Raw genomic sequence first — 72,089 nt, 5'->3', positions numbered from 1 at the left:
AATCAGAGAGAGGCTGCAGCCTTGCTGGATAAGTAAATCCCAATCAGAAAGATAGACATATTGAGAATATGGCAACCACACTCGATACACTGAGCATTATTTCTGCTACTAATGAGGGCACTTGGCAAAATATGGAAATAGATTGAAAAGATGCTCAGATATTTTTTCTTTCTGGAATATCTTTGGCCAAGATTAATCCATGTCAGTGGTGAATGAAATAAAATTGAGCTCAGGGGCCTGTGGTTGACTTCTGCCTGCACACAATTTTCCCTCTGCACCATATATAACACTGGCTAAAGCTCACTCTGGAACTCAGGGATGTTTGGGGCACTAAGATAAAAAGATACTTATCATAAATGATTCTGTACAAGGGAATTTGCAGAAAGAGTTCACGGAAGAGCTGGTTTATGTTAATTCATATTGAAAGAGTTAAATATAGTAGTCATATTTCTGTTTGAATTAATTTTAGCTCAATAATTAGTTTGAACGTAAGTGTACAAATAATGTATCTCTGCTATTAAGAAATCTTTCAATCATCATGGTTCCAACATGTGCTGGGAATAGTCAAATAATTGTATTGCAGTTTCATACATTTGGGACAGAGAATTTTTTCAGCACATTCTAAGTCAAATAGGGCTCAAATTGTTTGGCTACTGAAGAAAATGAGAGACAACCCTCCTGCTTTGCAGATTAGAGCACCAGAGTGAAGGATTCAGATTTTCTCCTTGTATCTTAAAGAGACACATGCGATACTGGAAAAGAGCACTGAATTTGGTTTTAGAGTACCTAGATATGAAACTTGAAGACCTGTAACTTCCTTTTTTCTCTTTTTTAAATGAAGGCAATGCCTGCCTAAGAGCATATTGGAATTGTATCCAGACAATGGTCTATTTGACAATCAGGAAAATTGTATATATCCACTTAAAACATATAAAACATAGAACATGATATCCATACTTTGAGAAACAGTATTTATAAAAAGAGAAGATGGAATATGGTACCATTTATGTACCTCTGGGCCTGCGGAATGGTTTCTTTTCCTTGATTTGAGATCAGCCTTCTTCACTAAGAACTGCTTTGCTTTATATTCTCAAGAACCGTTCTCCACTTCATGTAATAAGGTTTAGGATGGACTGAGGGAAATTAATGAGAATTATATAGCAGGCAATATGCTGAATTTTTTTTAGTTTCCACTTACCAGTTGGCTATTCCTCAGGTAAAACTAGTAGATTATTTTATATATTCAATCCTCAGGCTCAGAGTAACTTATTCAATTTCAGAAAAAAGCTGACCAATACCCCATGTGTTGAGCATGTCATGCTGATCATGTTGGTTGAAATATCAGCACAGGCCAGTTTCAGGATAGCCAGGATTTCACAGGCAAAATGGTGAATGACGTTATTAGCACAGAATGGTAACTGCATTGTGAGAGATGTCTGCACCATGGAGTCCACTAGCCCAGCGACCCAGGACTCAGCTGCCATGGGCACATAGGCAGCCTTTCTCATGATGACAGGGTACCTGAGTGGGTAGCAGATGACCACGTAGCGGTCAAGTGCCATCATGCCCAAGAGGACACATTCGGTGGCCCCCATGGCAAAGGAGAGAAACATCTGCACCATGCACCCAGAGAAGGAAACCCTTTTCCTCACTGTCAGGAAACTGTTGAGAGTTAGTGGGACAGAGGAGCTTGTGTAGCATATGTCCAGGAAGGAAAGATTGCAGAGGAAGAAGTACATGAGGGTGTGCAGATGGGAATCATAGATGATTACTGAGATGAGGACTCCATTTCCCAGCAGGATCATCAGGTACATCCATAAAACCAGCACAAAGAGAACTGTCTGGACCTTTGGGTGGGCAGAGAACCCGACCAGGATGAATTCTGTCCAGATGGAACCATTGGTCCTTTCCATGTCACTATGCTTTTTCCCAACAGGCGCTCTATGGATGTTAAACAGGAATTTGTTAATACATTTCCCATGAGGGCTGCCTCTTTAAGCATCAATGTCTGTGTTATTGAGGCCCGTGTTTGGGGACAATATAGAACAACAGGGCAAGTATTTAATCAGGCCACCAGAGCAGATATCCTGAACCTGACTTCCCTTAGTCCAGAGATAGTACAATTGTTTATAGGACCTTGGCTCCCAAGGCAGTTTCTTGACCTTCCTAGTCATTCTGTTGTTTAAATATTGGCTACAAATCAGAGGCCCACAGCCTAGATCCAGCAGGTATATGTGCTTTCCTTGGCATTGATTGCCTGTATTGTGTTTTACATTTGAATTACAGGTTAACATTTTAAAAGCAGGAGATGGTATATTAAAATCTGGATTCCCAACTTCTCCTTAAATAAAGTAGAATTACTGAAAAATCAGAACCTTTACCATCATGGATGCCGTAACAGCTGGCCCATATGATGGAAAAACCTATAATTCTTTCTGTATTAGAACCAACTGATTAGGAAACAAAAATGAAATAAATATAATAGAAACAATAACAGAAATATGAAGCATCTGGTGCTTTTAACAAAGTATGCACAAGACCTTTACAGGAATCATTTGAAAAATATAAAAAGGTACTTAACCAAATATGAGTAATTGAAAAGTTATAAAATCTTAACAGATGGGTAAAAACTGCAGTAAGGCTTCCAGTTTTCTCCTAAATTCATCTACAGATACAATTGAATGCATTCAAAATTTTAACTGGATTTATTTTGAGGAATATGAATACTCCTTTTAAAATTTATATGGAATAATAAAAGTAAATGACTTGTACATTAATTTTTAAAAGAAAGTTAAAGGGGAGGATCAATATTTGAAAAATACTACAAAGCAACAGTAATGAAAATAATATGATAGTGGAGCTGTGACATTGAAATAGTCCAGTGGATAAGAAAAGCTATCTCAGATACAGACTCATGTATATTTGTAACTTGATATATTGTGAAATCACTACACCAAAGGAAGGGGGAAGTGACAGCTTAGTAGATTTTGTAGGAAAATGTCTTTTTATGTGGAAAAAAAGAGATAAAAATAGATTCTTGAATAACTACACATAAAGTTGGAGACCAGATGGATAAAAGATTTAAATGTAAAAGTGTAATTATAACATTAATAAATGACAATGTAGAATGTCTTTGTGCAATGACAGTTTTTAAAACAGAACGCAAATATCAAAAACTATGAAACAAAATTTGATGGATTTCGCGTTATTAAAATTAAGACTCTTCAGTAAAGAACATCAAATAAGGCTAATAGACTCTAGAAGACATAATATCTAAAAGTGGTAAAGAGTTAATATGTAAAATATACAAAACCTCCTGTTAATCAAAGGTTATAGTTTTAACCCAATAGAAAATTGGGGAAAGGATGCATCCATAGGCTCAGTAGACAGGAAAAAGGAGGAAGCAACTTTGATGGGTTGGTGAGATACATTAAAAAGAGTTCTAAGGCATTATGATTTTTTCTTCAAATAATTGGGAACCATTAGAATTTTGGCCAGGAGATATTAAAGTGAAGACTCTGAAGAGAGTTAAGAAGGAGTTAGTCTTCAGGTTCAGCACTTTTCTCACCAATATTCAACTCTTAAGAGACTCAACACGGTGATCTATGTTGTTGAGTTCTGCAATCACTGCCTTTCAGTGAAATCATTGGTTCATTCTTGGGCTTTTTGGGAATGTGACTCAAAAATCCTCATCTTTTGGGATGAGATACATGATAGTTAATTAATTAGTTCAAGTTGGTTTCAAAAAGTCTAATTTCCCAAGACAAAAAGGCAATCCTCCCATTTCCTTTGGGCTCATGACTAAGTCCCTAGTATAGTGGAAAATAAAGTGTTTCTAGCTTAATTTGGAAGGAAGACCAAATCTCTGTTGTTTTATCAGTGTTAGGTCTAAAACAACTGACTATTCCAAATAAAGTTATTGTTTTAATTGTCCCATTCTGCCTGGACTTCCAGCTTTGTTCACTTCTGAAGATGAGGGACAACCTACCAGGAACCCACAGGAAAAGGAAACATCCCATTTACTAAGCTATAAGAAAAATTCCCCTGGGGTCACAGGAACATAACCCTTCTGCTATTTGTGGCTTTTTTTTAGAGGGCTTTTTTTGCCAGAAAACTTCTAGTAGTAACTTTCATTAAGGCATTGACCACTGGGTGGAAAGTACAAGCTCAATTTGACTTCAGTTTCCCACCAGAAGCCCAGGCATGTTTTGAGCATTAGACACAATTTGTAATCAAATGTATATTAGCTGAAGAAATCTTGACTTCACGTCTTATGAGCTATGTCACATTATGCTAAACTTCTAGCTTCTCTCAGCTCCTGTGTTCTCACCTACATATTGGGGCTAACAGAGGGTCCTCAGCACAGACTCAGTTAAACCTGATCACATTTGCTAAGTTGATGGAGGAACTTCAAGCATGTTTAATTCCCTGTTGAGTCATAATTGTTTTTAATTAAAAGAGTTTGAGACCCAAAGTTACATTCTTCAGCAAACCAATGCCAAGTGCCACATCTTCCATATAGTGGGCAAGTGACACAGGACTTCTTGGCTTTTCAGAGTCTAAGTTTCCTCATCTATAAAGTTACCACTAGCATATTAATAGATTTAATATGAGGATTCATATTGCAAAGTGGTGAAAGCACTTTGCAAACTAAATGTCATATTCATTCATTCATTCATTCATTCAACACATACATAGCAATAGCCTGGTATGTGCTGGTCACTATTGCTCAGATTGCTGATGAGGAGACAGAAGTGAAGAAATGGAATTATTTCAAAGTCTGTTTTTCTCAAGGTCAAAGGATAGTCCTTCATACAAGTATTTCAGCATTTGTTAAACAGCTTAATATCCCTCTTTCATATGATTTCACAATCATAAATTTAAAGGGAATTTTGTCTTAAGGTACTGCTCTTTCATTTCAGAAACAAGGAAAGTGATGCTCAGAGAAAGTAAATACCTTACTAGCATTCTGTGCATAATTGATTGTGTGTAGGAAGCAAGTGTTGACTGACTTTAAGGGTCACCCTCTTTCCAAAGCTCTGCATTATTTCAGACAGGGAAATATACACTGTGCAAATCTTAACTGGTTTAATGGCGATCAGAGAGAGGCTGCAGCCTTGCTGGATAATTAAATCCAATATGAAAGACAGACCTATTGATAATGTAACCACTACACACTCGATACACTGAGCATTATTTCTACTCAATGAAAGCATTTGGCAAAATGCAAGAAGAGATGGAAAGGATGCTCAGATATGTTTTTTTTTTTTTTTAATTCCTGTCAAGTTTAATGCATGTCAGTAGTAAACAAAATAAGGCAGAGCTAAGGAGCCTTTGGTGGACTTCTTCTTGCACACAGTTTACTCTCTGGACTATAAATAACATTGGCCAAAACTCACTCTGGAACTCAGGGTTCCATGAGGTACTCAGGTACATAGCAACCCATCACAAATGATCCGAGGAGCTTGCAGAATGGGTTCACAGAACAGGTGGTTTATGTTCATTCACACAGAGAGCTATGTATAGGAGTAATATTTTGCCTTTATTGATTATTTTAATAATTTTTTTAAATTAGTTATGGGAACTAATATATTTCAGCTATATTTAAACTGTTTCAAACATGGTGGTTGCAGCAAACTGCTGGATATAGTCACATAACTGCATTAGCAATTCCATATATTTGGGACAGAGAATTAATTTTTTCAGCATGTTGTAGGTCCAATAATGGGGCTTAAACTGTTTGGATCATGAAGAAAATGAGAGATAACACACCTGCTTTGCAGGTCAGAGCACCAGAGTGAAGGATTCTAATTTTGTCCTTCTATCTGCAGGGCTGGGAGCAGGAAACATGCCTCATGAAGAGGTACGTGTGACATTGGAAAAGAACACTGAATTTGGTTTTAGAGTATTTAGATATGAAACTTGAAGACTTGGACCTGCATTTTTTATCTTCCTAAATGAGGACAATGACTGCCTTAGAGCAACATTGGCAATTTACCCAGATGATAGCTTATAGGACAGATGAAAAAATACACAAATCCAGTTAAAACATAAAATTGACATCTGATCCATAATTTTAGAAAGAGTATCTAGAAAAAGAGATGATGGAATATGATATAATTTATGTACCTCTGGGCCTGCAGAATGGTTTCCTTTCCCTGATTTGAAATCAGCCTTCTTCCCTAAGAGCTGCTTTGCTTTATCACTCAAGAAAAATTCTCCTTTTTATATCATAAAGTTTTGAATAGGGTGAGGGAGGGGATAGTAATTAGAATTATAGAGCAGGCAGGATTCTGTAGTTATTTTCTTCAATTTTCCACTTACCAGTAGATTATTTCTCAGGGAAAACTGATAGGTGTACCAATCTAATATATTCAAGAAACTTCAGGGCCAGAGTTTCTTGTTCAATTTCAGTGAAAAGGATGAAAGTTGTCCCATGGGTTCTTGGATTGATCTTTGTGACCTCAGGGTTTCTCTACATTTTGAGCTCCAGAAACATCCTCCAAAGGACCAGCCTTTGAACAGCAAGGCAATTAATTTTTTTTTGTTAAGAGGGCGGGGAGGGAATTCAATATTTGCAACAAATTAAAGTTAGGAATGTAAACATGGAGGATTAGAAACTTTCCAAAACTCCAGGGACAATGTCTCAGGACCCAATTATGACACCTATATACTTGCACTAATGCAACTCAAGTAAGAAACAAATATTGCTGTGTATTTTACCACAACATTTGAAGATTTTAAGAATAAGTAAACAAAACAATGTTTAATAAGCATTGCTTTTACCTGTCTGAAATTATCTATCCAAGAAACTTCTCATGAATAATAGCATAAATTGCCCTCATTTCCATAATGCTTTCAAATATCCAATGGGGTTCTCAGAACACTACCCTGAAGTAGTAATTATTCCTACTGTACAGATGTAGAGCCTGAGACTCTGCAATTTGGAATTGTTTGCTGAAGTTTGTGCATGAAAGAGTAAAAAGAGCTCAAATGCAGCTTCAGTGGCTCCAGCTCCTGCAATCTCTGCAGAACTGCCCGGCCTCTCCCTGATAAGCCTATCAAATGAGCTTTGTGAGTACATCTGTCCATGGGATTAGGAAAGCCAGGAGAGAAGAATGAAAATGATTTAAATCAACATTTAAATGTCAGTAAAAGTTAGCACTGAGCAATAACTCTCTCCAGGTCCAAGTCAGAGTAGAACCATACGGAACAAGAGTAATCTTTAATCAAAAATGATCCTCTTCTATACTGAATGTCATGGGTCTGCACAAAACCCATCATTTCTCACAGTCATCCACGTTCCTTTCTCAAATTTTTCTACCAAAACTTTTTTAGATAAGCCCATTTTTTCAAGTTGGAATTTCTCTTTAACACCTTATACATATTTCTTCTTAATCATTCCAAATACAGCAAGTTCTGTTGCTTGGGCCCCTGCTATTTATTGTCAATGTCTAAATAGCCTAATATTAGCTGAGTGGGGGAAGTTTTTCCATGTCTTTAATTTATTCAATCCTTATTACTGTTTTATGAGATAAGTGACATTATAATCTTCATTTTACAGATTTGATAATTGAGAAATAAAAAGTAAAGTTTATTTTCCAATTTTGTATGGGTCCTAAGGGCTGGCAGCTGGGAATCAATTCCAGGCAGTCTGATAGAGTATACGCTCTTATCTACCAGGGATGTTTGAAAAAAGAATAATAGATTAGAAGAAGTGGAGGTATGAACGTTGTAGTCTTACACATTTGCTTTAATTATGTAGGTACAGAAGTGCTCCAGATTTTGCTTAAGAGTGGACCATCGCAGCCAGGACCAAACCTTATCTGTATTCATGTATGTCAGTATATCTAAATGTCTATATCTGCATGCATGCTGCCAATGTGGACAGTAAGGCATATGATAAATCCATTAAAGATAATGTTAACTGGCTCTTGTTTCATTGCACTTGTTACAAAATGGGCTCTTAATCAGAAGCTCAAGATTCAAATTAAAATATTTTTCACTCTAGGACTTTAGTAGTGTTAGAGATATTTGCTTCATTTACTGGGCAAATAAATCCAAATCCATAATGAGTATGTCCTCCAGTCCAGAACCATCAGTATCTGTGTGATGTATGGTAATGGGTCCATGTAATCCACTTCCTAGCAATGGGCCTGCCTGGATCCTCTTGGTGGATGTTCGTAGTTGCATTTTGTCTCTGATTTCCTGTTGCCAAACTGAGCAATTGCTCTTCCCATTTTGGACTTCTGCTACATCTTATTTTGCACACATTGTTACATTGCTTGAATGCCTTCCTGATGTCTCATCTCTTACTGCACGTCTATGGTCTGCTGTCCAAAATTAGCAACTATTCATACCCTAAGAAATGCTATTATCTATTTCCACTTCTGAGTGAGGAACATGACTGCTAATCATGCCCATTGAATGGATTTGTATTTTCCTTCTTCAGTGAGAGTGCAACCATCAACCAGTCACACTGTAGCGACCTTCAAGATTTAGTGTAAGTGCTCCCTCTTTGAGCTATCATCCAGAAGCTATGCTGCTTGTTTGGTTTCCTTATAATTGATCATAAAGAGGGTCCCTTTCAGATAAGGAGATTAACTCCTTAGTGTTAATTTAGTACCCAAAGTCATAGAAGCTCCCTTATCATTTAGTTAATGAGTAACAAAATTGTTGCCCCCACCCCATATCTTGAACTTACCATTTCCATTGGATGAGTGAACTCTTCTGCTCATCTCTTATTGTCACAATGTTTTCCCAACACAAACCATGACAGATCTCAAATAATTCTATGGACTCACATAGCAGAAGCAAAAAATTTAGAATTCCAGTGGTTCCTGACAGTTGGCCATCATGGGCTTTTACCAAATTCTATGGTAAGCCTGAATGCATTTTTCTGACATAGTTAATATTGGAGCATCAGGATCTTAGAATTGTGGGTTTGACAATGCCTCTTGAAGGCTAAGAACCTTATTAAATTTCAGCTTTATTTCCAGGTGACCATGAGTAGATTAATATGGTAATTCCTGGTTAGTCTGATCTTCACTTTGAGATATCAACATTATAATATCAATATAATATATACCAGTACTTTTCAATTTCATCAAATATAAGTCTGTTTGGCAGCAAGAAGAGAATTTAAATATCCCTGTGGCTGTACGTAAATCAGTATGGATGCAAATTGGCTTATGCTTTCTTTGGAAATGGAAGCTGAAAAATAAAGTTAGCCAAATTGATTGGAGAATAACCAACTCCCTTAAATTTATGCACAGCAGAACTGTTACCATATTGACCACAGTTGTCTTTATTTGGGTGGCCACTTTATACACTTTAATCTGCAGTGACACCTCAGGACGCATCAGCTTACAGGACATATTTGTATATTAAGGAGGAACTTTGGGGATACTATAGACCTATCACTAATTAAAGCCAAGGTTTGCTGATAATCCCCATTATTTTAAAATATTTAGGTAATTTTAGAAGTTCCCATGTACCTTGCCTGATTAGAAGAGGATGAATTGAAATTTGAATGAACCCATGCTTTGGTAAGGGAACGGGTCCTCCATTCAGATATAAGAACCATTCCAGAAATGCTTTCTGTTGAGATGACTCAACAAACATACTTACTTCCATTCATAAATTGCTGTTTTTTTAATTGAGGCAGGAGTCACATAAAATTCACCATTTTAACCAACTAAAGTGTACAATTCAGTAGCAGTTAGTACATTTTAATGTTTTGCAACTGTTACCACTCTCTAATTCCAGAACATCTCATCAACTGAAAAAGAAACCTCAGATCTATTAAGCAGTCACTTAGCATTCTCCCATTCTTCCAGATCTGGCCAGCTACTACTCTCCTTTCTGTCTTTATGAAGTTGCCTTTTTTGAACATTTCATATAAATTTAAATATACATTATGTGGCCTTTTGTGTCTGGCTTCTTTCACTAAGCATAATGCTTTCAAGGTTCATCCATGTTGTAGCATGTGTTATTAATTCATTCTTTTTATGTCTGATTAATATTCCATTTTATGAATATGTCACATTTTGTTTATTCATTAATCAGTTGATGGACATTTGGGTTGCTTCCACTTTCTGACTATTATGAATAAAACTCTTTTTGTTTGTGTGAATACCTATTTTTAATTATCTTGGCTATACACCTAGAAGTTAAATTGCTGGGATGTATGGTGATTCTATGTTTACATATTTGAGGAAATGCCAAATAGTGGCATTTCACATTCCACTAGAAATATATGAGAGTTCCAGTTTCTCCACATCCTTACCAATACTTGTTATTTTCTGATTTTTGTTTGCATTTATTATAGCAATTCTGGTGGATCCTAGCAAAGTATCATCTCATTGTGGTCTTGATTTGCATTTCTCTAATGAATAATTATGGTGAACATCATTTCATCTGCCTATTGAAAATTTATATATATTTGGGAAAATGTCTATTAAAGCCCTTTGCCCATTTTTAAAATGGGTTTTTTGGTTGGTGAGTTCTAAGGGATAGATATATATACTATGGATTATAGACCCTTAGATATGTTGTTCACAAATATTTTCTCCCATTCTAGGGTTTGTCTCTTCATTTTTCTGTTATTGCCTTTGATAAATAAATGTTTTCAATTTTTGTTGAGTCTAACGTAATCTTTATTTGTTGCGCATGAATTTGGTGTCAAATCTAAGAAACTACTGTTAAATCTAGGAATTCCCGTAAGTTTTCTTCTACAAGTTTTATAGTTTAGCACTTGTATTTAGTTACATTTTGATACATTTTGAGTTACGATCCAACTTCATTCTTTTACCTGTTGCTATCTGGTTGCTTCAGCACCATTTTTGAATAGACTGTTCTTTCCACATTTCCCCATTGTCTTGTACCCTTGTTGAAAATCAATTGGCCATAGATGTATGGGTTTATTTCTGGACTCTCAATCTGTTCCATTGATTTACCTGTCTATATTTATACTGGTGCTACACTGTTTTGATTATTGTAAGTTTTTGATAAATCTTCATTTTGGGAGTTTGAGCTCTTCAAGTTTATCCTTCTTTTTCGAGATTGTTTTGGCTATTCTGGATCCCTTGCAATACCATATGAATTTTGGGATAAGATTGTTTCTATTTCTGTAAACAAAGGCAGTTGGAATTTTGATAGGTATTGCATTGAATCTGTAAATCTATTGGTGAGTATTGCCATTTTTTTTAAATTAATTCTTCCAACCCATGAATGTGGAATTTTTTACCATTTTTTATGTCTTCTTTAATTCGTCATAAATGTTTTATCATTTTCATGGTACAAGTCTTGTATCTTCTTGGATAAATTTATCCGTAAGTATTTGTTTTTCTTTTTGATGACATTATGTATGAAATTGCTTTCTTAATTTCATTTTTAGATTGCTCATTGTTAGTGTTTGGAAATAAAACTCATTTTTGTATGCTGATCTTGAATTCTGCAAATTTATCTGCTGAATTCATTTATTAGCCCTAATAGTGGTTTTTTTTTTTAATTCTTTAGGATTTTCAGTATACAAATTATGCCATCTGCCAATAGAGATTGTTTTATTACTTTCTTTCTAATTTGAATGTCATTTCTTATTGCCTAATTGCTCTGGCTAGAAATTCCAATACAATGTTCAACAGAAATTCTGAGAGTGACATCCTTATTTTGTTTCTGATCTTTGGGGAAATCAGTCAATCTTTCATCATTGAGTATGATATTAACCCTGGGTTTTTCATAAATGCCTTTTATGATGTTGAAGAAACTCTCTATATTCCCAGATGGCTAATTTTTTTTTTAATTATTTAAGGGCATTGAATGTTGTCAAATGATGTTTATGCATCAACTGACATGGTCATGAATGATTTTGTCCCTTATAATGAATATTGGTCTGTAGTTTTCTTTTCTGGTGCTGTCTTTGTCTGGCCTTAATATCAAGGAAATAATGGTTTCATAGAATGAATTGGGAAGTGTTCCTTCCTCTTCTGTTTTTCAGAAGAGTTTGAGAAGGATTGATGTTAATTCCTTAAACATTGGGTAAAATTGTAGGTGTACTAGTGACAAACTCAGTTTTGTTTATCTGGAAATGTCTAAATTTTTTTTGAAGGATTTTTCTGAAAGATAATTTTACTGGATATGTAATTCTTGCTCAACAGTTTTTTTCTTTGAGCACAGTGAATATGTCATCCCATTGCCTTCTGGCCTCCATCATTTTTGAAGTGAAATAAGCTGTAGATCTTATTGAGGATTCCCTGTATATGACAATCACTTCCCTCTTGCTCCTTTCAAGATTCTCTGTCTTTTTCTTTTGACAGTTTGATTATAATATGTTTTGGTGTGGGACTCCTCGAGTTCATCCTACTTGGGGTTCATTGAACATCTGGATTTGTATTCATGTGTCTCATCAAATTTGGGGAATTCTTGACCATTATTTTTTTAAATATTCTTACTTCCTCTTACTCTCTCTCCTCCCCTTCTGGATCTCCAATTATGCTGGTATGCTCAAAGGCATCACACAAGTCTTTTAGGCTCTGTTCATTTTTTTCATTCTTATTTTCTTTAAGATCTTCAGATTATATAATATCAACTGAACTATTTTCAGCTTTTCTAATTCTTTCTCCCACCTACTGAGATCTGCTGTTGAATCCCCGTAGTGAATTTTTCATATCACTTATTGTACCTTTCAACTCCAGAATTTCCATTTGGTTTCTTTTCAGAATCTCTAACCCTTCATAAATATTATTTATTTTGTGACATATGCTTCTCATAGTTTCCTTTATTGCTTTGTTCATGACTTCCTTTAGCTCTTTGAGTAAATATGAAATAATTTAAAACTTTGTCTAGTACTTCAGGAACAGTTTCTATCAAGTGCTCCTCCCCCCATATTTGGGCTACACTTCCTTGTTTCTATTCAGGCCTCACAATGTTTCACTGAAACCTAGTCATTTAAATATTATTAGGTGGCAAATTCTGAAATCAGAATTTCTCTTCTCCAGTGTTTGTTTTTGCTATTTGTGTAGCTGTTGTTGTTGGTTGGTTTAGTGGCTTTTCTGATTTAATTTTTTTAAGTCTGCACAATTGATTGTTTTTTACCACTGAGGTCACTGTCCTAGTAGCTTAGTGGTGAGCTACTTATTTGTCAGACATTTTCATAAATGCCTGGAACCAAAATTAAAAAACAAATTTTCCAGTTTTTGCAGATTGATTCTGTGTATGTGGTGAGGCATAACTTCAACATTCAACCAGGCAGTTTACAACTCTGCCTTAGCTTTCACTTCCTGCTTGTGCATAGATTGAAAGTTAGCCAAAGATGAAAGCTTTGGATTTCTTACTTTTTTTCTGATCATGCACCCATTCCTGTGCATGTATGTGACCTTCTGCATACCCCTGAAGATGAGGTAGCTTTTCAAAGCCCTTATTCTCCAAAGCATCTTATTCCTTAGCCTTGCTTCTCAAGATTTTTGGATTGTTTATCGTCTTCTCCAACTGCCATCCTTTGCCCCAGTTGCAGCAGCTAATACATTTGGTTTGAAATGGTTTTTTTTCTTTTCTTTTCTTTTCTTTTTTTTTTTTCCTTTTCAGGAGAGAGTGTGAATGCAGTCCCCCACTACCACAAATTATGCAGTTGAGTTTCCCACATTTGGGGAAATCGCAGAGGTAACCACATCCATAGTGCAATGGATAAGCCTCGCCCTGGGAAAACCACCTTCGTGATCATGGTGTCTCCCCTGCCAGGTAAGTATGGCTTTAAATGTTTTTGACAAATGCTTCCCCATCTGCCAATTCTGCCCTGGGAGAAATCCAATTTAGGTGAATAAAGGCAAGTCTTTTGAGTCTATTCTTCAGGGAAACACCATATAGGTAAAAACAAACCACCACATTTTTGAGTGATTAAAGTCCATACTGATACCTTTTACTCAGAAACTGTACCCACAATATGGGCTGTTTCTTCAAGGCTGCCATTGAGCTGGAGTGCAAGGGATGTGGCCAGGGCAAGTTAGAATACCAAAATTCTCTCTTACAGAGAGTTAGCTGTGGTTTTATTACTCAATTAAATATTCCCCCTTTTTAATAAGCTTTTTATTAGATTCCAGAGTTCTAAAAATGTTCATTCTGGTTATTTTTCCCAGCTTAATTGTTGTGTTTCTGGAGGGATGGATTTTTAGTATTCTATACTCGATGATTTTTGCTAATGTCTCCTTCACACTTTTACTTTTAAGCTTTTCATGGTTGCATCACTTTATCAACCTAACTTTTAACTGGTCATGAGAAAGTTTTGGTATAACAGTACACTGTGTACCATTTGCCTGAAAATTCTGATAATGTTTAGTCACCATCCCCAGGTCATTATATCATACTAATTCAAAAGAACTCAGGTCCCCTGTGAGAGGTTGCACCAAGAGGTTCTGACTAGACTGCGACTCAGAATCACAATTCTCATTTTTATCTCATTAACTTGTAGTCTTTATCTCCATTAATTGTTCTGTATTAATTACACTGATTCTTCTTTTGTGGCATGAAACATCAGAGGAGTAGCCTGGCCACCTGTTCTCTTACAGTGAGCCATTTAAACCTTAGTAGTTACACTATTAAACTCTTAGTTTTTCTGTCACTTTAAATTTATTATCTGAACACTTTCACTTCATTTAATTGTCCTAATATTTTTCCATCACTTTTATCCTTATTTTACTTTTCGTCTGAATATTTCAAATATATATTTTCTGATATATATATTCATATATATTATATGAGTGAATATCATTTATGTGAGCTAAGCTAGTAGATCCATGAGTACCAAGTACACATCACTCTACCTTCCCAACCATAATTTCACAAAAGGAGTCCCAGCAGTTGGAATGAATTTTATCACAATGCCAACCATCACCGGGTCCAAAGGCATAAAATTAAGGGACACTTTAGTATCATCATACAACCAGTCTACATTGTATTTATACATCTATTTCATAGTACATCAACTTGTGTTATATCTATTATTTTATGTCTTTTTATTGCACTATGTTCAGATATCCCTGAGGACAGAGATTATAACCCCATCATCTTGTGGCGATACATACTCTGAAAGTAGCCTAAATGTGATAATGATCATGAACATATTTTATGTTTAGATATTAAAAATGTAGAAGCATAAGAAATAAATATAAAAATACTATTAAAATATTCCCAGGGACATATATGAACTTGGAAAAATATAAAATGTCAGAGATATTTGTGAAAAGTAACATATTTAGGAAGAAAAGAAATGTAGGAACATACCTCACTTTTATTTCTTTTTAAAAATGTTTTCTTGATGGAATTGTCTAGAGCTGTGTTTCAAACTTCATTATTGATTCTAAAATATAGACATAAATATATACCAACAGAATAATGGCATTGTCTAGGAAATTCATTACGCCATGCTTATTGGAAAAATCTTGCTACCTTCAGAGTTTCATACATGTTTTCAATTTTAATAGACAAACCCAGTTGTATTTCAACCTCAAAATATAAAAAGTTATTTTATATTCTTAAAAGCATTTGTTTTTCATCCTGAATATTAACCTTTTGTAATTGTTACTGTTTCAATTATTGCCAGTGACTAAGTGACTTTGAACATCATTTTACCATTAAATACATTCAATTACTCATCTATAGAAATGGGAATTACAATTGTTAATTCCTACAGAGTTTTCCCACTCTAAACATTTATGAATTTATATTTCATAAAATAACTTTCACAAATTTTCATTTGTATTTTAAAGCACACATAGAATAGTTTATGGGTGTTTGTGCTTCTCATAATGTATGCACCTAAATAATAATCTTGCTTCCTTAAGTGAATTCTGTTGTTTCCCAGAATCCAAATATTTTCCAGTGAAATATGAAAAATTATGGTCAAACTAAGTTTTAATAACTAAAACACAGCATAATAGAATTCCTGAAACACTTTTATTCAGTAAGATGATATTGACCTATATAAACTTATGAAACAAACATTCAATTCTGGAATGTTTCCTGTTATGGCCCTAACTACCCAGATTAACATTTATCCTGTGAAAGTATTTATTTTATTGCTTATTTGTATTCCTTTCATTCAAAAAAAATCATGCATGAGTATCATCTCATAAAGAATGGATAGAGAATCAAGTAGAAGAGCTAAACAATGATGTATTTAAATATTTTATTCAATTTTCATAATATCTTGATCATTTTTTATTCTCATATTTGACTTTGGTAATTATTATTTGAAAATTAAGCTCTCTTTTTGAATTTGGCATGAATTTGGCATTTAAAATTCTTTTGGTAAATATACTATGAATTAAAAAGGTCTCACATGTTACAAATTTTGACTGGTGGACCCTGACCTCGTGTTTCCAGAAGCCTTATGGTCAGGAGAGTTTTATTTGAATTTTAGAGTTTGTGTGCCACTTATATTCCCAACTCCCCTTTTAATTGGGTCTGTGAAACACCGTTCTAGGTGCACCAAGAAGATTCTCCATTCCACACATCTCTCATTCCAACTTTAAATTGCTTTGGGAATTGGGGAACAATTACAATCACTATTGCATGTCATATATTCACTCATCTGCATCTGTGGAATATGCATCATTTGTTGAACCCACTTTTAACTCAGAGTACTGTCATGGAGAAAAAAATTCTAAATGGGCTCTTCTGGAAGGAAGATAATTTCTCAGTATGAAGGTAAGTTTTAAATACCATGAGAATGTACCTTTTCAAGACATGAATAAAGATGTTCTTTGATTTAAGCTTATGCCATATGCAACCTGAGGAAATATATCTAACATTATTAAAATACAACTAACAATTTAATATTATAATCATCATTATTATTACACATATCTGTGAAATGCCTTTTAATCCATGAATCAATTTATGTATGCTATCTAACTTTTCCTCACAAAAACCTTATGAGACAAGCAAAACTAGTGTTTTAAGCCCTATTTCACATAGGAGAAAGCTGGGTCTATAAATGAGAAGCAAAGATCCTCAAACATAAGACTTTGGTTCCTAAGTCCCAAGGAATTTTCCACTATGTCAATTCATGTCATGCTTTCCAAAGGAGTAATAGGTGATTGTCATTCTCTGTACTTCCACTGCCTAAACTGGTGATTATCTCTATAAGATGACAGCCTATTAGTGCTGACTGAAAGATATTTAAAAATGAAACAAAACAAAGAAAAAATGAGAGTCTGTTGCAAATGAATTGGGTCCCATTAAAGTAATCTTGACCATGAACTCACACGGAAATTGCTGAGAACCTAGAAAATCAACCTTGTCTGTTCAGTAGAGGGATTAACAAGACCCACAACCTCCTTCCCCCACATCCCTTGTTGTTTAACAAAATATAAGAAAACCAGTTTAAAGTGCTGCAGATGGAAGAAAATAAAGGAAGCCAGAGAACCCTGGCTCAAGGTATATTTGAACTGATCAGGGGATTCCTGCTGGATGTGGAAGGCTTGGAACAGGTGCCAGGGAGAAGCAGTTTATGTGACCTGATATGCACCATTGTCAGAAGGAGGAATCCAACAGGCTCTGCAGACCAGCACTCAAGAACAGGCCTGAAATATTGCCATGTTTCCAAGTAATTCAGTAACCTGCCGTCTTTCTTCAAGACTTGGTTGGTCGAAGTGCTATGTCCCTTATCCAAGGCATCCCTTGATCAATTTCCAGACACTACATGGGGAAAACTTTGATTTATCCTAAGAAGTAGTATACAGGGAGTGTAGAATCATTGTCACTGTCTTTTGGTCTCTGTCAGATAAGTACAGTCAAATTTGTCTTATTTTATCTATGGTTGTTGAGGACTATTCCCTGCTATTGATATATGATTTCTATGCAGATTTTACTGGTACTGGTTAGGCAGGGTCATAGTAGAAAGAGCATGGGCTTCGGGTCTTGCATCTGCACGTTTTTAGCTGTGTGACCTTGGCCAAGTGAACTAATGTCAAGGACAAAATATGACACCTAGAAGTCTACAATAAAACTTGGCTAAATAGATGAAATGAAGGTATGATTTTTTAGGTAGTTGTGACTTTAAGCTGAATACAGATTTTAAAAATCACTTGTAGTCTCAAATTTTTATTCTCTAAAATTGAAATTTTCAATTCCCCCTTTTGTTTTAATTGAAAGTTGAAGTATTTCAACTGAGTATTCTTTAAATTGATTCTGTAGTGAGAATCCCTCTGTTGAGTCTGGATTCTGACTCCAGGCATTATTTGCTCTACAGTAAATTTCCCAACAACCATCATGCAAGAAATCACATGGGAGAGTGGGGTCGAGGAGCTCTGCCAACATTCTTAATACTGTAGCCAAGGTGAGGACTAGGTTGTGATTCTGATCAACTTCGAATCTGGTGGTGGTTACAGAAAGACTAATTTACAACCAGTCAGTATTTACTAACAACCCATTAAGAAAACTTTAATCTGTGTGTCACATTTCTACTTATAAACCTCATAAAATGTATTGTCACATTTAGAGGGGAGCTGTCAGAGCCTGAGCACTCATCTCAAATGGCTCTTTCTGCTAATGTGCCCCTTTCTCACCAAAAGAGCTGTCCCCTTCTTGGCCAGATTTTGAGACTTTGAAACTCCAGCCACACTCTCCTTCTCAGATGGGCTTGTCCCCACTCCCCTACCGAATCTTCCTTGTCCTAATCGATGTAATACCATCTAGTTACTCCTAAAAATGGGCTCAACTTCTCCCTTTCAGGATACTCCCCTTTCCCTCTAATCTCCCACACCTTTCTTATCCTTTCTGTACTTCCAGATCTGGCATGAGTCTGAAACTCCTCCTGAATTATCCCCAGAGTGATTTATTTTTCATAAACTTCTTCCAACTGGTAAAACATAAATTTTATTCTAGCTACATATTAAAATGATAAGCACACTAAAAAAGGTAAATAAGTAAATGAACAATGGGGGGAGGAGGGGAATGGAATGTTTTGGAGGTTCTTTTTTATTTTAATTTTTATTCTATATTTTGGAGTAATGAAAGTGTTCAAAGATTGATTGTGGTGATGAATGCACAACTATACGATGATACTGTGAACAACTGACTGTACGCTTTGGAGGATTGTATGTTATGTGACTATATCTCAATAAAATTACATTGAGAAAAAGATAAGCACACTATAATTTCATGTATAGTTTTCCTCTATTCCTAACTGATTTTGAACATTATAATGGCAGACACCTTAGATTACTATTTTTATTCTCCTCCTGTGCAATATGACTTGGCTCACGTAAGCTGTAAGCAATATCCTAAAAATATTTTAAAGTCCAGCATAAGTTAACTTGTTTTTTTTTAAAAATGTGTTTTTCAACAATATATTTTTTCTTAAGACTATTTAACAACCTGATGTGCCTAGAGTTTTCATTAAAATATGAGAGAAGTATGTTCTTGTATTTTCCAGGTCATTAAGCCAAACTATATTATAAGAAAAAAGAAAATATCTCAGGAGCAAAATATCTGGATGGTCTGCTGACTCAGTGTAGACTAAAGCCTGGATACTCATTGTTATTTCTACACCAATTTCATCAGCATCACATGGGAGCTTATTAGAAATGCAGAATTTCAAGCCCTTCCCTAAACCCTAGAAGGAAATCTGTCCTATAACAAGATCACCAGATGATTCACATACATATTAAAATCAGTAAAGAAGTGAGCCAGACTTGGTGTCAAAGATTTGAGCTTCAAGTTTTAATTAATTATTTTCTAACCTGGCAACCTTTGTTAAGTTCTGCCTTTCAAATTAAAAATCAGAAAATGAGGATAATATAAAGAATGATTATTTATAAAGCATCAAGTGATATACAAACACACATAATAAATTTTAAACATTATTATTCTTTTCTCAGGCTGACTTAAAACAATATATTATCAAGATAAATTCTAAAGCTACAGAATAAAATGAACAGAAACAGTATGTAATGTTCTCCAAAGATCCTCCATCATATACATGCAGAACTGGTCTATCACGTGAGCCTGTCATAAGAAAAATCAATCAAGATATTAAGAGTGAACTGAATATTGCTACAACTGACTTTGTCTTAAATACATGCTAAATTGTAGTACATGTGATTCAACTTATCAGGATTAAATGTCTATGACATACACAATGAAACTAACTGAAATATGGTATGCAGTGTCAGGCACATAAGGCAATTTTCACAAAAATCAAGGTTGTTTTGAAATTTTGACTTTGTAGTTTACTTAGTGAATCAGAATTCCAGTGCAGTTGAAGTCTATTATAATCCACAGATTTAAGACACTTCAACTCAGGAATGTGTCCTCAATAGCAGGAGAGGTTACCTCCATGCCTATATCTTATCATAGATAGATCATCACACATGAGCTATCAGGCATAGGTGCATCATATTCCCAGATTGTGTTATAACCACACACATGGTTGAGGGCACCTACGTATCAGAGCTTAAAGCAAGCACTCCTTTTATTACACCCTAAAAAATGACTCATCAGGGAACTTTAAATATTTGTTGCTTGGCATTAAATATATTTTAGGTTAGGTTATCCTTTGACATCCTGAAATCAGATGACATGGATAAGTATAACAAGACATTTGTGTCAGAATTTATTCTTCAGGGTCTTTCAGACCATCCAAAACTTGAAATGATTTACTTTGCTCTGATTCTAGTGATGTATCTAGTGCTTCTGCTTGGCAACAGTGTTCTCATCATAGCAAGCATTTTTGATTCTCGTCTTCATACACCCATGTACTTCTTCCTGGGAAACCTCTCTTTCCTTGATATCTGTTATACATCTGCTGCCATTCCCTCAACATTAGTGACCATCATATCAAAGAAAAGAAGCATTTCCTTCTATGGCTGTGCAGTGCAGATGTTCCTTGTGTTTGCCATGGGGTCAACAGAGTGTTTCCTCCTGGGCATGATGGCCTTTGACCACTATGTGGCCATCTGCAACCCTCTGAGATACCCCATCATCATGAGCAAGGTGGTGTGTGTGCTGATGGCTTTCAGTTCATGGTCCTCTGGTGTTATCAACTCGATTATACAAACAGCTCTTGCCATGAGGCTGCCATATTGTGGGAATAATATCATCAATCATTTTGGATGTGAAATCTTAGCTGTTCTCAAGTTAGCTTGTGCTGACATATCTCTCAATGTTGCCACCATGCTGGTGTCCAATATAACTTTCCTGGTTCTTCCATTGCTGATCATCTTCTTCTCTTATATTTTCATCCTCTATACCATCTTGAGAATGAAATCAGCCACTGGGAGATGCAAGGCCTTTTCCACCTGCTCTTCACATCTGACTGTGGTGATCATATTTTATGGTACAGTTTTCTTTATGTATGCCAAACCCATGTCTCAAGACCAGCCTGGGAAAGACAAGTTTCAAACATTGGACAAATTCATGTCCCTGTTTTATGGGGCAATGACCCCCATGCTGAATCCTATCATCTATAGCTTGAGGAATAAGGATGTAAAAGCTGCCATGAAATATTTGTTGACCTGCAAATCTATCCAGTAAGAAACCTGGCAAATGAAAATCATCCTGTATAAAGCAGAATTTCAGCCTTATTAGAAAAATCAATGGGGAATTTCCTTGAGGAAACTGCAGTTAGGAAGAGATATTTTTTCTTTGCTTACACTAGCCCTGCTTATGTAGAGTCATTAAGGGCCATAGTCTGCTATCAGATCTGTTTCCAACATGTTCTGATCCAGATTTTCCAAGATAATGAATTCTTTTAGAGTCTTATTTTTGGTGATATTAGGAATGAGTGTTCTGGTGTACTGTGTGGCAACATGGGGGGGGAAATCACACATACAATCAGATACAGACAGGCAAAGATGGATCTGCTTGACCACAAAGTGCATAAATTGCATTGGATACTCTTTAAGTGGAGAGTAGACACATTATCTCTCTTTAGCTGAATTACATTAGCACGCATTTCCTAAAAATGAGAAATTCTTCAGTGGTTTATAGGGGCTTTTCCCCTAAGACTAAATGTTACTTTTCTTCAAGAAAACATTTAACTCAGATGCATGAAAAATTTGAATTAACAAATTAATTAGTTCTTATAAAGGCATGTGTTAAGAATAATACACCATCTCTACCAAGTACATTTAATTCAATTCAACAAGCATTTATTTGAGCATGTTTTCCGGTTTGCTGATGCTGCCATTTTGCAAAACACCAGAAATGGATTGCTGTTATAAAGGGGGTTTATCTGGTTACAAGGTAACAGTCTTAAGGCCACAAAGTATCCAAGGTAAGGCTCCAACAATAGGGTACCTTCACTGAAGGATGGCTGATAGTGTCCAATAAACCTCTGTTAGCTGGGAAGGCACATGACTGGCTTCTGCTCCAGGGTTCTGGTTTCAAGTTGGCCTTCTCCCAGGATGTTTCTCTCTAGGTGTCTGGGTGCTTTCCCTTAGTTTCTTCCATGCAAACTCAGGACTAGCAAAAGTCTACTTTCAGTGGCTGGCTCCAAAATGACTCTCTTGGCTGCAACAGCACTGTGTACTTTCTGTTTGTCAGCTCTTTAACATGGCTCCAGTGATTTAATTAAGGCCCATTCTGAATTGGTGGGGTAACGCCTCCATGGAAATTATCCAATCAGAGGTCTTGCCCACAGTTGATTGAGTCACATCTCCATGGAAACACTCAATCAAAGGATTCCAACCCAATCAACACTAATATGTCTGCCCCCACAAGAGTGCATCAAAGAACATGTCATTTTTGGGGGATATAATACATCTAAACTAGCACACATGTATTTTGTGCAAGACCCTGTGACTGGTACATGGACAATAAAAAATGACTAAGCCATGGTGTTGCATTCAATTAGAGTCATTTTGTTGAAGAGAAAAATGTGTGACAATTACAATTATCATAAACAAATTGAAATGAATACATCATATATTTGAAGTCAGATGCTAAAAATTGAAGTAAATGAAGATCCTGACAGCAGCAGGACAGAAGGAATTCTGCTTGGTCTGAATGGCCAGTTCTACTTACCCTGGGACAGGAGACAATAAAGATGAACGACTGAGGACACTTCACCAAGTGCACAAAGGAAGAGCCACCATTCACACTGTAGTTTATAGAGTGCTCCCTTGGAGCACAAATACATGATGACTGGTTGTTCCTAAATATACTGGTCAGTTATTAAAAGAAATGTTTAGGTTTCAAAATCACTGTTCAAGCACCACATGAATAATATCAGAATTTCTCTGTGTTCCCTGAAGGGAATTCTCAATTATTATAGCTGCAGAGTTGAGTTTTATGAAACCAAATGCAGAGTCTCATCATGCAAGGAACTATATTACAACACAGGTTGAATTCTCAACATTGCAGAGTGTCTGCTGTTAAAGTGAGGACCTTGAATGGGAAGGAAAGTAATCATACAAATTGGAAGGGGGGCATTTGGAGTGATCCTGATGATAATGGAGCCACTGAACCCCTAAATTCTTCTAAGTCATCTTTGCTAGATAAATCTGTTACGGTCTGCCATCCTAAAGGAAGAGATAAAATGCATTGCCAGATAAAACTATACTTGTCTCCTCTAAGGAAAGAATCTCCATATGAATAAATTAACCCTGTTTCACCAGATGAAACTGTAATGGAATCCCTTGAGATCGTTGAATTCCAAGACACTGCTAATTTCTCTCTGGACCCACCCCCACCACCCTTCTTTTTGTTGGAAAATTCTACTCCAAATATGGGTATTCACAGACAGCATGCTAGGCAAGCCATTTTATGTAAAAATTCCTGGTGTCCAAAATAACAAACAACCATCATATCCTGTTAAGGAACCCCTCCTCAGTTATACACATTCCAATCCTTAAAAGGACAAGAAACCTACTACTCACTTCCCTATTGGCATTTGACCCATCAGCTAAACCTCCTGTCCACCCCTACTAATACCCCACCCTGAAAGGGAAGCATAAATACAGCTCTCCCTCTCCCTCAAGTATGCTGAAGCTCTACTTCAGACCCCCGCCATGCTGATGTGCGAATAAATTTTCCTGCCTGAAGTCAACTGGTCTCCATGCCTTCTGTAACTATGCTCCAAAATTTCTAACATTATGGTGCCAAAACCCAGGAGAAGGTCATGTTGAGACCAGTCAGCCCATGGGGAGACTCCACCCTGCCCTTGCTCACCGATCACCCAACACTGGACATCAATTCACTCGGTGGGTGAGTTTTGCAGCCCCTCCAGAAGGTTCTGTCCATTTCTGATTTTTCCTCCAGAAATCCTAGCAATAGGTCAGTACCTTCTCTGGCCAAGGGAAACTGCTCCCAAGGCCAGACCCCTCATTCTTGGGGACACCTGAGTTTGAGTTCGGTCTCCATTCTCACTCCTGAGCAAAAATTGAAAGACTCAAGGATGCCTGACTCTCTCATTCTTGTTCCCCTTTCAAGGCCACTAAAGCTCTGCCTTAATCACATTCCCGATGGGAAACTCCCTCTCAGTTCTCCCAAGGCAATCCTCTGGGCTGTCTCCTCCAAAATCTTAAAGTCTTATATCTGGGAGGAGACCTCAGACCTAAGAAACTTATCTTCCTTTCAACCACAGTTTGGCCTCAATATAAATTAGATAATAATAGTCAGTGGCCAGAAAATGGAACCTCCGATTATCAAATTCTCCAAGATCTTGAAAATTTCATGCAACACAATGGCAAATGGTCTGAGATTCCTTACATTCAGACTTTCTTCCATCTCTGTAACTGCTCCTCCCTTCGTCAGGGCACCACCTACCAGATTCTTCTCCTCCACGCTCCTCGTCCTCCTCCTGCCCAAGCCCCTGAGTCCACCTCTGATTTCAGTCCCTCTGATCATGCACTTCACTCCCCCACCCCGTATGATCCTTCTGCACCCTCCAACCCCCCCTGCCTCTTCCTGTTCTTCTTCTCCCTCTCCACCTTCCCCTCTTTTTTTGCCCCCTAATACTTTGTCTCACGCACATTCCACTCAGGCCCCTGAATCCTCTATGCTGGTCCCTGTCCTTCCCCTCTGTGAAGTAGCAGAATCTGAGGGCATTGTTAGAGCCCATGTCCCCTTTTCCCTTTTGACCTAGCTCAAATTGAAAAAACAGTCTAGGGTCCTTCTCAGGAGACCCTGCTCACTTTATTAAAGAATTTCAGTACATTACCCAATCATATAATCTCACTTTCGAAAATGTTTATATCATCCTTGCCTCCTCTACCACTCCTGAAGAAAAAGACTCGTATTTCAAATGCTGCCGCTGCCTTTGTGGACACTTTACACACTCAAGACCCTAACAGGCATCCCGCCAGACCCACAGCAGTTCCCACCACCAATCCCACCTGGAATCACCAGCTCAATTCCTTCACCTTCCCCACATGGCACATTTCCTCACGTGTATTACTGAAGGATGAAAAAGCTGCCCTTAAAGCAGTAAGCTATGACAAACTCCAAAAAATCACTCAAAAACCTGATGAAAATCTGGCTGCCTTTATGAATAGATTAACTGAATCCCTTCTTAACTATACTAGCCTAGACCCCAATTCAGAAGCTGGACAACTTTACCTACACACATGCTTTATCTCCCAGTCCTGCCCCAATATAAAAAGGAAATTAAAAAAGCTAAAAATGACCCTCAAACCCCTCAAAAAGATCTCATTAAAGCAGCCTCTAAGGTCTTTGACAATAGAGATGAGGAAATTAAACAACAAAAACTCAAAAGAGATCAGGCTAAATATAACTTACTTGCAGCTGCAATCCAGAACAACCACCGGAAGCCTCCTGACACCGACCGACTCCAACTGGGACTGTGCTTCAAGTGTGGCAAGGGGGGGCATTGGGCTTTCCCCTGCCTCACCCCCAGGGATCTGCTGAGACCTTGTCCCGTGTGTGGAAGTAAAGGACACTGGAAGTCGGACTGTCCCCAGGCTTCAAGCCAGAGGGCAGCTGCTCCAAAGCCTGCTCCTGACCCAGAGCTGGGGTTCATCCTCCCAGAACTCCTGGGAATGGCCACTGAAGACTGATGATGCCCAAGCTCAGCCCCCAGCATCAACATCAGCAAAGCTAATCCCAGTGTAAGGATTGCAGTAGCAGGTAAGCCATCTCCTTTTTTCTTAACATGGGGGCCACATATTCAGTTTTGCAAGAATTTAATGGATGGTTGACCCCTTCCTCTATCTCTATTGTGGGGGTTAATGGGATAACAACCACCCCTTTAAAAACAGCTCTTCTCACAAACATAATCCCTCACTTTGAACTTCCCATCTCCATATAGTCAGATAATGTGTCTGCCTTTATCTTCCAAATCACAAAGGGAGTCTGTGAAGCACTTAACATCAAATGGAAACTACATACCTTATATAAACCTCAATCCTCTGGAAAAGTAGAAATATAAATGGATTAATTAAACATTTCACTAAACTCTCCGTCCAAAACCAAAGCACATGAATAAAACTATTACCAATTGCCCTAATGAAATTTCTTTACCCCAAAACCACATGTATTAAGTCCTTTTGAAATTATGTATGCGTGTCCTCTCCTATTAGGCAACTCTCCTCAGACTTCCTCTACATTTGAAGATAACAGTCCCAAACTAACACAAATGCAATTGCTCCTTTGTCAAATAGCCAATACCTCTCTACCAGAACCCTCACTCTCTACTGTCTCATTGCCTGTAGAGCCGCGGCATTGGGTCTACCTCAAAACCCTTAACCCTAAACCTCTTCACCCACTTTGGATCAGGACACACATCATCCATCTCACTACCCCAACAGCTGCCAAACTTCCTAACATCACACCTTGGATACACTTTTCCAGGTTAAAACCAGCACCAGCTCCTTCCCAGGATAAAAAGCAGCAGAATCCCACAACTCCGCCCACACAATCAATGCATCTACAATATACCAGTGAGCAGATCCGAGAGCTCCAATTACAAATCAAATGAGCCTCAGGTGGAAACCCCCCAAACAAATGGGCAGCACCTCCAGCTGACTAACCTGCCTTAGAGTATTCTATCTCACTCTCACTTTCCTCCTCTCCCCTCATCCTCTTATCAATTCTAGATCAAATCCATTTCCAAGTGTGTCCAAAGTGTAACCAAACATTTATCTGATGGCACTACCCATGAACCCCTGCATGCATCCACATGCTGAATATTTTTTAGCCATTCTTTCCACACATCTAGCACATCTCTTACCCAATGCTCCTTTATCAGATGAAACACTTATTGAAATAATAGAGGACCTTTGGTTTCAGAGAGACCTATCATACTTTTACCCCAAAGAAACCTCTTTCTTCACCCTTACTCTTCTCATCATCCTAAACTTACCATGAATCCATTCGTCCTCACTGCACTTATCCTAATGCCTTTTAGCATAACCTTACAACCCCTGCCTCAAATTTCTCTCACAGAAAGCTTACTTCCCCTTGTCAATCTAACTGCCTCCTTCCTCCATCTTAACTCGTGTTGGATCTGTCCTAATATCGCCAAACCACCCATTTTAATCACAGCCTCAGAACGAGATTGGGGTGACACCAAAATGCATATTGGCATACAACTGCATTTTGCCATCTCCCTGCCTGCTATCTCACTCCCTGCCTTTGCAACCCTTTGGACAGACAAATGGGAACACATAAAAATGGCCCTACAAGACATAGCTCATGGCCCCCTTTTTCATGCTCCACTACATACTAATCTCAACATTACTAACCTAAGCTTGACCTTTTGGATCAAAGCTTACACATAGCTAAAATCCCAGTGGGACAATTTCCAAAAAAGCAGTGCCAACATATTATCAACATTACCACCTATACTGGTTTGTATATATTATGTCCCCCCGAAAAAGCATATTCTTTAATGCTGTCTTGTGGGGGCAGATGTATTAGTGTTGATTAGGTTGGAAACTTCTGATTGAGTGCTTCCATGGAGATGTGACCCAACCGTGAGTGATGACTTTGATTAGGGTGTAACCTCCTGATTGAAAGTTTCCATGGAAATGTGGCCCCACCCATTCAGGGTGGGTCTTGATTACTTCACTGGAGTCCTATAAAAAGAAGTCACAAACAGCGGGATCTTGGAGGAACTGAGAGTGACATTTTGAAGAGGAGCTGCAGCTAAGAGAGAAAAAATGCCCTAAGAGCAACATTTTGGAGAACACGATTTTGAAACACAACCTGGGAGCAAGCAGACCACAGCCACGTGTCTTTCAAGCTAATGGAGGTTTTCCAGATGCCAAAGGCCTTTCTCCAGTGAAGGTACCTATTGTTGATGCCTTACCTTGGAAACTTTATGACTTTAAGACTGTAACTTTGTAACCAAATAAATCCCCTTTATAAAAGCCAATCCATTTCTCTTGTTTTGCAAAACAGCAGCATTAGCAAACCAGAACACCACCCTATCAGGCAGCCTCACTGGCTCAGATACACAAAATTGCCCTCAAGCCCCCTGTGTATATTTAGGAAAATTAACCTTAAAAGATGAAGGCTACACATACAATCCCTGCTGTGATGTCTCAAAACCTGGATGGAGCAACCATGGAGTTTATTGCCAGGGAAGGCTGCCTGGCACAGTAGCAGATAAATACCACCTCATAAATACCACCTACTGTCCCACTGTTCAACACAAAAACTGTAAAGCCCTTAATACATTTCCCATGTTATGGGACCCTAATAGGGGATATCTTTGGACGTTCCACAACATTACAAATGCTCCCAGCCCCACCCCCAATCCTATGACCCTCTGTATCTCCCATTCATGTGCTGCAAGCAAACAACCCACTCACACACAATTGGATGCTAGTGTTTTATGTGACTCCTGACAGTACATTAGGCCTTTCTTTTCTTTGTGGAAACTCCCTTTATGGATACTTCCCACCTTTCTGGCAGGGACAGTGCCCTCCAGTCTATACCCTCCCATGGATGGGATATGTTAACCTCAGTGCAACCCCTACCACAGTACTCAGACCCTTAAAATCCAAGACAAAAAGAGCAATACATATCCGTATTATAGCTTTTCTCAGCCTTCTAGGAATTAGTGAGGCAGTGGCTGGTGCAATCTCTCTTGGCCTTTCACAAACACAATACGCCCAGCTACCAACTAACCTCATAAAACTCACTGAGAAAATAACCAAAAGATTTGAGGAAATGAATTCACAACATCAGTCTCGGCCAAAGTTGCATTACAAAACAGAAGAGTGCTGGATGCTCTAACATCAGCCCAAGGACTTACCTGCACCTTGTTAGGAGAAGAATGCTGTTACTATGTAAAAAAATCAGGCCAAGTTCAGTCAGTAATAACCACCATAGAGGACATTAAAAAGAAAGTAAAAAAAAATTTACAAAACAATAATCTCATTACTGGGTAGAAATCTTGGCTCTTTTCCCTTTTAAACCCATGTATTCCTCTAATATTAAACATCCTAGCATTACTAATATTTGGCCCCTACCTCCTTAAACTTCTCACCAGCTTTATTCACAGATCCATACAGAACCTCACTCAAGAACATGTTAGCAACACCCTCCTGCTATGAGAATTCCAGTATCAGTGCCTTCAACCGAGCAGACAAGATGGACAGATGTACATAAACCAGAAAGAAGGACAAAACCCCCACATTGCCCCTTAACAGCAAGAAGTAGCCAGAAAAGATTGATGCCCCAAAACCCTCTTCCTACTTCCCAATGTACATCCACCCCTTTTTTTTTCTTTTTCTTTTATATAAACAAAAAGTCTGGAAATGTTGGAAAATTCCACTCCAAATCTGGATATTCATAGACAGTATGTTAGGCAACCCATTTTGTGTAAAACTTCCTGGTGGCCAAAATAACATACTGCAGCCATCGTATCCTGTTAAGAAATCCCTTCCCCAGTTATACACATTCCAATCCTTCAAAGGACAAAAAACCTACTACCTGTTCCTCTATTGACATTTGGCCCACTAGCTAAACCTCCTGTCCATCCCTACTAACTCCCCACCCTGAAAGGGAAGCATAAATACAGCTCTCCCTCCCCCTCAAGTGGGCTGAAGCTTTACTTCAGGCCCCTGCCATGCTGATGCCTGAAATTGACTGGTCTGCATGCTTCCTGTAACTGTGCTCCAAAATTTCTAACACTTTTCTTCCAGACTTACAACTAGACTGAAATCCAGACAGAACTCAAAGATGAGTTACAAACTGTGATCCTTGAGGAGTTGCACTACCCTGCAAAAGAAGTGCATGATTTTTTTTTCACTTTATACATACAGATATCAGGAGAATGGATATTAAGTTTGTTAGGTTGTTTCCTGAACCATGGACAAAAAGGGGGCTTACACTGAGTGAATTGAAATGCCAGTGCTGCCATGATATACTGTAGATGAAGGTATTCAAAAGTGATTAGAGTGTTAAAGTGGATTTATCATGTAAGACCTTCTCACCCACAAGAGAAATGTACATTGGCACATCTTTCACCACAACTGTGAGGATAAATGTGTCAGAGCAGATCCATCATCCCCAAAGACTCTGTGGTTGCTCCACTCTCTAGGCCAGATATTACAGTGGGGACCGCTGCCACTGAACTTTGTTCCTTAAATGCAAAGGGTCAGATCAGATTCTGGATTGTCACAACCAAGTGGCAGCACCTAGTGACCAAAGACAAGGTAAGACTTGTTGAGATATTCCTGCCAAAGTGAAGGATAAGCTAAGCTGTTGCATCTGGTCCCTTCTACAACCAAAAACAAGGCACAACTTCTAGTTGACCTCTTTGGAGTTTGGAGATAGCATATCCCTCATTGCAGTGGACTACTCCAGCCCATTTCCAGAGTGACCTGAATTGCTAGCAATGCTGAGTTGAGACTGGAACAAGAGGTTGCTGTGCAGGGAGCCCAGGCTACTCTCCAAGATTTTCTGCCACTTCAGCCATGAGATCCAGCAGATCCAATGGTACTTGAAGTGTAAGTGGCAAATGGAGATGCTGTTTGGAGCCTTTGCAGACCCATATAGGAGCATCATAGTGAGGACACTTAGGATTTTTGAACAAAGCACTGACATTCTCTGCAGATAGCTAATCTCCTTTTGAGAAACAGCTTTTGGCCTACTACTGGGCCTTCGTAGTGACTGAACACTTACCCATAGGCCCCCAAAATACCATGAGGCCTGAGCTAACCACCATGAACTGAGTGTTAACTGAATCACCAAGCCATAAAGTTGGGTGTGCACAGCAGCACTGTATTATAAAATGGAAGTGGTGTATATGAGACTGAGCAGATCATCAAGGCCAAGTAAGTTGAATGACAAAATGTCCCAAATATCCATGGCCCCCAGTCCTGGTACATTACTTTCTTTCTCCCACCTATATATATATATATAGATATATAGCTATAATCTCTTGGAAGAGAAAACTAGGGCCTGGATACATAATATGCTGTAACCAAGAGAAACTGGAAAGCAGTAGTACCATAACCCCTACTGGGATATCCCTGATGCCACTGGTGAAGGGATATCCTCCCAGTAGACAGAACTTGTAGAAGTGCACCTTGTTGTTGATTTGCTTCAATAGAAAAACGGCCTGAAATGCATTCACATAATGATTCATGGGCTGATGCCAAGGGTTTGGCTGTATGGTCATTGACTTGGAAGGAAAATGATTGGAAAATTGATTTCAAGGAGGTCTGGGGGAAAGCAATGCATATAGACTTTCTGTGTGTGTGAAAATAATGATGACATGTATGTCCCATGTGAATGCTCACCAGAGGATAAACTCAGCAGAGGAGGATATAGATAACCCAGTGGGTAAGATGTCCTTCCTGTTCTGTGAGTACAAGTTGACCTCTTTCCCTAGGCACTCTGTCATTACCCAATGGGCTCAAGATAAAGGGCCATAGTGGGAAGAATGGAGGTTATGTAGAGGCTCAGCAACATGAACTTCCACTCCCCAAGGCCCACCTGGCTACAGGCACTGCTGAAGCCCTGTGTCAACATACCCATCTATAGACAGTGAGGACTTACCATATTATTTGTAAAGAGTTTTACAGCTCCAAATGTGTATGATTTTATAATATGAAAAATAATGTCATATTTCCAGTTGTATTTTGAGACAAATCTAGTGGGAATTTTGGGTGTGTGTGTGTGTTTGTGTAACTTTGTGAGGGAATAAATACTGTTCCGGCTTTCTTAAGCAGACTGTTATTTCTCAGAATCCAAATATTTTACAGAGAAACATGCCATCTATAAGAATAGTACATTCAGAATCTACATGTTACTTATAAACAGAGCTTATGTAAAATAGACTTCTAAAATACTTCAATTCAATAATGTATAAAATACCTATCTAAATTCAGGTCTGATTCTTGATTTTTTTTCTTACTGTGTCTGAAAATTTTGGATTCACTTCTGTCTTATAGACTTATTTATTTTATGGTTTCCCTCTATTTCTTTTCATTCCACAAAAAGGATAATGTTGGTATCCTCCACAAATATATATGCTCAAAGAAACTGAAGATAAAGCAAAAAGGTAAACAATATTCATTTAATTTGCAGCAATACTATATTTTCTTCCATGTATAGTGTCTAAATAATTTCTCAGTTCTCACATTTGATTTTTAATTGTCATTTGATTTATTAAACACTGACATTTAATTAATTTTGCTTTGGTAAATTTGTTTCAAATTTGAAAGCTCTCAGATTTCCTAACATTTTGGGGGAAATATTTGCTGCAATTCCAAAAGTTACATGGGAAGGCAAATTTTATTTCATTGTTTAGAACTCTTGCTCAGCATAACTTATTCCCAACACCACTCTTAATTGGGTTTGTGGGACACTGTCCCTGAAGCACCAAGAGGTTTCCCCATTCCACACATCTATCACTCCAACTTTAAATTGTTTTGGGGGCTGGGGAACAATTACAATCACTGTTGCATAACAAATATTTACTCTTCCACATCTGTGGAAACTGGCATCACTTTTTCAACCTGGTCTTGGTTCAGAATGATGCAAATATGAAGGAAAAATGACCTGCTCTTCCAAGAGGTGGAAATAATGTATCAATATGAAGGTAAGACCTAAATATCATGAAACTGTACATTTTCAATCATAATTAAAGGAAATAATAAGTATGGGTTTCTAATATGAATAACCTGAAGCAATACACTGACAATTTATTATTATTGTCACAATACAATTTGTTATTACTATTATTTTTATAATGCCTGTGAAGCCATAATGCAATTTCAGAATTCTATCTTATTTTGTCATCACAGCATCCCTGTGAGAAAAGTAAGACAAGTGTACTTATCACCCTTACACAAAAAAGAAAAATGAATCTATAAGATAGCAGCAAGTAAATGCAAAACAAAAAAAAATTTGATACTAAGTGCCAAGTACTTTTCCACCATACTCGATCCATGTGACATCTGTTCAAATGGATATGAGGTGAACCCTCTGTACTTATATTGCCTAAACTGATGATTATATAAATTAGCAAGTGTATGTTTGACTAAATCATTATTAAATGAATGATACTGAAAGAAAACGAGAAATATTCAAAGAACAAAAATCTAAAGTGCAGAGCAAAAGAATAATTGGTACTTATTAAAATTGTCCTGATTATGAATCTGCTAATTCTGTACAGGTAAATTGCCTGAGATCCTAGGAATTAAATAATTATCTAATCATTTGAGATCCACCCTATTACATGCAGCTACTGTGATTGGCACTAGTTGAAGAAGGAAAAGCAAAAGAGACATGCCTCTTCCCCCAGGCCTTGTGTTATCTCACAAAACACAACATAAGTTTAAGGGGCCTGTAGCAGAAATAAACAGTGAGACAGGCCAGTGCTCAGTGTGGGTTTGTAATGCAGAGGGCATTTCCACTGGGAGGGGAGAGCTTGGAGCAGGTGGAGGGGGAGCCTGGTGGTGGCCTGAGATGCGCTGTCATTGCAGTCATCTGGAAGAGGCGTCCTCTACAGACCTGGACCCAGAGGCTGGACCTGGAACATCACCGTGTTGCCCAGTAAGTTCAATGTCCTGGAATCTTTCTTCCATTTACGTTCATGATTGAGCAGATCAAAGTGCTCCAGTCCCCTTTCCAAGGCAACCTTTGACTAATTTCTGGGCACCATGTGGGGAAAAACTTTGATTTATCCTAAGAAGTAGTGTAGAGTGAATGTAGAATCATTGTCATTTTACTCTGGTCTCTGTTGAATGAGCACAGCAAAGCTTGTCCTGGGACCTCAGTGTATCTGTGTTGGTTGTTGACCATTCCCTCTTGATGACCTACGAATTCTATGCAGATATTAATGGCACCAGTTATTCAGGATAGTAGTGGAGAAAGCATGGGCTTTGGGTCTTGCCATTGCCCATTATTAGCCATGAGACATGAGCCAAGTAAACTAATTTAAAGGACATGATATGACAGCTAGAAGCTTGCAATATAAATTTGCTAAATTAAATAAGCACACAATATTTTCATGTAGTCCTGACTTTCATATGAATTAATTAACAAACTAAGCATTTTTTTTTACTGAAGTTTTTCTTCTCTGAAACTGAGATGGCACATGCCTTCTTTTGCCTTTTTCACCAAAGTTCAAATATTTCTACTGTCTTTTCTTTAATTCAATTGATTCTGCTTTGAGAATCCCTTTGTCAAGTTTGGATTCTGATTCCTAGACTTATCTGCTCTAAAGTAAGTTTCCCATCTACTACACAACAAACTGAACAGTAAAATGGGTGAGAGGAGTGGTCCTGACATACTCAATAAGTCATAATAGGCCACATGAGGACTATTTTCACCAACTTCTCATAGCGATTATGGAAAGATCAGTTTTCATATCCAGTTAGTAATTAATGACAAACACATTACTCTAAATATCTTAATCCTTGTGTCATGTCTCCTTTCAAAATCCTCATAGAATCATATTGTATGACTCAAGTTGGGTGTGAGTTAAAGTCACAGGTTCTGACCCCTCAACCTGCTTGGTTTAGTGTGACCCTACACCAACAGAAGAGATGTACATTTTTCTGGCCAGATTTTGAGCCATATGTGGTCCAATCACTCTTTCCTTGTCAGATGTGCTTGTCATCACTCCTGTATATGAACTTCCTTGTCCAAAAAAGGAGGTACTGCCATTTGATTAAGCCTAAACTTTACATAATCTGTTCTCTTTTCTGTTACCCCTGTCCTCTGTTCTCTTCCATTTCCATATTTCCAATCCAGTCTGAATCTAAACATTTTCATATTTCCAATCCAGCCTGAATCTGAAACTCTTTCTGAATTACCCCTTGAGTGATTTATTGCACAGAAATTTCTTCTTTCTAGGGAAACTTACAATTTTTTTGCAAATCCACACAATGAAATTATAGTTAAATTATTTTTTCATGTGTAGTTTTACTACATACCTCACTGATTGTGAGCATTGTAATGATAGACACCTTAGGTTATTGGTTTCATTTTCATGCTGTTTTTGGTATATGACTTGGCTCAGGTGGGCTGCCAGAAATACTGTAAAAATATTTTAGAGCACAGCATAAGTAACCTTGCTTTTTAAAAAATGGATTTTTCAAAAATATATTTCTATTCAGAGTATTCAACAAGCCAGTATGATTGGAGTTCACTTTAAAACACAAACGATGTAAGTTCTTGTAATTTTCCAGATAATAAGCCAATTTTCCCAATGAGACAACAAAAAATCTTTCTGCAACAGAAATTTTTGGATAGTATGCAGACCCAGTGTCAATTAAAGCCTCAGTATTCAGTGTTATTTCTTCATTAATTTTGTCAGAACCATCGGGGAGCTCGTGAGAATGCAGATTCTCAGCCCTGTCCTGAACACTCAAAGAGAATCTGCAGTTCAACAAGATCATCAGATGATTGATGTGCATGTTAAAAAGTGAAGCTGCAAAGTAGACATGTCTTCAAATATCTGACCTTCCAGCTCCACTTTATTGTTTACTAGCTTGGTGAACTTCCTTAAGTTCTGCGTCTCAATAAGGAAAAAAATCAGGATAATGTATGAGTGAGTATCAGTAAAACACATCATTTATGCACATAACATATTTAAATATTATTATTCTTTTCATAGGTTGACTTAAGTAAATTATCAAGTTAAACTCTAAAACCACAAAACAAAATAAGGAAACCAACTATGTAATGTTCTCCATCATATCCAAGTAGAACTATCTATTGAGTTGTTACATCATAAGAACAATCGAAGATATTAAGAGGACATCAACAGATCAACAATGACTTTGTCTTAATTGAATACTAAATTGTACGTGTGATTCACTTTGTTATGAAAACATGTCTATAACATATGTAATAAAATTGACTGGAATATGCACAAAAATAATGTTGCTTTGTACTTTGATCAATTAGGTTAATTAGTGAATGAAAACTCCATTCCTTGTTGAGGTGAATTTAACTGTTGCCACCACTTGAATCCTGGGCAAGATGAAATGAAGAAGTCTACTTTGAAGCTTGAAGTAAACCATAGGTTTTAGAACCTTAAAGTCAGGAATATGTCTTCAACAGCAGGAGAGGTTATTTCTGAATCTATGTCTTATCATATATAGATCATCACATATGAGCTATGGGGCATAGGTACATCCAATGTTCCAGTTTCATTGTTTTAAAGTCATGTACACCACTGAGAGTATACCAGTGTCAGAGCTTCGAAAAACAACACACCTTTTATTCAATCCAAAAATTGATTTCTCAGGCAATTTGCAACATTTGTGGCTTGGCACAGAATATATTTTAGATTAGGTCTGCCTCTGACATCCTGAAAGCTGATGACATGGATAAGTATAACAAGACATTTGTATCAGAATTTATTCTTCTGGGCCTTTTGGGTCATCCAAAACTTGAAATGATTTACTTTGCTCTGCTTCTAATGATGTATCTAGTGCTTCTACTTGGCAACAGTGTTCTCATCATAGCAAGCATCTTTGATTCTCGTCTTCATACCCCAATGTACTTCTTCTTAGGAAACCTCTCTTTCCTGGATATCTGTTATACATCCTCCTCCATTCCTTCAACACTGGTGAGCTTAATCTCAAAGAAAAGAAGCATTTCCTTCTATGGCTGTGCAGTACAGATGTTCCTTGTGTTTGCCATGGGGTCAACAGAGTGTTTCCTCCTTGGCATGATGGCTTTTGACCGCTATGTGGCCATCTGCAACCCCCTGAGATACCCCATCATCATGAGCAAGGTGGCGTCTGTGCTGATGGCTTCCATGTCCTGGCTCTCTGGTGGAATCAACTCAACTGTACAAACAGCTCTTGCCATGAGGCTGCCCTTTTGTGGGAATAATATCATTAATCATTTTGCATGTGAAATCTTGGCTGTCCTCAAGTTAGCTTGTGCTGACATATCCCTCAATGTTGGCACTATGCTAGTGTCCAATGTGGCTTTCCTGGTTCTTCCACTGCTGGTCATCTTCTTCTCCTATATTCTCATCCTCTACACCATCTTGAGAATGAAATCAGCCACTGGGAGGCGCAAGGCCTTTTCCACCTGCTCTTCGCATCTGACTGTGGTGATCATATTTTATGGTACAGTTTTCTTTATGTATGCAAAACCCATGTCTCAAGACCAGCCTGGGAAAGACAAATTTCAAACTTCAGACAAACTCATGTCCCTGTTTTATGGGGCAATGACACCCATGCTGAATCCTATCATCTACAGTTTGAGGAATAAGGATGTAAAAGCTGCTGTGAAATATCTGTTGACCTGCAAATCTATCCAATAAGAAACCTGAAAAACGTAATTCATCCTGTATATAGCACAATTTCAGCCTTATTAGGAATATCAGTGAGGCACTTCCTTGAGGAAACTTCAGTTAGGAAAGGATATTTTTTCCTTTGCTTACACTAGCCTTGCATACCTACAGTCGCTGAGTACCACAGTCTGCTATCAGTTCTGCTTCCAACCTGTTCTGGTCCAGATTTTCCAAGAAAATGAATTCTTTCAGAGTCTTATTTTTGGTGATATTTGAAATGAGTGTTCTGGTGTACTGTGTGGCAACATAAGGGGGAAAAATCACATACATTTCGGATATAGACAGGCAGAGATTGATCTGCTCAACTACAAAGTACATAAATGGTTTGGATAGTCTTTAAGTGGAGAGCAAAGACATTATCTCTCTTTGGCTGAATTGCTTTAGTATGCATTTCCTAAAAATGAGAAATTCTACTGTGGTTTATTCAGTTTTTTCCACAAGAGTAAATGTCACTTTTCTTCAAGAAAACATTTAATTCTGATGAAAGAAAACTTTGAATTAACAAATTAAGTAGTTCTTATAAAGTCATGTGTTAAGAATAATACACCCATCTCTACAAAGTGCATTTAATTCAATTCAACAAACATTTATTTAAGCATGTGTTTTGTGGAAGACCTTGTGACTGGTACATGGACAATAAAAAATGACTAAGACATAATGTTGCATTCAAATAGAAGTCTTTTTAGATGAGAGGCAAATATGTGACAATTACAATTATGTTAAGCAAATTGAAATGAATACAATATAGATTTGAAGTCAGATGTTAAAAATTGAAGTAAATGAAAGGTCCTGGCAGCAGCATGACAGAAGGAATTCTGATTGGTCTGAATGGCCAGTTCTACTTAGCCTGGAACAGGAGACAATATAGATTAGCAAGGATTGAGGACACCTCATGAAGTGCACAAAGCCAAGTGCAGCCATTCACATTGTGGTTTACAGAATGCACCCTTTGAAGCACATATAAATGATGACCGGTTGTTCCCTAATACACTGGAACAGTTATTAAATTAAAGAATGAGCTCAGTGCTTCTGAATCCCAGTTCAAGTTCCACATGAATGACTTCAAAATTTCTATGTGTGCCCTGAAAGGAACTCTCATTTCTTATAGCTGCAGACTTGAGATTTATGAAAATCAAATGCAGAGTCCCATGATGCAAGGAACTGTATTACAACACAAATTGAATTCCCAAAACTGCAGAGTGTCCACTGTTAAAGTGAGGGCATTGAATGGGAAGGAAAGCAATCACACGAACTGGGAGGAGAGATATGTGGGGTGATCCTGATGATAATGGGGGCATTGAACCCCTAAATTCTTCTGAACCATCTAGACCACATAAATCTGTATGGTCTGCCATCTCCCTTGAGAGAGATAAAGTGCATTGCCCGATAAACCTACAACCGTCTCCCCTGAGGAAAGAGTCCATATGAAGAAATTAACTGTGTTTCACCAGATGAAAGTGTAATGGAATCCCTTGAGGTAGGTGAATTCCAAAACACTGCTAATTTCTCTCTCGACCTACCCACCACCACCCTTCTTTTTTCTAGAACTATTACTGGACTCAAATCCAGACAGACCCCAAAAGTGATTTGCAAACTAATCCACAAGGACTTGCACTATGCTGAAAAGAAGTGCATGATTCTTTCACTTTATGAATACAGATATCAGGGGAATGGATATTAAGGGCATAGGATAGGGAGGACAAGAATAAGTTGTGTCATGCTGATTTTTTTATGCGGGCCAATTAATCAAAATTCTGGACATAGTGTTGTAGCTCTAGCAGTTAGAAAGGTCTCTAACAGTTTCTTAGGTTGTTGCCTGAACCATGGACAAAAAGGGGGCTTACACTGAGTGAATTGAAATGCCAGTGCTGCCATGATATACTGTAGGTGAAGGTATTCAAAAGTGATTAGAGTGTTAAAGTGGATTTATCATGTAAGACCTTCTCACCCACAAGAGAAATGTACATTGGCACATCTTTCACCACAACTGTGAGGATAAATGTGTCAGAGCAGATCCATCATCCCCGAAGACTCTGTGGTTGCTCCACTCTCTAGGCTGGATATTACAGTGGGGACTGCTGCCACTGAACTTTGTTCCTTAAACACAAAGGGCCAGATCAGATTCTGGATTGGCACAACCAAGTGGCAACACCTAGTGACCAAAGACAAGGTAAGACTTGTTGAGATATTCTTGCCAAAGTGAAGGATAAGCTAATCTTTTGCATCTGTCCCTTCTACAACCAAAAACAAGGCACAACTTCTAGTTGACCTCTTTGCAGTTTGGAGACAGCATATCCCTCATTGGGGTGGCTACTCCAGCCCATTTCCAGAGTGATCTGAATTGCTGGTAGTGCTGAGTTGAGACTGGAACAAGAGGTTGCTGTGCAGGAGATCCAAGCTGCTATCCAAGATTTTCTGCCACTTCAGCCATGAGATCCAGCAGATCCAATGGTACTTGAAGTGTAAGTGGCAAATGGAGATGCTGTTTGGAGCCTTTGGCAGACCCATATAGGAGCATCACAGTGGGGACCCTTAGGATTTTTGAACAAAGCACTGACAGCCTCTGCAGATAATTAATCTCCTTTTGAGAAACAGCTTTTGGCCTACTACTGGGCCTTAGTAGTGACTGAACACTTACCCATAGGCCCCCAAAATACCATGAGGCCTGAGCTATCCCCCATGAACTGAGTGTTAACTGACCCACCAGGCCATAAAGTTGGGTGTGCACAGCAGCACTTTGTCATAAAATGGAAATGGTGTATATGAGACTGAGCAGATCATCAAGGCCAAGTAAGTTGAATGACAAAATGTCCCAAATATCCATGGCCCCCAGTCCTGGTACATTACTTTCTTTCTCCCACCCTACAGCTATAATCTCTTAGAAGAGAAAACTAGGGCCTAGATAACAAACAGTTCTGTTTAATATGCTGTAACCATGAGAAAGCAGTAGTACCATAACCCCTACTGGGATATCCCTGATGCTACTTGTGAAGGGATATCCTCCCAGTGGACAGAACTTGTAGAAGTGCACCTTGTTGTTGATTTGCTTCAATAGAGAAATGTCCTGAAATGCATTCACGTAATGATTCATGGGCTGTTGCCAAGGGTTTGGCTGTATGGTCAGAGACTTGGAAACAAAATGATTGGAAAAATGGTATCATATGGGTCTGGGTGAAAGCAATGCATATAGATCTTTCTGAATGTGTGAAAATCATGATGATATGCATGTCCCACGTGAATACTTATCAGAGAGTCACCTCAACAGAGAAAAGTGTAAATAGCCCAGTGGATAAGATGTCCTTCCTGTTCTGTGAATACGAGTCAGCCTCTTTCCCTAGGCACTCCTGTCATTGCCCAATGGGCTCATGAACGAAGTGGCCATGGTGGGAAGACTGGAGGTTATGCATGGGCAACACGATCTTCCAGTCCCCAAGGCCCACCTGGCTACAGCCACTGCTGAAGGCGTAACCTGACAGCAGCAGGGACCCACACTCATTCCTGATTTGCACCATTCATCAAGGTGGTCAGTCTGCGTCCTGGTGGCAGATGATTCCATTAGACCACTTTCATTGTGGAAGGGGAGTGTTTCTTCCTACTGGAATAGACAGAACTTTGTATATGGATTTACCTCTCCCACAGATACTATTTCTGCAAAACTACCATCTATGAGATTACAGAATACCTTATTCATCATCTTGGTATTCCATTCAGCTTTGCTTTACAGTTAAAGGCATGTAGCAGTGTATCCTGTAACATCTGGGTTGATAGACTTGTGGAATAGACTTCAAGGATATAAAGATTCAATTATGGAGTGGGGTTGAGGGAGGAGGCTGGGGGCATGTGTGATGCCAGAGGGAAGGATGGACGATAGAGACTGGGACTGTGTAGCTCAGTGAAAACTAGATTGGTCAGTGATGGTGACTAAGTACATCAATGTAAAAATGTTTTTACACGGGGGAGAACAGATGAATGGTAACCTTGCAGGACGTTGAAAAGGGGAGGGTATTGGGGGAAAGAATATAACCAATGCAAGTGAAGTCTGGGGTTAACAATAACATTGTAGTGTGCTCCCATTAAATGTGACAGGGGCAACATTCCAAAGCTGAATGTCTGATAGGGAGAGGTACAGGGGAGGGGTATGGTAATCTTCGTAGTGGTGTTGTTTACTGACCTTATTGCTGTATTTTATTTTATTTTTACTTTTACTTTTATCCTTTTTATTATTCTTTTGTTTCAACTTTTTCTTTTTGAGTAATGAACATGTGTAAGTGCTAATTGTGGAGACAAATGCACAACCATATGATGATACTGTAAACAATTGATTGTACACTAGGGATGATTGTATGGTATTTGAATATATCCCTATAAAATTGCAGGGGGAAAATAAACAGAGGGACACAAGTGTTGGAGAGAACTTGGAGAGAGAGATGTATGTATTCACTGTTGGTGGGGAAGTAGAATGGTGCAGCCTATCTGGAGGACAGCATGGTGGTCCCACAAGAAGCTAGGTATGTTGGGGTTTCAAGGTCCTGCAACCTCAGTACGGGGTATATGCTAGGAAGATCAGAGAGCAGGGACACGAAAAGACATTTATGCACCAGTATATATGGTGGCATTATTCACTATTTGCAACAGACAGAGGTGGCCTGAAAGTACATTGACTGATGAACAGTGTGGTGAACTGTGGTATATGCATACAATAGAAAATTGAGTGGCTACAAGAAGAAATGAATATGTGAGACACACAACTAGGTGAATGGATCTTGAGTACAGCGTTTTGAGTGAAGCATGCCAGAAACAAGAGGACAAACATTATAATGCCTCACGAGTATGGACTAACTATAATGTATGAACTCTGAGAACTGAATCTTGGAGCACAGTTTATCAGGGGAACATTTATTGTAACGGTCCCTAGATTGTAAGCTCTTACAGCAGTCACACTTATTCCTGAGTTGTAATGGTTATCTTTAAATCCTGAGATGCTGAGCTCCGTGTATAACCTGGTAGATCTCTGGAACTTTGGGTATCTGTGTGACACATGGGACTCAGAGCTAGAACTTGGCAGCTATGTATGTCAGTATTACCTCATATGACATACAGTTGAAGGAGCTGAAAAAGAATTCAGACTTTAATTAGAGATGTGAATGAAGAGGATCTAGTTAGGACTAAGGCAAATCAGGAGCAAGGATAAATGACGATACTGACTGGGTTTTAAAACTACAACTTACATGTGAGACCAAGGGAGGAGATGTTTATCTGTTGCAGGATCTGTATTTTCTGTAGCTCACTAGACAATGTAACTTGTACGATCAGTTTGTTTGAACACCATAGTTGCCGGGAATGGTGAATGGGAAGTGGGATTTGGTGAGTCTGTACATCTGGGGTGAAATCCCAACACATCCCAGAGTCATATGGGCAGAGAGTATAAGTGTATTTGCAGGAGCCCCCCAAGGAGCTGGGTAGAAATGTGCAAGTGTTGGACTTCCCCACCTGGTCTGTTGCTGATTTTGCTGCAAACATTGAGGACTGACAATTTAGTGGGCCAAGCCCTCGATCTGAGGGCCTTCCCCTGCGAAGCCAGTTGCTACAAGGGAGAGGCTAAGCCCACTTATAATTGTGCCTACGAGCCCCTCCCCCCCCCCCGAGAGCTTCTTTGTTGCTCAGATGTAGCCCCCTCTTTCTCTAAGCCCACTTGACAAGTGAACTCACTGTCCTACCCCCTAACATGGGATGTGACTCCCAGGGGTGTGAATCCCACTGGCAACATGGGAAATGACTCCTGGAGATGAACCTGGACCATCCAGCACTGAGGGATTGAGAGGATCTTCTTGACCAAAAGTGGGAAGAGAGATGAAGCAAAGTAGGGATCCAGTGGCTGAGAGATTTCAAATGGAGTCGAGAGGTCACTCTGGAGGGTATTCCTGGGCACTGTATAGATATCACCTTTTAGTCTTTAGTGTGTTGCAATGGCTAGAGGGAAATACCTGAAGCTGTCAAACTGCAACCCAGTGACCTTGATTCTGAAGATGGTTGTATAACTATACAGATTGCACAGTGTGATTGTGTGACTGTGAAAACCTTGTGGCTCGCCCTCCCTTTATCCAGTATATGGACAGATGAGTGGAAAAATGGGGACAAAAATTAGATGAAGAATAGGGTAGGATGGAGGAGATGGGAAAGATTTAGGTGTTCTTTTTTGCTTTTATTTTTAATTTGGAGTAAGGAAAAGGTTCAAAAATTGATTCTGGTGATGAACACACAGCTGTATGATAGTGCTGTGAATAGTTGATTGTACACTGTGGATTACTGTAGGGTGTGTGAATATACCTCAATTAAACTATATTTTAAAAAGTAAATGAACAATGGGGGAGGAGAGGAATGGGATGTTTTGGAAATTCTTTTTTATTTTAATTTTCATTTTATTTTTGGAAATAATGAAAATGTTTAAAGTTTGATTGTGGTGATGAAAACACAACTATATGACGATACTTTGAACAATTGATTGGACACTGAATGATTGTATGTAATGTGATTATATCTCAATAAAATTGCATAAAAAAAGATTCGATTATGGCATCAACTGTATGACAATATCTTGCAGGGCTGGGACACTGTTCTAAAAGTGGCTATATATGTTCCAAATCAGCATCCCATCTATGGTGCTGTCTCTCTCATAACCAGGATTCATGGGTCCAGGATTCCAGGGGAGCAAATGGGAATGGTACCACTCACTAAAACCCCTGGTGATCCAGGAGAAAAATTTTTGTATTTTGTCTCTATGACCTTATGCTGTGATGGTCTAGAGGTCTTAGTTCTAAAGGTAGGTGTGTTTCCACCAGGAGATGCAACAATGATTCTACTGAACTGGAAGTTAAGGTTTATACTCATCCACTTTGGGTTCCTCATGCCTTTGAGTCAATAGGCAAAAAAGGGAGTTACTGTAGACACTGGGGTGATTTGTTCTGATTACAAAGATAGGTACAGAAGATTATGCCTGGAATGCAATAGATCCCTTAGGACATTGTGTAGTATTATGGTGCCTTATAATTAAATTCAGTGGAAAACTAAAACAATGGAATCCAGGCCGGTTACTAATGGCCCAGTACTGTCCAAATCATCTTAAATGCATGATCTACAGTTCTGCTCATCCCACCATCCTCAGATTTCTGGAAGACAGCAATTTGAACAGCACCATTCTCTCGCAGTATAAGACACTCAGTAGTGTTGCTTATATGGACTGTGAACGTATTTTATGAACTCTATTGCTATCATTTGTAGTGGATATGAACATATTTTATGAACTCTATTGCTGTCATTGTTACTACTAAAGAAGAAAAGCATAGGAAAAGAAGACAAAAGTATGGTTTAATTCAAATTATCTCTTGGGACTCATGAACTTGGTAAAAGTAAATCAATAAAATGTGGATATCTGTATAAAAACACTGTATTCTCTGCTTGAGGAAGAAAAAGGAAAAAATGCATAGTAATACAACTCATTTTCATTTCAATTATATAATGGTATATTAAGAGTTGTGTAAGACCATATTTCATTCATCAAAAAACATCATTTTTGATCATAAAAAGTTCATGTAAATCTATTCCCCTAAAGCAATGGGAATTTCTAATGTATATATTTTTAAAACGATGTGCATTTGGGAAAAAAGATGTCACTACACATGAGAGTTTTGTAAGAAGTATTAATTATTCTCTCATGTAAATAAGTTGGCCATTAAATGTTATGTGTATTTAAATTAAGTCTGTTTTCCAGCACACATTTCTTTTCAAAATGCTCGGTGAGATTTTGAAATCCCATGCCCAGAGCACATAGGGGTGCTCAGTAAACCCACATCCATTAATTAACAAAGTAATTTAATACGTTGAATAGTGGATAAACTTTTCAATGTTTAAAATACAACAAATTATCGATGGGTTCATGAGGTAAGAATTTGTTTAAAAGTAATTTTTTGTCATCTGTAATATTCAACTTTGTTGTGATTACTAATCAAAATATTAAGGATCTTTGTGACCTTGGGATATTATTTCATTATTTTATGCCTCAGTACATACTATAAAAAGTGGAGTCTTAGTTGATTTCTACAGCGTTTTCAGTTGTTAACTTCTATGACATTAAGATTAAAAATGTAACCCACACGGACATAATTTCATTAAAATTCTTTGGAAGAAAATTCTATTTTTGACTCATTTTCAATTTAAGAGAAGTTGCACAGATAAGAGAATGTCTGAATTGTCATTTATCCTAATTTTGCAATTGTTACTTTTTCAACATTACTGTCTAACTTTGCAACCCTGTATCACCACTTCATATATCAACAGACCTATCTATAGAAAGAGATGCCTTACTATATTATTTCTAAGGAGTTTCACAGCTCTAAATGTGTATGATTTTATAATATCAAAAAAATTGACAAATTTCCATATGAATTTTGATACAAATCCAGTAGGATTTGGGGTGTGTGTGTTTATGTATCTATGTGAGTGAATAAATACTGCTCCTGCTTTCTTAAGCAAGCTGTTATTTCTCAGAATCCAAATATTTTACAGGGAAACATGCCATCTGTAAGAATATTACATTCAGAACCTACATATGACTTACAAAACAGAGCTGATATAAAATAAACTTTTCTAAAACACTTTAATTCAATAATGTACAGTATACCTATCTGAATTCAGGCCTGAATTCTTGTTTTTTTTCCTACTGTGCCTGAAAATTTTGAATTCACTTTTGTCTTATAGACTTATTTATTTTATGGCTTCCCTCTATTTCTTTTCATTCCATAAAAGGTATAAGGTTGGTATCCTCCACGAACCTATATGCTCAAAGAAACTGAAGATAAAGACAGCAAAAAAGTTAAACAATAATAATTTAATTCACAGCAATACTGTGTTTTCTTTCATTTATAATATCTAGATAATTTCTCAATTCTAGCATTTGATTTTTTAATTGCCATTTGATTTACTAAACATGAACATTTAATTAATTTTGCTTTGGTAAACATATTTTGAATTTGAAAACTCTCACATTTCCTAACATTTATTTGGGAAATATTTGCCCTAATTCCAAAAGTTAAATGGGAAGGCAAATTTTGTTTCATTGTTTAGAACTCTTGTTCAGCACAATTTTTTTCCCAACACCACTCTTAATTGGGTCTATGGAATGCTGTCCCTAAAGTGCCAAGAAGTTTCTCTATTCCATTCGTCTCTAACTCCAACTTTAAATTGCTTTGGGGGCTGGGGAACAATTACAATCACTGTTGCATAACAAATATTTACTGTTCCACATCTGTGGAATCTGGCATCATTTTGTAAACCTGATCCTAATTCAGAATGACACAAATATTAAGGAAAAATGACCTTCTCTTCCAAGAGATGGAAATAATGTATCAGTATAAAGGTAAGACCTAAATATCATGAAACAGTGAATTTTCAATTATAATTAAAGGAAACAAAAGGATGAATTTCTAATATGAATAATCTGATGCAATACACTGCCAATTTATTATCATAATACAGCAACTATATATTACTATTATTTTTAAAATGCTGGTGAAGCCATAAAGCAAATTCAAAATACTATCTTATTTTTCCATCACAGCATCCCTGTGAAAAAAATAAGACAATATACTTATCACTATTTTAAAATAGAAAATGAATCTATAAGGTAGAAGAAAAGAAACTCAAACCAAAAATTTTGCTAAATGCCAAGCACTTTTCCACTATACCAGATCCATGTAACATCAGTTGAAATGAATATGAGGTGAACCCTCTGTACTTATATAGCCTAAACTATGATTATATAAACTAGCAAGCATTTGGTTTGTACTCAGTGAATGATACTAAAAGAAAAATAGAAACAATCAAACAAAAAATCTAAAGCTCACGGCAAAAGAACAATTGGTACCTACTAAAGTTGTCCTGATCATGAATCCACTAATTCTGCAAAGGGAAATTGCTCAAGAGCCCAGAAATTAAATATTATCTCATCAGCTGAGACCCATCTACTATGTGCAGCTACTGTGGTTGGCACTAGTTGAAGAGGGAAAAGGAAGACAGACATGCTCCTTCCCCCGGGCCTTGTGTTATCTCACGAAACACAAGATAACAAGTTTAAGGTGCTGGCAGCAGAAATAAACAGCGAGACAGGCCAGTGCTCAGTGTGGGTTTGTCATGCAGAGGGCATTTCCACTGGGAGGGGAGAGCTTGGAGCAGGTGGAGGGGGAGCCTGGAGGTGGCCTGAGATGCGCTGTCATTGCAGTCATCTGGAAGAGGCATCCTCTACAGACCTGGAGCCAGAGGCTGGACCTGGAACATCGCCGTGTTGCCCAGCAAGTTCAATGTCCTGCCATCATTCTTCCATTTACATTTATGACTGGGCAGATTAAAGTGCCCCTGTTCCCTTTCCAAGGCAGCCTTTGATTAGTTTCTGGGCACCATGTGGGGAGAACTTTAATTTATTGTGAGAAGTAGGGTAGGGTGAGTAAAGAGTCATTGTCACTTTCCTCAGGGCACTGCTGAATGAGCAAGTAAGGTTGTCCTGGGACCTCACTGTATCTGTGTTGGTTGTTGTCTATTCCCTTTTGTTGACCTATGAATTCTATATAAATTGGCTAAATTAAATCAGTGGAGAATATTTTTATGTACTCCTGACTTTTATATGAATTAATTAAAAAACTAAACTTTTTTTACTGATTTTTTTCTTCTCTGAAACTGAGATGGCGCATGCCTTCTTTTGCCTTTTTCATCAAAGTTCAAATATTTCTACTGTCTATTCTTTAATTCAATTGGTTCTGCTTTGAGAATCTCTCTGTCAAGTTTGGTTTCTGATTCTCAGTCTTTATCTGCTCTAAAGTAAGTTTCCCATCTACTATCATGAGTGGTAAAATGGGTGAACGGCAGGGGCCTGATATCGCCACATGAGGTCTAATATATGATTTTGGCCAACTTCTGGTAGTGATTATGGAAAGATCAGTTTTCAAATCCAGTTAGTAATTAATGACAAACACAATCCTCTAAATACCTTAATCCTTGTGCCACATCTCTGCTCAAAATCCTCATAGAATCATACTGCATGACTCAAGTTGGGTGTAACTTGAAGTCACAGGTTCTGACCCCTCACCCTGCTTGGTTTAATGTTACCCTACACCACCAAAAAAGATGTACATTTTCTTGCCAGATTTTGAGCCATATGTAGTTCAATCACTCTTTCCCTGTCGGATGTGCTTGTCACCACTCCTCTATATGAACGTCCTTGTCCAAAAAGGAGGTACTGCCATTTGATTAATCCTAAACTTCACACAACCTGTTCTCTTTTCTATTACCCTTATCCTCTATTCTCTTCCACAGTTGTCTAATCATTTCCATATTTCCAGGTCTAGCGTGAGTCTAAACTCTTTGTGAATTGCCCCTTGAGTTATTATTACACATAAACTTTTTCTTTCTAGGAATATTTATAATTTTCTGCAAACTACACAATGTAGTTATACTTACATTATTTTTTCATGAGTAGTTTTGCTATTTACCTCAATGATTGTGAACTTTGCAGTGACAGGCACCTTAGGTTATTGGTTTAATTTCCATGCTGTGCTTGGAATATGACTTGCCTTAGGTACACTCTCTGGAATATCCAAAAAATATTTTAGATCTTAGTATAAGTAACCTTGCTTTTTAGAAAATAGCTTTTTTAAGAATATATTTTTATTCAGAATATTCAACATCCCAGTATGGCTGGAGTTTACTGTAAAACACAAAAGAAGTAAGTTCTTGTAATCTTCCAGATAATAAGCCAATTTTCCCAGTGAAACTAAAGGAAATCTTTCTGGATCAGAAATATTTGGATAGTATGCAGACTCAGTGTCAATTAAAGCCTTGATAATGTTATTTCTTCACCAGTTTTCTCAGAACCATCTGGTAGCTTATGAGAATGCAGGTTCTCAGCCCTGTCCTGAACACTTTATTAAAGAGAATCTGCAATTCAACAAGATCAGGTGATAGATCTGCATGTTAAAAAGTGACGTTGTGAAGTAGACATGTCCTGAAAGTTCTGAGCTTCAAGCTCCTGTTTCTTATTTACTAGCTCAGTGACCTCCCTTAAGTTCTGTCCCTCAAGAATGAAAACTATCAGGATAACATAAGAGCGAGTATTAGTAAAACACATCATATATGCACATAACATATTTAAACATTGTTATTGTTTTCACAGAATAAAATAAGCAAAATGACTATGTAATGTTCTCCAAAGATCCTCCATCATACCCAGGTAGAACTGGTCTATTGAGTTGTTATGTCATAAGAGCAATCGAAAACATTAAGAGTGGACTTGAATAGGAGATCAACAAAAGACTTTATCTTGATCAGATGTTAAATTGTACACATGATTCAATTTATTATGAGTAAATGTCTATAACATATGTAATAAAACTGAATGGAATATGAACAAAAATAATGTTGCTTTGAAATTTTGATCATGTAGGTTAATTAATGAATGAAAACTCTGTTCCTTGCTGAGGTGAATTTTACCATCGTCAGCACCTGAATCCTGGACCAAATGAAGTGAAGAGGTCTACTGTGGAGCTAGAAGGAAATCATAGGTTGTAGAACCTTCAAGTCAAGAAACTGTTTACAAAAATAGGAGAGCTTATTTCTGAATCTATGTCTTATCATATATAGATAGTCACACAGGAGCTGTGGGGCATAGGTACATCCAACATTCCAGTTTCATTGTTTTGTAGTTATACACACTGTTGAGGGTACCTGAATGTCAGAGCTTCAAAAAAACACACCTTTTATTCCATCATAAAATTGATTTCCCAGGCATTTTGTAACATTTGTTGCTTTGCACTGAATATATTTTACGTTAGGTCTAACTCTAACATCCTGAAAGCTGATGTCATGGAAAAGTATAACAAGACATTTATGTCAGAGTTTACTCTTCTGGGCCTTACAGAGCATCCAAAGCTTGAAATGATTTACTTTGCTCTTATTCTAGTGATGTACCTAGTGCTTCTACTTGGCAACAGTGTCCTCATCACAGCAAGCATTATTGATCCTTGTCTTCACACCCCAATGTACTTCTTCCTGGGAAACCTCTCTTTCCTTGATATCTGTTATACATCTGCTTCCATTCCCTCAACACTGGTGACTTTCATATCAAAGAAAAGAAGCATTTCCTTCTCTGGCTGTGCAGTGCAGATGTTCCTTGTGTTTGCCATGGGCTCAACAGAGTGTTTCCTCCTAGGCATGATGGGCTTTGACCACTATGTGGCCATCTGTAACCCTCTGACGTACCCCATCATCATGAGCAAGGTGGTGTATGTGCTGATGGCTTCCTCATCCTGGCTCTCTGGTGGAATCAACTCAACTTACAAACAGCTCTTGCCATGCAGCTGCTGTATTGTGGGAATAATATCATCAATCACTTTGGATGTGAAATCTTAGCTGTCCTCAAGTTAGCTTGTGCTGACATATCCCTCAATGTTGCCACCATGCTAGTGTCCAATGTGGCCTTCCTGGTTCTTCCACTGCTGGTCATCTTCTTCTCCTATATTTTCATCCTCTACACCATCTTGAGAATGAAGTCAGCCACTAGGAGACGCAAGGCCTTTTCCACCTGCTCTTCGCATCTGACTGTGGTGATCATATTTTATGGTACCATTTTCTTCATATATGCAAAACCAGTGTCTCAAGACCAGCCTGAGTTAGACAAGTTTCAAATTTTAGACAAGCTCATGTTCTTATTTGATGGGGCAATGACCTGCATGCTGAATCCTATCATCTATAGCTTGAGGAATAAGGATGTAAAATCTGCTGTGAAATATCTGTTGACCTGCAAATCTATCCAATAAGAAGCCTAGAAAATGTAAACCTTTGTGTAATTAAGTAGAAAGATGGCTTTATGAGCTGAATCAATGAGTACTTTCTTCAGAGAAACTGCATTTAAGAAGAGATTTTTTTTATTTTTTGCCTTCACTAGCCTTGCTTACCTACAGTCACAAGGGCCATAGTCTGCTATCAGTTCTGCTTCCAACCTATTCTGATCCATATTTCACAAAGAAAATGAGTTCTTTCAGAATCTTATTTTTGGTGATATCTAGATTGAGTGTTCCAATCTACTGTATGGTAACCTAGTGGAAAAGGCACACATAAAATTCAGATATAGACAAGCAGAGATAGAAATTCTGCTCTACAATAACCTGTTTAATTGGAAAGTAGAGACATTATATCTCTTCAGCCCTAAGTACTTAAATGTGTGTTCTCTAAAACAGAAATTCTACTGTGTTTTTTCCAGAATATTTGTGTTCATGTCTCTTCAACCTCATTTATACATCAAACTGCAATATTTCCTATGACTGTTTTTCGTGCTCTAAACCAGTTTGGAAGACAATTGTTTTTCTGACTGGCCTCATTTTCTCCTTGTCCAATGTTCCCTCAGTATTTGATTGAAGATATGCTTCTTTTCCTTTTTTTTTTTTTTCTTTTTCTTTTCTCGGCCAAGAATACCAGAGAATATTTTTGTCTTCCTCATTGTCTTATATCAGTAGGCACTTGATATTGACTTGTTATATCTCCATTACTGGAGATACAAACTTTGATCACTGTGTAAAAATGGTATCTGCCATGTATACCCCACCATAAATTATTCTTTTTTCCTTTGTAAGTGTTACGATTAAGTTCATGTCTCAACTTGTCTAGATTACGGTCTGCAGTTTTTCGATCAAGCAAGCACTGGCTTGATTGTGATGTGACAGTATTTCATGGATTTAAATCATTAGTAAGTTGATTGCATCAATGGCTAATTACATGTACAATCAACTGAGGATATTGCTTTCAACTATTAGAAGTCTTAACCAATCAGTTGAAGGCCAGAAGGAAGAATTTCCATCTTGCTTTAAGCCAACCAGTTTCTCCTATGAAATTCATTGAAAACCTTTATTGGAGCTTCCAACTTGCAGTCTGCCCTATGGAATTTGGAATTCCCATCCCCATAGTCACATGAGACAATTCATATAATAAATCTCATAATATTTTCATTACATATTATATATAATCTCTTGTCATTTCTGTATCCCTGGTGAAACCTGAAAATAATTATGTGCTGCATATTTTGTGGAAAGATACTTTGAGGCTTTTTGTATATTCTACTTAACAATAAACAGACTCCCACCAGTTTTAGCATCCACTGATCATTCTTATCTGAAACAATTTTTGTTATCATGGTGTCATATGGTGCTATTTCTAACTTCATTGTTCTTTCTTCAGTTATCCATTGCCATTCTTCTCTAAGGAAGTACTTTCCCTTCATCCTCACTTTTTATTCATCCATTAATCAATTTAAATTCATTTTGACCCAAGGGTTCTTACTATATGTTTACAACTATGAACGTTAATGCTTAATTCCCTGCAGGTTTTCTCAATGGCATCTCTTCAAGCTGGATCCTGTTTCCTTTTGGCAGCTTCCCTTGATTTAGGAGCACTTCCTTACTTTTTGGCATAAGCTCATCTTGCAATTTCCTGTCTCATGCCCTGAGATCAGTCATACCTCCAAGAACCCTTGAGTTCTCTTAGTGGAGAAAGTATTTAGAAACCAAAACCTAACCCCTGGGTATGCTGATTGCTACCAAGATGTCACTCTTTCTAGATCCTCTGAGCAATCACTAATGTGAAATCAATGCATGCATATATATCTATGTATTCCTATTTTAATACCTATAAAACTATTTTCATATTTACATGTATATATATGTTTACAAGCAAGAGTTTATTTATACTGGTATATCCAATTTAATTCCAACACCCAAATTTTACTTTATCCTTTCCCTTTTCGTATTTTTACCTGTTTCTTGTGCAATCAAAATCTGGATCTCATTACCTAAAATTAATTTAATTATTGTCTTAATCCTAGAAAACTCAGAAGGAGTTTCAATATGATAATAAATGCCACAGGGAAAAACAGAGGATTTTTTCCAGATTCATTATGGATCAGCCCCTCTTATGGTTGACACATTCTTTCTCTTTGTTATGCTAAGAAATTGCCAGATCCTGTACAGTTGTAGTGGAATAGAATCCATTCTTGGAGTCTCGGTATCTGGATATCTTATCTGTACACTCTTACAAGTGATTTTATACAGAATATGTCAGAGAGCTCTTTTTAGTCCTATTTTTCTGTTTTTAGTTTCAACTCTATGATGTCAGCATTTTAGTAGACTCTTTCATTGACCTTTAGCACTCATCATTCATCACCTGTGAGACATGTATATGCAGAGTTTCCCTAAAAAACTGAAATCTACTTCATGGTAGAAAACATCCTTCTTACTTTTCTATAACACAGCAGTATCCCAAATGAGCTTTGGGCAGGGCAGACACTCAGGACATACACTTGTAGTTTGATGGACAATTTTACCAAAGACATTTAGTGCATCAAGTGTTGCTCTCTATTTTGCATATTATGAAATTATATGTGACATTAATATTTATAGTTATCGATTGCAGTGGTACATTTCACTGAGTGAGCACTGAGGGGATGAAGGGTGGTTAATTGTGGCAGACATTGTGCCTCCTTTCTTGTGCTCTTCTCAGTCTTTTCATCAGAGTATTTCTGAATCTATAAATTTTACAAGCTATACTGCATTACTTCTCATGTGACATGCTGCCTTCACAGCTTAACAATCTTTAAAAGCCCAAAATTAACCTTTACTTTTCTTCAAGAAAACTTTTAATTAAGATAAAAAATTTTGATCTAAATTAAGAAGTTTTTATTAAGTGGGCAAATGAAGAACAATTCACCCATCTCAACCAAGTACATTTATTTCAATCCACCAAACTTTCATTTGAGCCTGTATTTTGTGCAAGACTTGTGACAGGTACACGGAAAATAAAAATGAATAAGAAATGGTGTTCCATTAAAATAGAAGCTTTTTAATTGAAGAGACAAGTCTGTATCAATTACAAGTATCATAAGCAAGTTGAAGCAAATGCAATATAGACTGGAGTCAGACATTAAAACTTGAAGTTAATGAAGGTCCTGGCAGCAGCAGAACAGAAGGAATTCTGATTGGTCTGAAGAGCTGGGTATACTTAACCTGGGTCAGGAGATAATAAAGGTTAGTAAAAACGAGGACACTTCACCAAGTGCACCAATCCAGGGGCCAACATTCACACTGTAGTTTATAGAATGCACCCCTTGGGTCAGGGATAAATGATGACTGGTTGTCCCTAAATACACTGGAATTTGGGAAGCTCAGGCTCTAAATTCCCAGCTCAAGCAACACAAGAATAACAGCAAAGTCCTCTAGCTGCAGACTTGAGATTTCTGAAAACCGAAAGCTGAGTCTCATGATGTAAGTAACTGTATTCAACAGAAACTGGATTCCCAACATTGCAGGGTGCCTGCTGTTAAAGTGTGGGTGCTGTTAAAATGTGGAAGGAAAGTAATGCTGGGAATTGGAAGGGGGACATGTGGGCTGGTCATGATGATGGTGGGGATGATTGAACCCCTGAATTCCTCTGAGTCTTCTTTGCCAGATAAATCTGTAATGGCTGCCCTGAGGAATCAACAAGTCCATTTCCAATGAAAGAGTTAAAGCAGCTTTGCCTGATAAACCTGTAATTGCCTCCTCTGACAAGTATTCTCCATATGAAGACACTAACCCTGTTTTATTAGATGAAACTGTAGCAGAATCTGCTGAGGTAGTTGACTTCCAAAATACTTCTAATTCTCTCTGCTGCCCTACCCCACTTCTTTTTTTCAAGACTAGTAACTAGACTGAAGTCCTTACAGACCCAAAAGGTGAGGTGCAAACTGTGATCCATGACGAGTTGTACTGCACTCATAGACGTACATGCTCTTTTTACTTTGTACATACAGATACTAGGGGAAGGTATATGTGAATGGACATTAGGTGTAGGGGATATTGGGGACAGGATGAATATTTGCATCATGCTGAATTTATTGATGTGGGCCAATTATGCACAGTTTCTGGACACAGTGTTGTAGCTCAAATATTTAGAAGGTCTCTAAGATTTGGTTATGTTATTGCCTGGAGCATGGACAAAAGGTGGCTTACAATGAGTGAGTTTGAAATGCCTGTGTTGCCATGTTACACTATAGAAAAAGATATTCAACAACTCTGAGTGACTGGAGTGTTAGAGTAGATTTCTCATGTAAGATTTTCTCTCCCACTAGTGAAATGTGCAAGGGCTTAACTTTCACCATGACTGTGAGGCATAAATTTGTGACAGCTGCTCCATCATTTGAAGTTTCTGTAGTTGCTCCTCTCTGTAGGTCAATTTTACTGAGGATCTGCTGCCCCTGACCTTGGATCCTTAAAAACAATGGGCCTGATCAGATTCTGGATTGGCAGAGCCAAGTGGCAACACCTGACCAAAGGTAAAGTGGGGAATGTTGAGATATCCCTGCTGAGGTAAAAGATATGCTGCTGTATCTGGTCCCTTCACAGTCACAAAGAAGGCACAACTTGTAGTTGACCTCTCTGAAGTTTGGAGACAGCGTATTCATCATTGGGGTGTGCTCTTCCAGCCACTTACAGAGCTTTGAAATGCTGGTAGTTTTGAGTTGGGACTGGAACAAGAGGTTGCTCTGCAGCAGGTCTAGATGGCTATGCAAGCTTCTCTGCCACTTAGGCCATGTGGTCAAGCAGGTCTAATAGTGCTTGAAGAGTCAATGGTTAATAGGGATGCTAATTGGAGTCTTTGGTAGAGCCATATAGGATCATGTACAGTGTAGATCCTTAGGATTTTGGAGTAAAACCCTGCTATCCTCTGCAGATAACTACTCTCATTTTGAGAAACAGCTTTTGGCCAATGCTGGGGACTTAATACATACTGAACACTTAGCCATAGGCCACTAATACACCATGAGGCCTGAGCTGTCCCCTGTGAGATGAGGTTTGTCTGACCCACCAGGCCATAAATTTGGGTGTGCACAGCAGCACTTCATCATCAAATGAAAGTGGTATATGTGAGAATGGGCTTGAACAGGCCATCATGGCACAAACAGGTTGAAAAACAAAATGGCCCAAATGCCCACGGCCCTTGCTGCCGGCACATTACCTTCTCTCACCCAGCCTGCATGTATGGCATCTTGGGGAGGTCCCTAAATCATTTGCCTGATGAAAAGAATACTTGGGCCTGACTAACAGACAATTCTGGATAATATGCAGATACTACCAGAAACTGGGCAGAAGTGGTACTATAACCTCTTCAGGGACATCCCTATAAGACATTGGCAAAGGGACATCCTCCAGTGGGCAGAACTTCTAGCAGTGCACCTGCCTGTTTGTTTGCTTGAATAGAGAAATGGCAAGCAATTCATTCACATACTGACTCATGAGTTGTTGCCCACTGTTTGCCTGCATGGTCAGAGACATGGAAGGAAATGACTGGAAAACTGGTGTCAAAGAGGCCTAGGGGAAAGCAATGTGTACAGAACTTTGTGAATGGGTGAAAATCATGAAGGTGTGCATGTCCTACATGAAAGCTCATCAGAGGGTGACATGAGCAGAGGAGGATTTTAAGACCCCAGTGGATAAGATGCTGTATTCTGTGAACACACATGGGCATCATTTCCCAGCCACTCCTCTCCTTGCCTAAAGGGCACATGAACAAAGTGGCCATGGTGGTAAGGATGGAGGTTATGCATGCACTTAGCAACATGGACTTCCACCCACTGAGGCCACCTGGCTACAGCCACTGCTGAGGGAGTAATCTGACATTAGCAAACCAATGCTCATTCCTGATATTGCACCATTTGTCAAGGTTGTCAGTTTGTCACCTGGTGACAGATGGTTTAAATCAGACCACTTTCACGTGGAAGGTACCAGTGATTTCACCTACTGGAAAAGATGTGATTCTGGATATGGATTTGCCTTTCCTGCATATACTGCTTCTGCCAAACCTACCATCCTGGAGCTTATAGAATGCCTTATCCACCATCATTGTATTCCATGCAGCTAACCTCACAGTTAGGGAAGTGTGGCAACGTATCCATGCCCATGGAAATCACTTGTCCTTCCAGGTTCCTGATCATCCTGAAACAGCTGGATTGACAGAATTGTGGAATGGTCTTTAACAATTTAAGATTCAATTATTAGCATCAACTAGATGACAATATCTTGCAGGGCAGGGGCAATATTTTCCAGGATTCTGTGTATGTTCCACGTGAGCATTGTATCTAAGGTGCTGTCTTATAGTTAGGATTCATGGGTCCAGGAATCAATAGTCAGAAATGGGAATGGCCCCACTCACTAAAACTCCTAGTGATCCAGTAGAAAAAAATTTGTGTACTATCCCTGTGACCTTATGCTCTATGGTTTAGAAGTGTTATATCCACAAGTGGGTGTGTTTCCGCTGAAAGATGTAACATTGATTCTACTGAACTAAAGTTAAGATTATCACCCATTCTCTTTGGACTGCTCATGCCTTTGAGTCAACAGGCAAAGAAGGGAGCTACTGTAAAGACAGGGGTGGTTTGTATGGCTACCAAGGGAGGTACAGAAGAGTATGCCTGGAACGCAACAGATCGCTTAGGATGTCTCTTAATATTTTGGTGCCTTGTTATTAAATTCAGTGGAAAACTACAACAATGGAATCCAGGCAGAATAACTAATGGCCCAATACTGTCCAAATTGTCTAAAATGCATGATTTACAGGTCTGCTCATCCCAGTATCCTCAGATCTCTTGAAGACAGTGATTTTAACAACACCATTCTCTTGAAGTGTAAGATGCTCAGTAATGTTGCTGATATGTACTAATGGATATGAGCATATTTTATGTAGTCTTTTGCTGTCATTGTTACTACTACAGTAAAAAAAAGCATAGGAAATGCAAACAAACATACTGCTACATTAAAATTATCTCTTAGGATTCATATGAACTTGGCAAAAATAAATAAGTAAAATGTCATGAAGGTTTGTTTAAAAACAATGTTTTCATTGCTTGAGGAAGAAAAATGAACAACTATAGTCATGCAACTCACTTTCATTTCAATAATGGTATATTGAGAGTTGTGTAGGACTATATTTCAAATGACATTTTTGATCATAAAATGTCCATGTAAATGTATTCCCTTAATGTAATGGGAGTTTCTAACATTTTTTTAAACATTGTTTTTTTCATTTGAAAAATGTTGCTACCTTGAGAGTTTTGTAAGAAGTATTAATTATTTTCTTATGTAATAAGTTGGGCATTAAATGTTTTGAGTATTTAAATCAACTCTGTTTTCTGCACACATTTCTTTTCAATCTGCTCAGTGAGACATTGTTATCCCATGCCCAGAGCACAAATGGTGCTCAGTAAAAGCACATCTCTTAATTAACAAATTAATTTATTAAGTTGAATAGTGAAAAAACTTCTCAACATTTAAAGTATAACAAATAAAGCATGGTTTCATAAATTAAGAATATGTTTTAAAGCAATTTTTGTCATCTATAATATTTGACTATTTAGTTATCATGACTAAAATATTAAGGGACCTTGTGACCTTGGGACATTATTTCATTACTTTAAGCCTCAGTATATACTCTACAACGGAAAGTGGAATCTTATTTGATTTCTACATTGTTTTTAGCCCTTAACCCCTATGACATTGAGACTCAAAAAATATGAACTATAACCCCCCTGTGCATAATTTAATTGGTATTCTTTTGAATAAAACTGATATTTTTAATCACTTTCAACTTGTAGAGAAGTTGAAGAAATAGGACAGAGTATCTGCATTGTCATTCAGGTTATTAAACTTTTGCAGTTGTTACTTCTTCAATATTACTCTGTAACTTTGAAACCCTATTTCACCACTTCATATCTCATGTAGAAAGGGATGCCTTACTATATTATTTGTAAAGAGTTTCACAGATCTAAATGTCTATGATTTTATAATATAAAAGATTATGGCATACTTTCATATGTATTTTAATGCAAATGTAGTAGGTTTTGTGGGGTATGTGTGTGTTTTTATCTGTGTAGATGCATTAATACTGCTCCTGCTTTCTTAAGCAGTTATTTTTCAGAATCCAAATATTTTATAGAAAACATACCATCTATAAGAATATTACAGTCAGAACTTAAGTGTTGATATATAAAACAGAATTATATAAAACAGACTATACTAAAACACTTTAATTAATAATGTGCAATATAATTGCCTGAATTTCAAGACTGACTTCCAGGTTTTTTTTCCAGCTGGATCTGAAAACTGTTAATTTGCTTTTGCCTTATAGATTTATTTATTTTATGGCCTCTATTTCTTTTCATTCCATAAAAGGTGTAAGGTTGGTATCCTGCATGAACATATCTGCTCAAAAGACTTAAGACAAATCCAGCCAAAAAGTTAAGTGATAATCATTTAATTCACAGCAATAATATGTCTTATTTCATATATAATATCTAGATAATTTCTCGGTTCTAATATTTGACTTTTTAACAGTCATTAGATTTATTAAACACTAATTTTTAATTAATTTCATTTGGTAAATATATTTTGAATTTGAAAGCCCTTATCTTTCCTAATATTTGTTTGAGAAATATTTGCCCTAATTCCAAAAGTTACATGGGCAGGCAAATTTTATTTCTTTGTTTTACAACTCTTGTTCAGCACAATTTTTTCCCAACATCACTCTTAACTGGGTCTGTGGGAGCTGTCCCTGAAGCACCAATAAGTTTCTCCATTCAAGTCATCTCTAACGAAAACTTTAAATTGCTTTGGTGGTTGGGGAACAATTACAATCACTACAGTGTAACAAATATTTACTCTTCCACATGGGTAGAACTTGGATTCATTTTTTGAATTTGATCTTAATTCAGAATGATGCAAAAATTAAGGAAAAATAAATGGCTCTTCCAAGAGGTGGAAATAATGTATCTGTTTAAAGGTAAGTTTTAAATATCATGAAACTGAACCTTTTCGATTATAATTAAAGGAAATAAAAATATGAATTTCCAATATAAATAACCTGAAGCAATACACTGCCAATTTATTATTATCTCTATAATAAAGCAACAATTTGTTATTACTGTTATTTTTATAATGCCTGAGAAGCCATAAAGCAATTTCAAGAGGCTACCTTATTTTGTCATCACAGCATCCCTGTGAGAAAAGTAAGACAAGTATACTTATCACTATTTTACAAATAAGAAACATGTATCTATAAGTTAGAAGCATGGAAATTCAACCCAAAATTTTGTTATTATGTGCCAAGTGCTTTTCCACTATGCTAAATTCATGTGACATCTGTTCAAAGGAATATGAGGTGACCCCTCTGTACTTATATTGCCTAAATTGGTGATCATATAAATTAGGAAGCAGCTTGTTTAAGTGAATGATACTAAAATAACAACAGAAACAATCAAACAAAAAAACCTAAAGCATGTTGCCATACAATAACTGGTGCATATTAATGCTGTCCTGATCATGAATCCCCTAATTCTGTACAGGGAAATTGCTTAAGAGCCTAGAAATTAAATATTTATCTAATCTGTTGAGACCCACCTACTATGTGCAGCTACTGCAGTTGGCACTAGTTGAAGAGGGAAAAGCAAGACAGACATGCTCCTTCCCCCAGGCCTTGTGTTATCTCACAGAACACAAGATAAGTTTTAGGGGCTGGCAGCAGAAATAAACAGCGAGACGGGCCAGTGCTCAGTGTGGGTTTGTAATGCAGAGGGCATTTCCACCTGGGAGGGGAGAGCTTGGAGCAGGTGGAGGGGGAGCCTGGAGGTGGCCTGAGATGCGCTGTCATTGCAGCCATCTGGAATAGGCATCCTCTACAGACCTGGACCCAGAGGCCAGACCTGGGACATCGCCATGTTGCCCAGTAAGTTCCATGTCCTGGAATCTTTCTTCCATTTACATTCATGATTGGGCAGATCAAAGTGCTCCAGTCCCCTTTCCAAGGCAACCTTTGACTAATTTCTGGGCACCATGTGGGGGAAAACTTTGATTTATTTTAAGAAGTAGTGTAGAGTGAATGTAGAATCATTGTCATTTTACTCTGGTCTCTGTTGAATGAGCACAGTAAAGCTTGTCCTGGGACCTCACTGTATCTGTGTTGGTTGTTGACCATTCCCTCTTGAAGACCTACGAATTCTATGCAGATATTAATGGCACCAGTTATTCAGGGTAGTAGTGGAGAAAGCATGGGTTTTGGGTCTTGCCATTGCCCATTATTAGCCATGAGACATGAGCCAAGTAAACTAATTTAAAGGACATGATATGACAGCTAGAAGCCTGCAATATAAATTGGCTAAATTAAATGAGTGGAGAATACTTTTATGTAGTCCTGACTTTTACATGAATTAATTTGAAAAAGTGAACTTATTTTTCCTGCATTTTTCTTCTCTGAAACTGAGATGGCACATGCCCTCTTACTTCTCTCTTCCAAGTTCAAATATTTCTATTCTACTGTCTATTCTTTAATAGAAAATCCCTCTGTCAAGTTTGGTTTCTGATTCCCAGTCTTCATCTATTCTAATGTTACTTTCCCATCTACTATCACACAACTAAATTGAGTGGAGAATAGTGAAAAAGAGCAGAAGCAACAGTCTCAATAACTCACAATAGTGCACATGAGGATTAACATATGATTCTGGCCAACTTCAAATCTGGTGGCAACCATGGAAAGATCAATTTTCACATCTAGTCAGTAATTAATGACAAACACATTACTCTAAGTTTCTTAATCCTTGTGTTGTCTCTGCTCAAAAATCTCATAGAATCGTATTGCATGAGTCAAGTTGGGTGTGAGTTAAATTCACAGGTTCAGATTCCTCACCCTGCTTGGTATGATGAGACCCCGCCAAAGAAGTGTGCATTTTCTCCAGAATTTTGAGTCATTATGTCACTGAATCACATATTCCTTGTCAGATGTGCATGTTACCACACCTCTACAGGAGCTCCCTTGTCCAAACAGGAGGCAGTGCCATTTGATTACTCCTAAATTTTACTCAACCTGTTCTCTCTTCTAAGTTACACTTGTCCTCTCTTTTCCACACATGTCTAATCATTTCCATATATTCAAATATGGCTGAGTCTGAAATGCTTCCTGAGTTATACCTTGAGTGATTTATTGCACAGAAACTTCTTCTAATAAATCTTATAATTTTCCACCAAACTTCACAGTATAATTATGTTTATATTATATTTTCATGAGTAGTTTTACTACATTCCTCACTGATTGTGAACATTGTAATGAAAGGTACCTTAGGTGATTGTTTTAATTTTTCTGCTGTGCTTGGAATATGTCTGGGCTCAGAAAAGCTGTCTAGAATATCGTAAAAATATTCTAGATCCCAGCATAATTAATCCTGCTTTATAAAAAAACAGCTTTTTCAAGAATATATTTTTCTTAAGTGCACTTGACAGCATGATATGACCAGAATTTAGTATAAAACACAAAAGCAGTAGTTCTTGTAATTTTTCAGATTGTTCAGCCAATCTACACAACGAGATAAAAGAAAATCTCTCTTGATCAGAAATATCTGGATACTTTGCAAACCCCATGTGGATTAAAGCCTTAATATTTGGTGCTAAATCTTCACAAATTTTGTCAACACCATCTGGAACTTATTTGAATGCAGACTCTCAGGCCCTGCCCTGAGCACTAAAACAGAATCTGCAGTTCAGCAATATCATCAGATGAACTTGTGTTCATTAGTGAAGCTGTGAACTAGATGTGGTGTCAAAAATCTGAGCTTCAAGCTCCACTCTATTAGTTACCAGCTTGGGGGCATGCTTTAACTTCTATATCTCAAGACTGAAAAAAATTAGCATAGTATAAAAAATCATTATGTATAAAGTATGCAATGGTATATGCACATGTACATAAACAAATGCACAAATACACACCTAATATATATATACATTTTTGTTCTTTTCTCAGGCTCACTTAAACAAGTTAATTATGAAGACTATCTCTGAAGCTACAAAATAAAACAAGCTGAGAAACTTTTTAATGTTGCCCAAAGAATGTCCATCATATCCATACAGAACTTCTCCATCAAGTGGTCTTGTCATAAAAACAACAAAACCATGAAATTAAGAGTGGACTTCAATATGAGATCAACAATTTACTTGGTCCTGATTACATGGTAAATTTTTGTACATGTGGTTCACTTCATTATGATTAAATGTCTATAACACACAATGAAACAGACTGGAATATGGCAAGGATTCAGGCCTAGAAAGAAATATGCACAAAAATCAAAGTTGCCTTGACATTTTGACCATGTATGTTGATCAATGAATCATAATTCCATTTGTTGTTGAGGTTAATTTTTCTGCTGCTACCATCTGAAACTGTGCCAGATGAAATGAAGAACCCTAGGGTGAAGACTGTAATAAAATATGGAGTTTAGAAACTTCACCTCAGGAATACGTCCTCAAAATCAGGATAGATTACTTCTAGATCAATGTTTGATCACAGATAGTTCATTATATATTGGGTATGGGGCATAGGTACAGCAAACATTCCCAGTTTCATTGTATTACACACACACACATTGTTGAGATTAACTGGATATCAGAGCTTTCAGCAAACCCTCCTTTTATTCCATCCTTAAAAATGATTTATCAGGTAATTTGAAACATTTGTTGCTTGACACTGAATATATTTTAGGTTAGATCTTCTTCTGACAACCTGAAAGAAGATAACATGGATAAGTATAACCAGATATTTGTATCAGAATTCTTTCTTCTGGGCCTTTTGGGACATCCAAATCTTGAGATCATTTTCTTTGCTCTGATTCTAGTGATGTATCTAGTGATTCTACTTGGCAACAGTGTTCTCATCATAGCAAGCATCTTTGATTCTCATCTTCATACCTCAATGTACTTCTTTCTGGGAAACCTCTCCTTCGTCAATATCTGTTATACATCTGCTGCCATTCCCTCGACATTGGTGTCCATAGTGTCACAGAGAAGAACCATTTCCTTCTCTAGCTGTGCAGTGCAGATGCTCCTTGTGTTTGCCATGGGGTCAACAGAGAGTGTACTCCTGGGCTTGATGGCTTTTGACCGCTATGTGGCCATCTGTAACCCTCTGATGTACCGCATCATCATGAGCAAGGTGGTGTATGTGCTGATGGCTTCCTCATCCTGGCTCTCTGGTGGAATCAACTCAACTTACAAACAGCTCTTGCCATGCAGCTGCCATTTTCTGGGAATAATATTATCAATCATTTTGGATGTGAAATCTTAGCTGTCCTCAAGTTAGCTTGTGCTGATATATTCCTCAATGCTGCCACCATGCTGGTGTCCAATGTGGCCTTCCTGGTTCTTCCACTGCTGGTCATCTTCTTCTCCTATATTCTCATCCTCTACACCATCTTGAGAATGAAGTCAGCCACAGGGAGACACAAGGCCTTTTCCACCTGCTCTTCGCATCTGACTGTGGTGATCATATTTTATGGTACCATTTTCTTTATGTATGCAAAGCCCATGTCTCAAGACCAGTTGCAAACTTCAGACAAGCTCATGTTCCTGTTTTATGGGGCAATGACCCCCATGCTGAATCCTATCATCTATAGCTTAAGGAATAAGGATGTAAAATCTGCTGTGAAATGTCTGTTGACTTGCAAATCTATCCAATAAGAAACCTGAGAATGTTAATCTTTTTGTAATTTGCAGAAAGGTGGCCTTTTTGTGGAATGAGTGTTCTAGTTACTTTGTGGCAACCTAGAGCAAAAAAGTCACACATGCGATTCAGATATAGATGAACATAGATAGAAATTCTGTTCTATCACAAACTACTTAAATGGTATTAGATACTCTTTAAGTGGAAAATAGAGGCATTATTTCTCTTTAGTCCTAATTGCTTAAGTGCGTACTTTCTAAAAATGAGAGATTCTACTGTGATTTTCCAGTATATTAGCTTCCATGTCTCTTTAATATCATTTACACAGTTATTGTGCCATAGTACTGAAGACAGTTTTTCATAAGCTAAACCTATTGGGAGGACAATTGTGGGGTTTTTTTGCCCCTTATTTTGGGTTTGTCAGATGTTCCCTCATGATTTGATTGCAGATGTGCTCATCATATTATTTTTTTCTTTTTTCCCCAGGAATACTACAGAATATTTTTGTCTTCCCCATTGACTTATATCAGGAGTCACTTGATATTGATTTGTTGTATCTCTATTGCTGGGGATATAAACTCTGACATTGTTTAAAACTGTTGTTTGCTGTATATAGCCCTGCTGTAAAATTATTTTTTTTCCTATGTAAGTGTTATGAGTAAGTTCATGTGTCAACTTGTCTAGTTTATGGTATGCAGTTGTTTGGGCAAGAAAGCACTGGCTTGATTGTCATGTGAGGATATTTCATGGATTTAAATCATCAGTAAGTTGACTGCATCAATGATGATTACATATACAATCAATCAAAGTTATTGCTTTCGATAATTAGAAGTCTTAACCAACCAGTTGAAGGCCAGAAGGAAGAATTCCCATCTGTGTTAAGCCAACCAATTTGTCCTATGAAATTCATCAAAAACCATTATTGGCGCTCACAGCTTGTGGTCTGCCCTATGGAATTTGGACTTCACCATTCCCCACAGTCACATCAGCCAATTCCTATAATAAATCTCATAATCTCATTATATATATGTATATATAATCTCTTGTCACTTCCGTTTCCTTGGAGAACACTCACTAATACATTATGTAATATTCATCTTGCGGGAAGATTCTTTGAGACTATTTGTATATTCTCTTTAAAAATAAAAACTCTCCCACCAGTTTTAGCATCCATTGATCATTCTTAACTTAATGAACTTTTGTTATCATGGTGTCATATGGTGCTATTTCTAAATTCATTGTTCCTTCATCAGTTATCCCTTGCCATTCTTTTCTAAGGAAGTACTTTCCCTTCATCCTCACTTTTTTTTTTCATGATTATAATTTTATTAAATCCAAATAGGCCAGTCCAATATACATGAGCTTTTTTGAATTCATGCAAATATAAACTCCCTCCAAGAGAAAATGACTGTCTTCACATTTGTTTGGAAGAGGTTTCCATAGATGTATATTTACAAAACTCTGATAATATCAACTTTTTCTACTCAGTTAGAATCTTCTGTCTTATCTTTTTGTTATTCAATCAAAATTTACTCATTGCAAAATAATAAAACAGAAAAAAAGAACAGTTAACCAAAAAGAAGCAGCAGCATTAGCCTGTTGTCTCACCAGAGGTTTTGCTTACAAATCGTCCCTTTCCTTGTAGGTCTAGCATCCATTTAGTTCATTAGTCTCATGTTCATTGTGCTTCTTAAAATCTCCTCTGAATATGAGGTTATGCATGATTCACAATGTATTGTATCTGTGTTTATTTCTTCTCTTTCTCTCTTGATGTACATTGGTGTACATTGGCATATTTAAAGAAATTAAATGTATCTACATCTTTATTCTATTTAAAGAATCTTATTTTACATTGATTTATCAAATATGTATCATTTCTAAACAATATCCTAATATCATGGTCTCATATCTTTGCTATTGTTTTCTCAGTTTTTTCTTGTTATTTTACTATCTTTTCCTCCATGTGTGCTGCAACTCTCAATCCAGTTCTTTCAATATTATATCTTCAATTCAGTCTTAAATATTTTCTATGTATGCCTAAACTGTGATGTTCCCTCTTCTTTTTTTTATTTTATTTTATTTTATTTTGAAATAAATTCAAAGTTATAGGAACAGTTGCAAAAACAATACTAACCCCATACACAGAATTCCATCATACCCTGACCCCCCTCCCCCGATAGCTCAATCCACCAACCTTAACATGTTGTCACATCGCTATTTCTTTCCCTCCCTCCCTCCCTCCCTATCTATCATCCATCATCTATTGCTCTGTCTTCTGAACATATGAGAGCTAGCTGCACACATCCTTGGACATACACTATAATTCACGTATACACTTCCCATGAGCAAGAACATTCTTTTATGCAATCCCATTAAGCGCAGCTAAGAAGTACAACAGGTTCAACAATGATACAAAGCTTACATTCTATATTTCCTTTACCTTATGTCTCAATTGTGTCCCTTGGAGCCACCTGTCCTCTATCCTCTAATTCCATCCAAGTTCATCCTTGGCATTCAATCATCTATTTAGGCTGTCTTTTTTGTTGTTGTTGTTAGTTGTGAAAACTGATATACAGCCTAAATCTTCCCATTGCACCCCCCCCCCCCAGCCTTCCATTAGTGGGATTAATCGCCTTTAGAATGTTGTAATGCTCTTTCCCACCATCCATTACTAGAAATTTCCCTTCACCTCAAACAGCAACTCCACACTCATTTCTTAACTCCCCATTGCTCCTTCCCCCATTTCTCTTAACCCGAACTCTACAATTCATCTCTATGGTTACATTCTCTGATAGTTTCTTTGTGTTTGCTGTGGGAATTAAAATTAACCTCTTAAATCCATATCAAACTTGTTTTTCTTTGATACCACCTCCCCTTCAATAGGACACATAAACTATGTTCCTATACTCCTCCATTCCCCTACCTTTATATAGTTGTCTAAAATTATATATTTTACATTGAGTTCAAAACCACTGATTTGTCATTAGGGCTTGTGTAATTTATATCATGTAGGAAGTAAATAGTGGAGTTACAGTTCGAAAATTATTGACTTCTATTTGTATTCCACTGTGGCCAGAGAATGTGCCCTGAGTATATTCAATTTTTTTTTTTTTTTTTTTTTTTTAATTTCTTGAGGCTTGTTTTATGTCCCAGCTTATGGTCCCTTCTGGAGAAAGATCCATGATCGCTGGAGAAAAATGAGTGTCCTGGTGCTTTGGGATGTAAGGTACTATATATTTCTGTTAAAATACTCTGTATCTCTTTCTTCTTTCTGTTGTTTCTTTGTCAGTAGGGTTCCCTTTAGAATCTGAAGTAGGGCAGGTCTTTTATTGGCAACATCTCTCAGCATTTGTTGGTCTGTGAAAAATTTAAGCTCTCCCTCAAATTTGAAGGAGAGTTTTGCTGGCTAAAGTATTCTTGGTTGGAAATTTTTCTCTCTTAGTATTTTAAATATGTCATGCCACTGCCTTCTCATCTCCATGGTGGCCACTGAGTAGTCACAACTTAGTCTTATGTTGTTTCCTTTGTTTGTGGTGAATTACTTTTCTCTTGCTGCTTTCAGAACTTGCTCCTTCTCTTCAGTATTTGAGAGTCTGATCAGAATATGTCTTGGAGTCGGTTTATTTGGATTTATACTATTTGGAGTTCGCTGGGCATTTATGCTTTGTGTATTTATATTGTGTAGAAGGTTGGGGAAGTTTTCCCCAACAATTTCTTTGAATACTTTTTCTAGACCTTTACCCTTCTCTTCCCCTTCTGGAACACCAATGAGTCTTAAGTTTGGATGTTTTATTTTATCTATCGTTTCACTGAGACCCATTTCGATTTTTTTTATTTTTTTCTCCATTCTTTCTTTTGTCCTTTTATTTTCTGTTCTGTGGACTTCTAGGACACTGAGATGTTGTTCAGCTTCCTCTAGTCTTGTATTGTGATTATCCAGAGTCTTTTAATTTGGCCAACAGTTTCTTTTATTTCCATAAGATCTTCTATTTTTTTATTTAGCCTTGCAATGTCTTCTTTATGCTCTTCTAGGGTCTTCTTTATGTAGCTTATATCCTCGGCCATGGTCTTCTTGATGTCCTTTAAATCCTTTGCCATGCTTTCATTCCTTGATTGCGTTTAATTAATTCTGTGAGGAACTTTGTTTCTTCAGATAACTTGATTTGTGTGTTTGGAGTTGGATTCTCCATATCATCTGGTTTTATCATATGCGTTGAGATTTTCTGTTGTTTTTGGCCTCTTGGCATTTGCTCTGCTCAACAGGATTCTTTTAATTTGTAAAAAAAAAACCTATCTAATTTTTCAGAAACACTGGTGACGTACACTTTCTCTAACTAACCAGCAGCGTCTGTGAGTCACCTACACCTCTCAAGTCAGTTCACCACTTGTCCCCACCGTGAGTGGGGAAATGATTCTTGTGGGGTCCAGCCAGAGAACTCAGCCTGGGTGTGTTGCTGGAGCTGTCTGCCCTGAATGTGGGGCACTTGTAAGGGTGGTCAGGGAGAAAGAATATTCAATATTCAAATCCCCCCTGTTCCTGGAGATTCAAGGCCACTGCAAGAGACCAAGCCTTCATTTCATTTCAACCCCAGCCCCTGCCCCCCTCTCTCTCGATGTCTCACAAACCAGTAGACTTGGCATAGTGTCTCTGGGATCTCCGAGCAGGTCCCCCTGCCCAGCCGCGCTCCTCCAGGACCACTGCTTAGAAAATGCCACACTACGTCATCAGTGCACGCCGTCCCTCAAGGGAAGCCCCGGCCACCGGGCCGAGCTGGCTCATTTCAGCCTTATGCAAAAATGGCCAAATGGGGCGTCTCCACACCCTCCTCCTCGCATAGTTCCTCCTTCCCAGCTCTGGGACAACTGGCGGGGCTCTGGGCCGTGGGCACGGCCCCAGGCAGGGGTTTATCCAGCCCTCCCAGGAGCGAGCTGCTAGCCGTGGGGATTCTTTCGGCTTCTGGCTCTCCACTCTGTTCCCCCAGCCCCAGGGATATCTGCAGTGGGCTTTCTTCCAGCCCAGCCCCCTCTTGCTGTGTTTTACTGCGTGTTTCCCATGATCGCACCTGCAGTCACTCGCACCTGAAGCCACTCCTAGGTTTTCCCCTTTTTTCTTTTTTTCATTTTATTTTTCCCAGACACCAAACCCTGGCTTACCTGGATCACCACACGGCTGCGGGACTTCCAGTCAGCTTACTCACTCGTTTCAGAATGCAGACTCTCAGTTTCACCAAGTATACAGCCCCTGGGAACTAGGAGATCTCATCCAGCTGGCACATTGCTGTAACCGGTATTCTGGGTCACTCTCTGGTCCTTATCTAGTGTTTTCCATGGAGGTGTTCCTTAGACCTGTCTCACCTAGCCGCCATCTTGGTTTTCCCCCTCATCCTCACTTTTTATTCATCCATTAATTCATTTAAATTCATTTTGACCCAAGGTTTCTTTTTTCAAAATGGGTTACACTGTGTGTTTACAGTTATAAATTTTAATGTTCAATTTCCTCCAGGTTTTCTCAATGGCATCCTCTTCAAGCTGGATCCTGTTTCCTTTTGGCAGGTTTCCACTGTTTTGGAACACTTCCTTACTGTTTGGCACAACTCATCTTATCATTTCTTATCTCAAACCCTGGGATCAGTCTGATCTCCAAGAAGCCTTGGTTTCTTTTAGTGGAGAAGACATTTAGAAACCAAGACCTGATCCCTAGATATGCTAATTGCTACCAGGATGTCATTCTTTCTTGGCCGTCTCAGCAATCACTAATGTGAAATTAATGCATGCATATGCATATATGTATACCTATTTTAATATCTATAAAACTTTTAATATTTACATGTGTATAAATGTTTAAAAGCAAGATTTTGTATTGATATATCCAATTTCTCTCCAACACCAAAAGTTTTACTCTATCCTTCACCTTTTTGTATTTTTGCCTGTTTCTTCAGCAATCAGAAATCTGGATCTCATTGCCTTAAATGTCTTTAATTATTTGCTTAATCCTAGAAAATTCAGAAGGAGTTTAAATTTGATAATAAATGCCACCAGGAAAAACAGAGGATTTTTTCTAGATTCATTACTGACCAACCCCTCTTACAGTTGTCGCATTCCTTCTCTTTTTTATGCTAAGAAATTGCCAGATCCTGTCCAGTCATAGTGGAATAGAATCCATTCTTGGAGTCTCATATCTGGATATCTTATCTCTACACTCTTACAAGTGATTTTATACGGAATATGTCAGAGAGCTCTTTTTTGTCCTATTTTTCTGTTTTTGGTTTCCCTCTATTGTGTCAACAGTTTATGTAGACTCTTGCATTGACCTTTAGCACTCATCATACAGCACCTGAGAGACATGTATATGCAAAGTTTCCCTAAAAAACTGAAATCCACTTCATGGTAGAAAATGTCCTTCTTACTTTTCTGTGTTGCAGCACTATCCCAAAATGAGCTTTGGGCAGGGCAGACACTCAGGTTATACACTTGTTGTAATTTGATGGACAATTTTACCAAAGACATTTAGTTTGTCAAGTGTTGCTCTCTATTTTGTATATTATGAAATTATATGTGGCATTAATATTTATAGTTATCGATTGCAGTGGTACATTTCACTGAGTGAGCACTGAGGGGATGAAGGGTGGTTAATGGAGGCGGACATTGAGTCTCCTTTCCCTGAGCTCTTCAAAGTCTTTTCATCAGAGTAGCTCTGAAATCTGTCAGTTTTACAAGCTAAACTGCATTACTTCTTATGTGACATTCTGCCTTC

At 37.7% G+C, this 72,089-nt stretch overlaps 3 protein-coding genes, 1 non-coding gene and 2 pseudogenes across 4 annotated transcripts; 4 read left to right on the top strand and 2 right to left on the bottom strand.

The window, feature by feature from the left end:
- Window positions 1–1,256: 1,256 nt before the first annotated feature.
- Window positions 1,257–1,913, bottom strand: LOC119545355 (olfactory receptor 13C8-like). Its single transcript, XM_037850834.1, has one exon. It carries the CDS (start codon window positions 1,911–1,913, stop codon window positions 1,257–1,259), a length of 657 nt encoding a protein of 218 aa, XP_037706762.1.
- An 11,668-nt stretch (window positions 1,914–13,581) lies between these two features.
- On the bottom strand, window positions 13,582–13,745 carry LOC119505811. Its single transcript, XR_005210849.1, has one exon. It is a non-coding gene; the product is annotated as a U1 spliceosomal RNA (small nuclear RNA).
- Window positions 13,746–20,517: 6,772 nt separating this feature from the next.
- Window positions 20,518–21,531, top strand: LOC119545354 (olfactory receptor 13C3-like). The gene has a single exon (XM_037850833.1). The coding sequence runs from the start codon at window positions 20,578–20,580 to the stop codon at window positions 21,529–21,531; it is 954 nt and encodes a 317-aa protein (XP_037706761.1). The 5' UTR covers window positions 20,518–20,577.
- Window positions 21,532–36,670: 15,139 nt separating this feature from the next.
- LOC119545352 (olfactory receptor 13C3-like) lies at window positions 36,671–37,708 on the top strand. The gene has a single exon (XM_037850832.1). It carries the CDS (start codon window positions 36,755–36,757, stop codon window positions 37,706–37,708), a length of 954 nt encoding a protein of 317 aa, XP_037706760.1. The 5' UTR covers window positions 36,671–36,754.
- Window positions 37,709–50,560: 12,852 nt separating this feature from the next.
- On the top strand, window positions 50,561–51,597 carry LOC119545351 (annotated as a pseudogene).
- A 12,817-nt stretch (window positions 51,598–64,414) lies between these two features.
- On the top strand, window positions 64,415–65,352 carry LOC119545350 (annotated as a pseudogene).
- Window positions 65,353–72,089: the final 6,737 nt, after the last annotated feature.

Source organism: Choloepus didactylus, chromosome 10, assembly GCF_015220235.1.
Source record: "Choloepus didactylus isolate mChoDid1 chromosome 10, mChoDid1.pri, whole genome shotgun sequence".
Classification (NCBI taxonomy): Eukaryota; Metazoa; Chordata; class Mammalia; order Pilosa; family Megalonychidae; genus Choloepus; species Choloepus didactylus.
The sequence above is the reverse complement of the archived record's forward strand: the minus strand, read 5'-3'. Positions and strand labels throughout refer to the sequence as shown.

What these genes read in the sequence shown, in the direction of transcription:
- LOC119545355 (XM_037850834.1), bottom strand. Translation starts at nt 1,913, where the DNA reads ATGGAAAGGACCAATGGTTCCATCTGGACAGAATTCATCCTGGTCGGG.
- LOC119545354 (XM_037850833.1), top strand. Translation starts at nt 20,578, where the DNA reads ATGGATAAGTATAACAAGACATTTGTGTCAGAATTTATTCTTCAGGGT.
- LOC119545352 (XM_037850832.1), top strand. Translation starts at nt 36,755, where the DNA reads ATGGATAAGTATAACAAGACATTTGTATCAGAATTTATTCTTCTGGGC.